Source organism: Primulina eburnea, chromosome 12, assembly GCF_022965805.1.
Source record: "Primulina eburnea isolate SZY01 chromosome 12, ASM2296580v1, whole genome shotgun sequence".
Classification (NCBI taxonomy): domain Eukaryota; kingdom Viridiplantae; phylum Streptophyta; class Magnoliopsida; order Lamiales; family Gesneriaceae; genus Primulina; species Primulina eburnea.
Window position 1 is genome coordinate 36,928,415 of NC_133112.1, and position 71,816 is coordinate 37,000,230.

Here is a 71,816-nt window from a genome sequence, read left to right on the forward strand (position 1 = left end):
ATTATTAGCATGACTTTTATTATTATTATTATTATTATTATTATTATTAAAGTATTTAGTAATATGCATGTTTTGATTTAGTAATTGTTTAGTTAAGGGTGATACGATTTTTATATTTAATTAAAATTTGTAAATATAATATAATATAAATATACAAAAGTCTATATTAAGCAGATTATCAGTATTCACGATGAGATTGTTCTTGAATATGGCTCGGTGGATGTTGCGATTACACGCCTTCATAGCTGGTTTGATGGTCATCATGGATTAAACAGAGCGCATGATTTCTTTGTGAGGAAAATAGGGAGATGGTCGTGGAAACCTCTCTTGAGGAATTTATTTATAGTTTGGTTAATAGCACATGATAAACTTCTTACTCGAGTGGAAATTATTTATAGTTTGGTTAATAGCACATGATAAACATAGGCAACCATATGTGACTAACAAACGTTGTGTGCTTTGCAATCTCAGAGATGAATTTGTCCGCACTTGTACTTTGGCTGCCCTATTTCGAGTGGTGTTTGAACGTCATCCGTGAGTGGTTGGGAATGAGGAAGATCATGGGATCAACATCGGCAGTCTTGCGAGCGTATAGAACGATCTATCGTGGCAATTCGACATTGGCCAGAATGAGATGCACTGCATTTGCTGCTACGGCGTACCAATTATGCAGCTTAAGAAACCGAGCACTATTTGAGAATGAGATACCAGATTTGGGACAGACGATTAGGAAGATCATGATACACATATTTCATTTTTTTCGGGCGCTAGTGATGCACTTTATTGTACGGATTTATGACATTAGTTAATGCATTATGCTTGTTGTTGAGTTCTTGAGGATGCCTAGTGTAGTTGTACTGTAAACATTTTTTTTGACCTATTTTGTTAGGACCAATGGAATCCGGATATCTCCACACTGATATGTTATTGTCCACTTTGGGTTTTAACCCTCATGGTTTTGCTTTTGGATCTACCCAAAAGGCCTCATACCAATAGAGATATCATTCCATCTTTATTAACCCATGATCTTTCTCTAGATCTTCCAATGTGGGACTTTGGTTGCATCCCAACAATCCTCCCCTCAAACGAAGTTCCACCATTATTCTCATGGTCCGAGCCTCCCCTCAAGCCTTATTCATCATCCAATCGAGGTTACTCCACTTCATTGCGTTGGAGCGCACGCCTTACATGAATACCGGGAACATCAACCACCTTGAGAGTTTAATGAAGGATTTTTACCGGGAGCTCTCACCTCCTTCGTTTAGGTATCGAGGATTCCACCCACATGGCTCGATCTAGACCATGGCTCTGATACCACTTGTTAGGACCAATGGAATCCGGATATCTCCACACTGATATGATATTGTCCACTTTGGGTTTTAACTCTCATGGTTTTGCCTTTGGATCTACCCAAAAGACCTCATACCAATGGAGATATCATTCAATCTTTATTAACCCATGATCTTTCTCTAGATCTTCCAATGTGGGACTTTGGTTGCATCCCAACATATTTAATGAAATTAATTTTCATTAAAAAAAAACGGAGAGAAGAGATATCAGTATTTTTTTAAAATTTTGGTGGCATGATGGTTCTTCGAATAAAAATAGATTAATTTGTGTATGATAAAGTTAATTTTAGTACTTTAACAATAAACTGTAATTAACACTAAAATCAGTTATGTTAGGTTCTCAAATCTGATAATAATAACAATAGACATAAATTAATTTGTTTGTATAATATTTAGAGTGTTAATTTAAAAAGTTTAAAGGTAATATTTTAGTAATTAATAAAAATAATTTCTATATTATGAAAATTTTTTTTTCTGTGACAAATATTCTTATTTTTAGGTCATGAGGTGATATAACAATATTGTAATCATATCATTATACCAATGTGACAAAAAGGGGTTTAATATTGTTAGTTGTCCCACATTGGTGGTATTTAATACTTGGGAGTTGTATATATGGTCTTGGGCAATCCTCCCCCCTTGAGCTAGCTTTTGGGGTTGAGTAAGGTCCAAGTTCCAATCTTAACATGGTATCAGAGTCAGGTTCCACCGTTATGTGTTGGACTGTCTATAATTAGGCCACCCAATTATGGGCAGAACGGGTGTCCCAACTATGGGCAAACACACCCCTTTCACGTCCAGGAATGAATATCTGGAGCGTGGAGTTTACAAATGACCCAATTATGGGCAGAACGGGTGACCTAATTATAGACAGTCCAACACATAACGGTGAAACCCGGGCTCTGATACCATGTTAAGATTGGAACTTGAACTTGGACCTTACTCAACCCCAAAAGCTAGCTCAAGGGAGGAGGATTGCCCAAGACCATATATACAACTCTCAGGTATTAAATACCACCAATGTGGGACAACTAACAAATATTCACATTAAATTAAAAATAGTGAAATTAATCAATGACCTAAACATCTTACTCTACAGATTGTTTTTCTGTTAGGCATCTGCATATACAAGTCCAGATGATGAAAAGAAAAAGTGAAGAGAGAATTTGTTTTTTTTATTAGGCATATGTGCTTTGAAGAGAAAATGACTGTGAAAGTCTTGTATTCGTCTACTATGTAATATCCATCTGCTTGTGTAAATTTGTCAGAGTCAAAGTCAAAAACAAAGCCATCATCGGTAGTCTCTAACTCAACATCGGTGGCCTTCGGCTCAACATCTGTCATGAGACACTGGACCATCTCATAATCACTCTCACTTGTTGAGGTCTTTGAGCTGGATTGGTTTGAATCTATATCAGCACATTTTCTATTATTTTCCTCAGCGATTAGCACCTTTTGATAATTCTTCGTCTTGTAGGATCTTCATCTTATTTGGATAACCTTTTCTTTAGGGTTTTTTGTCATCTTTCTTGTGTCTATTACAATATGTATTGAAATGACATTTATTTCCACTATTAAAACAAGCATGATTATCATCAGTTTGATCTTTTTTATGATAAAATTAAACTTATATTGATTTTTTTCATAAATTTGCCAAATTTTTAACGAACAAGGAAATTGCTTTATTGCTTATTTGGTCAACAGACTTTCTGTTGGAAGCATATATATTTAAATATATTTATATTTGACATTGGTTATGTTGGTGCACTTCATCTAAGAATTGATCCAGTCAAAAGACAGGAGATCTCTGAAGAATATTAATGAGTTTTTGATAATATTCTTGAGCGGTCTGACTTGATCCATGATGTTTTTGGCCATGTTGGTGTATGTGCTGCTGAAGTTGAAAAGCATATAAAAAGACCAGTAATTTCAGATATTGCACGTGTTAGTAGATCGGCTAATATAGTAGCTCATAAAATTGTTTGTTTTGTATCCTCCACCTATCCATCGTGTGTCTGGATGAATAGCAAGTCTCTTTTCTGGTTGGTCAAATTTATAATGAATTATTATTCTTAATACAATTACAAATTTATATATATATATATATATATATATATATATATATATGTATAAACCCTTTTAATTGATTTATTGATAAAAAGAGTATTTGGCGTAAGGATAATGCCAATTTCTCACGTTTAAGCAATTGTTATTGAATCTAACTGTATTTCATATCAACATGGAAATCGGAACAAGTTATTGACTAATATACGAATGCAATATAGTGATATAATTTAATAATAATATCTCACCATGCATCTTTCATCGTATAATAATTTAAATAATACATTAACTCAATTTGATCGTAATCATTACTTCACGACAAAACATATTTCGTTTTGTCCGTTAGCTTAATTGATGTTTTTATGTGATTTATTAGTCTTATATTAACATTCTTGTCTCACGTTAATTTGTTGGAAGATCCTGAAAGTTTCTGTATGAACTTTATTGCAAATTCGTCTAACGATTTTCATAAAACAACAATCAATCCTAATATATACAATGTCACAGATGATACCAAAACAAGAGTTAATAATGAAATGGATAGACTGTTGTGGTATATTCGTGTGTTAAGGTATAATAATTGTCTTTATTTGATAGATAATCGAAATATGACGTCGATGGTGTTGTACAATTTTAAATTTTGTGTTGAATTGTTACTGTCAGCTATAATTTTTGGTAAATAGCCAACAATCAGTCCTAATATCAGAACCAAAGTATGAGATTTTATAATCACGGATTGCAAGAAGCAAAATTATGGTGAGTCATATTGTCGAGGGCAGACAAATCAAAACATGACGCTTGTATTGATGTTCAATTTAAAATATTTGAATTACATCATTACCACAAACTATAGTTTTTGATAAAACACTCTATCCCACAGTATGTAAAATGGCTTGTGTAATCCTACCAACAAGGTTCTAAAAAACACGAAACATTGATGATAAGAATCAAATATTAAGAGATGTAAATAGTCACTCGGAGTACAAGCGTAAAAAAAGGTTTTCAGTTTTATTTATTTTAAATGAAAGAATAGATAAAATGATGGAAATATTTTGGATTTAAGAATAATGCATTAGTTTCCACGTTCTAAAAAACTTAAAAATCTAATTAATAGTTTCCTACAATCTACAAAATTCCACTATAATAAAAATATTATCAATTAACGTGTCATGTTTTTAAATAAAGAGTAGGTCTATTGTGAGACGGTCTTACGAATCTTTATCTGTGAGACGGGTCAACCCTACCATTCACAATAAAAATAATACTTTTTGCATAAAAAGTACTACTTTTTCATGGATAACCTAAATAAGAGACATGTATCACAAAATACGACATGTGAGACCGTCTCACACAAATTTTTGTCTTAAATAAAATATTCATGACTTCTAATTCAATATTTATAAGAACATATTCACTCAAAAAATAAATGAAACCTTGTAATCTAATATCGAGTATAGTATTAAAGAAGTTTAAACACCTTTCAAGCGAGTTTTTAGTTACTACTGAATCAATTTGTCTTACTAGGTTAATAGCTTTATTACAAATTTATGTACAATGTCACATAAAATGCCTGATAGAAATACAACTAAATGCTATTCCTAGAAGTCCCAAAAAACAAAAAATCCATCTATGTATTAAACTTTTTTTTTTAAATTAATTTGGTTATTTCTTTATAATATAATATATAAAATTTTAGAAATAGTTTGTATATAATTAATTAAAATAATTATTTAATATGATAAAATTTTAAAAATATAATATTTTAATGTGAGGAATGATATAACCGTTTAAAAATTCAAAAATATGTATAAAAAAAGTAAAATCTCTACTCAGTTATATTTATACTATATTATTAAACTTTTTTTGAACATACTAGATTATTAAACTTGAACACTTTATATTAATTAACTTTTGTACATCAACGTTGAATCAAATTTTCTTAACATATTTATCCTTCCTAATATTCTTAGCTAACTTTGTTGGCATGAGTATATTATTTATGTTCATACATCTCTTTATCTTTTTCCCATTTTTTCTCAAACTTTTATCTAATTTATTTAAAAGTTCAAACTACCTCAATAAATATTATTTAATCTATAAGTATTATATCCTCATAAAATAATTTTTTTCACAAAAAACGATGTAGCACAAAAAATATAAGAGTAGATATCTTGTGAGACGGTCTCACAAATTTTTATATTTATTAAAATATAAATCTTGTGAGCTACAAATTTATTAAAATATGTTTTTATAATTTTTTTAAAATAAAATAGAGTATTTTAGCCATTTGAGGGGATACTTTTTTTTTTATATAAGACAATTATGGTTAAGAGTCGGGATTTTCTCGACCAGGTTCGACCCGTGGTCAAGTTTACTTGCGGTAATTGTGCAACTCAAATATTTTAAAACGCATAAAAGCTGAAGCATCATTGTTCGATCGTTTTACCCATTAGTGACATGACAATTTTTATACTCAATAATCTCTCTCCCAATAATTACATTCATTGCAATTAATAAGAATTGAACCAAAGACAATAACTCTTATGTCAATTATAGGATCGAGCGCTTATCGTTTTACTAAAAAAATATAGCTTGTGGTAACGGTGCAACTCAAATTTCTTAAACCGCACAACAGCTTAAGAACCACGATTAGATCGCTACATCTAGCAAGACAATTATTGCATTATTTGATGATTATTATGTAATTTTTTTCATAAATATTATATATGACATTAAAGGGTTTACAGAAATAAAATAAAAATCTAAAGTAATAAAAATAAATAAAATTTAACGAGCTTAGTAGTTTTTGTTATTATTTCATTAATTATATCACCTTTTGATATTGAGTTAGTGATCTAGAGTACCTTGTGTAACTATTCATACTCTGATCTTTATACCACTATGCACCCAATGTCTTTAATTTCCTTTTTCCCAAAATATTCAATTTTTTTGCTTGTGACGGTATTCATGGTTTTAAATGATAAGTCAATAATTTTTGGCTATTTCCTTTATTTGGACACTGATGTAGATGAATATTAGAAATCCACCATAATGTTTGCAAGATATATAGAACTAACGTTTTCGTAACTGAACCGGTGATCGAATCGGTGTACGTTAAAAAAATAATCAAACCCATCTATTGGTTTAATCGGACAGTCGGATCAGAATATTGTTATAATATATAAATATTAATATAATATAATGAATAATATATTTTAAAATTTAAGACTTAACAGTTGTATATAAATATACAAAAAAAATATTTACCAAAATGTTAAAAGCAAATAAATATACACATATATTCAAAAAATATAAATTATAGTTACACATTTTTTTAAAAACAAAAACAATAAATTAAATAAACTCTAGTATTACTAAAAAATTATTTGAAAAATCGATTGAACTGGTTTTCCGATTTATGGCTGATTTGACCGGTTCTTTACCGGTTTGACCGCTAAAACAATTTTTGAGGGAGTTCCGGATCGTACAAGTTCTCGGTCGAATTAGGCGTTCTAGTCTGGTTTTGAAAACACTGTATAGAACACATATTACTATTTCAAATAAATTGTAATAGAAATAACAAATTCATGTAAAAATAAGAAAAAAAAAGTGATGATCAATTATACTAACAAAACATAAACGTCCTGATTGAAAATGGTGAAAAGATAGTTATTTTACCAAGAAAAAAAGAGACTAACCAATTAAAAATATGCTAAAAATTTGAGAATTGTAAAGGTATGAAAAAAAATTGAAACAATGTATTCATGTACATAATTAACTATATTTGATTTACCATCGAACATCATATTTAGTTCGATTTTATAACTACTTGACCACAAATAAACTACTTCTTACATGCCAAGCATCTTTACTAGTTCAGTAAAAAAGGAAATTATTGAAATTATTCAAGAGTTTTACTGAACTATGCTCAGTGCTCGCAGAGGTCGAATTTTCACTACCAAGGAGAGGACTCAGTTATTGGATTCCAATGAGAAACCATTAACAGTCATCCCTCCATCAACAGCTATAATCTGACCTGTGATGTAGGAAGCAGCAGGAAGACACAGGAAAGCTACCATAGACGAAACTTCTTGCGGTTCTCCAGGACGTCTAAGCGGAGTTCTAGATATCACACGATTCAAGAATTCTTCATCCTCAAGCAACTAAAAATAAAAGTTGGTGTCCTTAATAACTTGCAGTTAGAAGCAACACAAATTTCGAAAGGTTCAAAATGATGCAGAATGTGTTTGCAGAGTGCTTTACCAACAAAGCAGATATATTGGTGACAGCCAATGGATTAACTTACAAAAGATACACTAAAATCAACTTAAACATTTAGCTTTGGCTTCGATCCTTACATATGTCCTCAAAGAATATAGGTTTTCTGCTTTCTTTGTTTATTTCTCAGCATTAATGTACTCTCCGTTTGTCATTTCGCTTAATGAGCTTGTGGACCTTTTCGGTCAATCACCAAGAGTCCTTTCACGGTGAACGCAAACCATTTTCCCCCAAGTATTTCTCTTTCTCTGGTTTTTAATCCTGTTAAACATGTGCACTCATGTCATACGAACATCATCTTCCAAAATGTCTTTTAAAAGTTGTCCTCAAAGGATCAAAAGTCGCTCCCTTTACGTTCCACCAACTAATGGCGGGTTTTTGATCTCTCTTGCTAGGGTCATTCCACTATTTCTCCCAGATAAGTGCTACAAACCAATGTTAAGGTGAAAAAATTTCACTTGGATTAACATAACAATCTCTGAAAGTAAGCTATTTAGCTAATAATTGCACCATTCTTAAAGGTAAAAAAGCGTTGGTTATTATTAAATCATATAAGTTGAAGCAACAATCAAGATTGCAATACCTTCGACATCCCCTACGTCTCAATATACTCTTTCATAATCATGAATACAGAAGTTTACAGCTCTCTCAATAGAAACAACATTTGACTTTCTACTTTCAATTTTGGCTTGGGGAGAAGGATTTATGGATACTCAAAATTCTCAAATGAAGATTACCTTCAACAAAAGTGTAAGGAAATGAATTTAATCAACAGAAGACATTAACCATAAGCATATCGCATGAGCTACCTGTTAAATTTTACTATTTTGATATATATTTATTGTGCGACTACTTTTTAACATCTCTGCCATGATTTGATGTTTTTTATATCAAGACATCCTATAATATCTGTTATTCCCATTGGTTCGTCCTTGGACAAAGAGAAATGCAACGCAAGGAATGCATCAAATTTTATAGTTTTTGTAGCTACCATCATTCATTTTTCAAGTAAAAACTTTCTTTGGTGGAAAATGGCAGAAACTATCATGAATCAAGTGTCATAATTAAGGTAACGATGACCTGGCTTGGTTAACAGTAAAGCTATTTTCATGGTTCAATATTCTATCATAGAAAAGGCGGATTATGCCAAATTTATCGGTTGGAGTTGCAAACTTGGGTCAACATACTGATTGTGATGTGAAAACTTTAACATGTGATTAATCATCAACAGTAAGACATGAATCTGAATGAAAGATTCTGAACACGGAATGCCAAATCAGATAAAAGTTTTTAAAAAATGCATAAGCTTTGCAATGTGTGCAGCCTTTAGTGAAGAAGCAAGGGATTTTAAATCTAGGAAACTTTTATGTTTCTCTATATCTTAAGTCATTTCTTAAGGGTAAAAGCAAACACATAAGAAAAACAGCACGCTATGCAAGAACATCGAACCCGAGAATTTCTTATTAGGCATTTTGTCGTATTTATAACTCTAATGATTTAATGATGTGTGATAGATCTTCTACAACCCAAGGAAGAAAAGAGACCTTACATTTTTGACAAGAGATGTTCTGATATACCAGGGGGCAACGCAGTTGACTCGAATGTTATCCTTTGCCCACTCACAAGCCAAATTTTTTGTAAGTTGATTTATTGCTCCTGCCAGTATAAAATTTATTGAGCATAACTTTGGTGTTTCAAATAAATCACTAGTTGAAAAATAATACAGGTACAGCAAAATTACTAGCCTTTAGTTGCTCCATAAATGGATCCAGAAAATAAATGTACTAGACCCGCAACAGAGGAGATAAACACAATGCTGCTGGTACCAGAGGCTTTAAGAAGAGGATAAGCTAGCTGACATAGATGGTAGGAAGATTCTAAGTTTGTAGCCATGAGCTTAGAATATTCTTCAGCAGTATAATCAACAGTTGGTTTCCTGATGTTTGTCCCAACATTATTTATCTATAAAACAAAAACAATTGAGATCATTCTTAATAATTCCAGATTCCCAACATTGCATGTGTATAGATCCTTGCAATTTTGGGAAAAAAAACACGTAGTGAAAGAGTTCTACACTTGAAAGTGAATAGTAGCACAAATAATGTATTTTCCATGGCATGCCGTTCTATAGACCACATATGACATCTCTCGCAACACCAATAGTTTCTGCGCCATCTGTCGGTCGATTTATCACCACTGACTTGTGGAAATATTCCAACGTAAGTTGCCAAAATAACATATCAAACCTAAGACTGCAAAGTACAAAGTATATACTAACACAAAAGCCACTCACAGGAACGTACCATCAAATTCATAAGGAACTAAAAAACTCACTTACCAGCGATTATTCTAGCTTAAACTAAAACAAGCTTAGTGCTCAATCATGTGTAAACTTTTTAATTTCAACATTAATGCACAAGGATTCATTTATCTTTTGAATGAATATGCTTTGATGAAAATATACAAATATTGAATAAAAAGTCAAGATTATTTTATTTAAAAACTATGACTCACTAATTGATAAGGAACTCATTGTTGTTATGGTAGAATTTTGAAGATTTGTAGGAAACTGTTAACATGACAATTTTAAGACTTTTATGTTTTTAGAAGTTAAAAATTTATGATGTTTCTATCAGTTTAACGATTGTTTGTCTTAAAAAAAATTAAAATTATATTAACAATTTAAAACTATTTTTTATGCTAAAACTCTAACTTCTCGTGCTTAATCTTGCAATGTTTGGTACTTGATGAACATTTCACTGATGCTTCACGTTTTTTTGGAAACCTGATTAGAAGAACTAACAACGTAATACACAAAAAAACTAGAAGACACTAAATCAGTAAACTTTGGATTAGGATAAAATCCATAATTTCAAGCAGTCGATCTAAAAAGACAAAATGGAACTGGGAAGCTTACAAGAATGTTGAGCTTTCCACTGAAAAGAGAGGACACTTTCTCCAGAAGCTGAACCCTTTGTTCCCTTGAAGACGCATCACAAACCGATCCCGTGACTTTGAATCCTTTAGCATTCCATTCCTGCAAACGCTGATTCAGCTCCTCTTCATTTCTTGAACATGTATGAACAACGGCACCCATTTCAGCCAGCTCTTCTATCGTTGCATGACTGCAATTTTCACAAACAAATTACGTGCATTAAAGATTTGGTAATCAAAATATCCACAGAAGAGAGGAGGAGAAACAGACAGGAAGGCAGACCCACCCGATTCCCCTCGTGCCGCCTGTGACAAGAGCATTCATGCCGGAGAGAGACCATCTTGAGTTGCTGCTTCCTGCCATTGATAATAGATTATTGTTTGTTTCAAGATTTCACACGCAAAACTCAATGGTCGATGTATGTGAAAAATACTGATAAAATGTGATAAATTATGATTTTAAAATAAATAATTTTTTTTAATAAACTGTAACTCGGGTTTTCATACAATCTCTTAATTAATTTGGTAAGCACAAATCTTAATTTTTTTTCTTTATTGGTGGATTATGCCATTCTCATATCACAATTGCATAAAATTGTTCAAGTTATGTAACTTTTTATTAGTAAGACAAGATACATTTCTTTTTCCATATTAAAAACTTGTGTGAGACGATCTCACAGGTCGTATTTTGTGAGACAAATCTCTTATTTGGGTCATCCATGAAAAAAAATATTATTTTTTATGCTAAGAATATTACTTTTTATTGTGAATATCTGTAGGGTTAATTCGTCTCATAGATAAAGATTCGTGAGACTATCTCACAAGAGAACTACTCAATTTTTTAATAGCAATCAATAATAAATGATGAATTATTTCTCATTATAATCTCATGAATATTTAATTACGCTTTTTTTTATTGACATGTAAAATCTAAACAACAACTGTTTGACAAAAGAAATATCTATCAAGATTGAAGCTTTCTATAACGTAATTTTTATTTATGATATAAAGGCATAACAATATTTCACCATTTTCTCTTTCAAGACTGTAGTGGAAAAGATTATTCGACCTGGACTGAAGTCGATTGATTTTTGGACTTGTTTGTTGTCATTGGCCACGACCTCAAGTTTCTTTTTGTTTTGCATATATATCATATCAAAGTTGGAATATGTTAAGAGTTTGTCTTTAATTCGATAAGTTCTAGTTTGAATTGAGAGTTTCTCCAAACATATCGATTGGTTTTAATCTTATGAGATCGTCTAACATGCTAATTTTATGATACATATCTTTGACCCGAACTAACTCATAAAAAATATTATTTTTTTATATCAAAGTATTACTTTTTACTGTAGATATTAACTAGATCAAATCATCTTATAAACATAAATATGTGAAATCGTCTCACATAATACTTTCATCGTCAAAGCCACAATGCAAAGAGTTCTCTTGAGAGAACACACGAATGGCCATGTAAATCAAGAAAAGCCATTTTGAGCATGTTAACGATCTTTTTCCACATCATAAATAAAAATTATGGCCAAGCAAGATGCTATCTTATCAGTAGAACATACTAACAAAATCATACATGTCGTTTGTGCTGAAAAAATATTTTTGGCTCGATATAGTAATCAGCCCACTAAATGTTGACGAAGAGGTCAATAAAATTGGCTCAAGGCCCATAAATTAGAGTGGTCGATGGAGGCTATTAATTGTTTCAAATAATTTGAATTGGTCTGAAATTAAGCAAGCAGTTCAACTGATGAGACAGTGATTGAAGCTCGTGGAAAATGGAAACGGGGAGTAATTGTTCCAAATAATTTGAGTTCGTCTAAAAGTGGTCAAGCATTTCAATCGATGATATCGTTGTTGAAGATGGTGGAAATAGAAGCGGAGAGCGAGAAAAACTTCCATGAATAAATAAAAAAAAACATGAAAAACACGACAATTAAGTGCAAAACATGACGAAAAAACTTCGTTTTGGGCAAAAGAGTGAAAAACGATCCACTCTTTTATTGATCGTATTAATTGTGTAAAAGGGAGGGGGTATTTATATAAAAAAAATTAAGTTATTTTTAAGATAAATTTTAACTCATGAATTTTATTTTAAAAAAGAAATAATTAATAATATATTTTTTTTCTAAAAAAAATAATTAAAGACAGAGAAATAAAATATGTCTCATGAATTTTTTTTTCTTTGCGACTAAAAGAGGATATTTGACCCAATAAAAAAGTTTTACTCAACATGGTTTATGATTTTGAGACATTTTTTCTAACTCGAAAATTTTATGTATTTATTTTTAAAATTTATATATTATTTAATCTATCATTCAACTTAATATAATTAAAAGTTTACTAAAAATTAAATTGATTTTTTTTTTTCACGCATAATCTTGTCCTAAACCTTCTTAAACTAATGGATCTTGAAGCTTGTTCGTACGCTTCATTACGTTTTTTAAAACCTTGGTTTTAGAACGAGTGAGATAAAGAAAATAGCTGGCCTTATGTGTAAAACCTTGTCGCGGGAGAATTTTTCTCCAATTACAAGACAAGAAAGAAATTCGCCATTTGATGTTAGATTTTTAAGTTACATTCACAAAAGTTGTAACAAACACATGAATATGTGTGAGCGTCCTTTGCAATATTTTAATTTGAAAGCATATCAAAGGTAAAAAAATTACAATTTTGGTTTCATAATTTGATAATTTTTCATTTTCAGACTTGTAAGTTTTCAAATTGCAAGTATATATTCTTTATTTTAGTCCTTTTTTTTAATCAGAATGATGAAAAGACATATAAAAATGAAGATATTACACTGAACATTGCTGAAGTGTCCAATGCCACGTAAAAGAAGTAAAAATAAGAACAAATGCCAAGTTACGAAACTTCATTGGAATTTAAAAACGTACTACACTAAAATAAAAAATGGTTAAGCGACAGACCAATATTAGAATTTTCATTCAAAGCCAACCGTACGATTATTATAGGCCAAAAGTCCAAGTTCACACAAAGTTCTAGATCAACTGAATTGAACATTCTTCTCGACGAATATTCTAGACAGATTTAATTTTTTTATATTATTTGTTCTAGGTGTCAAGATTTTATTCATCAGAATTTCTTATATGTACGGGAAAACATTGAGTAGCAATGCTATAGAACAGATCAGTTTCATTCTTATTTCATCTTCATTAATTCAACCAGATTGTAATTAATTTTTCAAAACAGGTTTCATAAATTTCATCATTATCAGATTATATATTCAATGAAATAGCTCAATTCATCGCCCCAGAAATCTACGAACTGTCAACAGAAACCTACGAACTATCAATCGAGACAGGTGTCTGAAATTTGCTTGAAAATGTGAATGCGATCGATTCTGTGTTCAAATTTGTTGGAAAATGTGAATGCGATTCTTCTCGGTATATTTGTATGTGTAACAGTGAGTTTGTGGTGGATAGATTCATTGAAAACTTTGTCCGTGAATGTGATGTGTAGTGTTTTCTCTAGTGTTTGATATCTGTATAGGCATTACAGGAATGTGTTATTGTGTTATGTAAAGGATGACATGATTTCTATAGGACTTATCGATCCTTGTATGTAGTATGTTAATGGCAATCGCGAGTGTATACTTTTCCGAGAACAATGAGTTGCTTTTGAACTCCAAAAATTAATCACATTCATTTCTCTTCAAAAACAATGAGTTTGAGGATTGTAGTTGTCACGGTCCAGCCCACTTGTGATATTGTCTGCTTCGGCCTGAGGCCTGATGGCTTTAAAACGCATCACAAGTGGTTGCTACATGCTCATTTAAATGCCCAGCATCTCTCCCGTTGCTTACCTAAGTGAGATTTCACCTAAGAGCCTTCACCACCCCCTTTCGGGACTCAGCATCCTCGCTAAGGTTTGCTCCCTCATCCCAAACCCACACGGATTCGCTCTGATACCAAATGTCACGGGCCCAGCCCACCTCTGATATTTTTCGCTTCGGCCCGAGGCCTCACGGCTTTAAAACACGTCACAAGGGTTGTTACACGCCCATTTCAATACCCAACATATCTCCCGTGTTTTAGCGATGTGGGATTCCGTCTAAGGCGTCTTCGCTGAGGTTTGCCCCACATCCCAAACTCATGCAAAGTCGCTCTGATACCAAATGTCACGGTCCTGCCCACTTGTGATATTGTGCGCTTCGGCCCGAGGTCTCACGGCTTTAAAACGCGTCACAAGGGGTTGCTACACGCTAATTTAAATTCCCAACATTTCTCCAGTGGATTAGCGATGTGAGATTTCGCCTAAGTCCTTCACCCCTACTCTCGGGCTCAACGTCCTCGCCGAATTTGCCCCACCATCCCAAACTCACGCGTAGTCGCTCTAATACCAAATGTCACGGTGCAGCCCACTTGTGATATTGTCCACTTCGGCCCAAGCCCTCACGACTTTAAAACGGGTCACAAGGGGTTGCTACACGCTCATTTATATACATAGCCTCTCTCTCGTTATTTATCGATGTGAGATTTCGCCTAAGGGCCTTCACCCCCCTTTCGGGACTCAGCGTTCTCGCTGATGTTTGTCCCACCATCCCGAACCCACGTGGAGTCGTTTTGATAGCAAATTTCATGGCCCCACCCACTTGTGATATCGTCCACTTCGGCCCGAGGTCTCATGGCTTTAAAACGCGTCACAAGGGGTTGTTACACGCTCATTTAAATGCCCAGCATCTTTCTCGTTGTTTAGCGACGTGAGATTTTGCCTAAGGGCCTTCACCCCCTTTTCCGGGTTCAGTGTTCTCGCTGAGATTTGCCCCACCATCCCAAACTCACGCGGAGTCGCTCTGATACCAAATGTCACGGGCCCAGCCACTTGTGATATTTTTCGCTTCGGCCGAGGCCTCACGGCTTTAAAACACGTCACAAGGGTTGCTACACGCCTATTTCAATGCCCAGCATCTCTCCCGTGGTTTAGCGATTTGGGATTCCGCCTAAGGGCCTTCACCCCCCCCCCCCCCCCCCCCCATTCGGGACTCAGCGTCTTCGCTGATGTTTGCCCCACCATCCCAAACTCATGCAAAGTCGCTCTGATACCAAATGTCACGGCACAACTCACTTGTGATATTGTCCGCTTTGGCCCGAGGCCTAACGACTTTAAAACGCGTCACAAGGGGTTGCTACACGCTCATTTAAATTCCCAGCATTTCTCCAGTAGATTAACGATGTGGGATTTCGCCTCAGTCCTTAACCCCTCCTCTCGGGCTCAGCGTCCTCGCTGAATTTGCCCCACCATCTCAAACTCACGCGTAGGCTCTGATACCATATGTCACGGCCCAGCCAACTTGTGATATTGTCCACTTTGGCCCAAGCCCTCACGACATTAAAACGCGTCACAAGGAGTTGCTACACGCTCATTTAAATACATAGCCTCTCTCTCGTTATTTAGCGATGTGAGATTTCGCCTAAGGGCCTTCACCCCCTTTCGGGACTCAGCGTTCTCGCTGATGTTTGTCCCACCATCCCGAACCCACACAGAGTTGCTCTAATACCAAATGTCACGGCTCAGCCCACTTGTGATATTGTCCGCTTTGGTCCGAGGTCTAACGGCTTTAAAACGCGTCACAAGTGGTTGCTACACGCTCATTTAAATGCCCAGCATCTTTCCCGTTGTTTAGCGACGTGGGATTTCGCCTAAGGGCCTTCACCCCCCTTTCCGGATTCAGCTTTCTCGCTGAGGTTTGCCCCACTATCCCAAACTCACGCGAAGTCGCTCTGATACCAAATGTCATGGGCTCAGCCCACTTGTGATATTTTTCGCTTCGGCCTGAGGCCTCACGGCTTTAAAACACGTCACAAGGGGTTCTTACACGCTTATTTCAATGCCCAGCATCTCTCCCGTGGTTTAGCGATGTAGAATTACGCCTAAGGGCCTTCACCACCCCATTCGGAGTCAGCGTCTTCGCTGAGGTTTTCTCCACCTTCCCAAACTCATGCAAAGTCGCTCTGATACCAAATGTCATGGCCCAGCTCACTTGTGATATTGTCCAATTCGGCCCGAGGGCTCACGGCTTTAAAACACGTCACAAGGGGTTGCTAGACGCTCATTTAAATTCCCTTCTCCAGTAGATTAGCGATGTGGGATTTCGTCAAAGGCCTTCATCCCCCTCCCCTTTCGGGACTCTGCAACCTCGCTAAACTTTGCCCCACCATCCCAAACTCATGCTTAGTCGCTCTGATACCAAATATCACGGCCCAGCCCACTTGTGATATTGTCCACTTCGGCCCCAGGACTCACGACTTTAAAACACGTCACAAGGAGTTGCTACATGCTCAATTTAATGCACAGCCTCTCTCTCGTTATTTAGCGAGGTAAGATTTCGCCTAAGGGCCTTCACCCCCCTTTTCGGGACTCAGCGTCCTCGCTGATGTTTGTCCACCATCCCGAACCCACGCGGAGTCGCTCTGATACCAAATGTCACGGCCCAGCCCACTTGTGATATTGTCCGCTTCGGCCCGAGGTCTGACGGTTTTAAAACGCGTCACGAGGGGTTTCTACACGCTTATTTAAATGCCTAACATCTTTCCCGTTGTTTAGTGACGTGAGACTTCGCCTAAGGGCCTTCACCCCCCTTTCCGGATTCAGCATTCTCGCTGAGATTTGCCCCACCATTTCGAACTCACGCGGAGTTGCTCTGATAACAAATATCACGAGCACAGCCCAGTTGTGATATTTTTCGCTTCGGCCCGAGGCCTCACGGCTTTAAAACACGTCACAAGGGTTGCTACACGCCCATTTCAATGCCCAGCATCTCTCTCGTGGTTTAGTAATGTGGATTCCGCCTAAGGGCCTTCACCCCCTTATTCAGGAATCAGCGTCTTCGCTGAGGTTTGTCTCACCATCTCAAACTCATGATACCAAAAGTCATGGCGCAGCTCACTTGTGATATTGTTCGCTTCGACCCGAGGCTTCATGGCTTTAAAACGAGTCACAAAAGGTTGCTATACGCTCATTTAAATGCTCAGCATATCTCCCGTGGTTTAGCAATGTGGGATTCCGCCTAAGGCCTTTACCCCCCTCCCCCCTTTCGGGACTCTGCGACCTCGCTAAAGTTTGCCCCACCATCCCAAACTCATGCAGAGTTGCTCTGATACTAAATGTCACGGCCCAGCCCACTTGTAATATTGTCCGCTTCGGTTCCGAGGCCTCACGACCTTAAAACGCGTCACAAGTGGTTGCTACACGCTCATAAATATACAGTATCTCTCCTGTCTTTTTAGCGAAGTGGGATTTCGCCTAAGGGCCTTTCGGGACTCAGCGTCCTCACTGAGGTTTGTCTCACCATCCCGAACCCACGCGGAGTCGCGCTGATACCAAATGTCATGGCCCAACTCACTTGTGATATTGTCCGCTTCGGCCCGAGGCTTAACGGCTTTAAAAGGCGTCACAAGGGGTTGCTACACGCTCATTCAAATGCTTTGCATCTTTCCCGTTGTTTAATGAAGTGGGATTTCGCCTAAGGGCCTTCACCCCTATTTCGGGACTCAGTGTCCTCGCTGAGGTTTGCCTCACCATTCCAAACCCATACAGAGTCGCTATAATACCAAATGTCACGGGCCTAGACCGCTTGTGATATTGTCCGCTTCGGCCAAATGTCTCAGGGCTTTAAAATGCGTCACAAGGGGTTGCTACACGCTCATTTTAATGCCCTGCATATCTTCCGTGGTTTAGCGATGTGAGATTTCGCCTAAATGGATTCACCCCTCTTTCGGGACTCGACGTCCTCGCTGAAGTTTGCCACACCATCCCAAACTCACGTGGAGTCGCTTTGATACCAAATGTCACAGACTAGCCTATTTGTGATATTGTCTGCTTCGGCCAGAGGCCTCAAAGTTTTAAAACGCGTCACAAGGAGTTGCTACACGCTCATTTAAAAGCCCAGCATCTCTCTCGTGGTTTAGCAATGTGGGATTTCACTTAAAGGCCTTCACATCCACTTTCGGGACTCGGTGTCCTCGCTGAGGTTTGCCCCATCATCTCTCAGCGAAGGCGCTGAGTCCCGAAGGGGTGGGGGGTGAAGACCCTTAGACAAAATCTCATATCGCTAAACAACGGGAGAGATGTTTGGCATTTAAATGAGCGTGTAGCAACCCCTTTTGACGCTTTTTAAAGCTGTGAGGCCTTGGGCCGAAGCGGACAATATGAAAAATGGGCTGGATCGTGACAGTAGTCGTTTATGTTTGAACCATATATTGCTTCATCTTTGTTGAGAAATTAATCAGGAATCTAATATGCGCCTTCACGAGTTCAGAATCTGCTCTTTGTATCATTCATTCACGCACTCGAAAGGCGTATCACATCAATTTCTGAAAGTCAAATATAAGCTATGGATTTAAGCCTTTGAATCACAGATTATGAAGTTTACCTACAACCACGGGAGATGCCAACACAACACAGAGATACAAGCTATTCAAGAATTCACTTTTGAATTCCACTTTCTTTCCTCAAAAGGAAATTCACTCTTGAACTCTCCTCTCAAAGCTTTCTCTCTTCTTTTGTAGCATGTATCTCAAAGTTAGAATGAGGAAGACTCAAACAAGTTCACACACTTCATTTTCACACCTTTATAGTCTGCCTATTTTAAGAGACTCTTCCAATAGCTCCCTTTATTAGTTGGCCAGTTGTGTACAACTCCCTTAACTTTGATCACATGTTTTTTATCCAACTAACTCCCTGTTGGTTCCTTCCGTTGTGTGAACTTATATTCCTTGATTTCTTACTTTGACTTGGATTGCTAACAATTAAACTAAATATGTTATTCTATTGAAAGTTTTTTACTCAAAATTACATGTTATAGCCAGATGTTGATGATTTTTCATTTTCATGAATATCAGGTTTATAAGTTTTGATTGTTTTCTGCAGGATGTTGAAATTTAGAGTTCTACTTTTCTTATTTCTGATTCAGGTATTAAATTTCTGAACCACATCGAGCTATGAATCAAATTTGTTTTTCTATTCCAATTTTTGTGCTCTCTTTGCACAAAAATACAGGTGTTATGTGCCAGTGAAGTTCATTCCTCTCCTCGCCTGGTGACCAGGCTCATTCACATTAATTCCATTCTATCACCCTTCTACAACCCTAGATATAACAATGATGCTCTTGCTGAGATTGTTCAACATGAATTTTTTTGGAATGTATTCCTTCACTCTTCTCAACATTTTGGGACTATGTCAGCTCCCGCTTAACCCTTGTACGAAAGTGGATTTCTTGTCCACGTCAAAGCCGGACCACACAGAGCTGATCAATATCTTTATCTTGATAAGGGGAGTAGTCTTCTCTGTATTCACTGTCGTCCAGATAGTCTAAATGCAAAAAACCCGGTGTATGACTCAAGAAACGCTTTCACTTACAAAGCCGAAGATTGCACCTCTCATTTCTATGATGCTTATTATTTAAAATGCTATATGTTCCACCGATTCCAATACGACTAGCGTTATGAAAAATGAATCAAGACCAAAGGCCATTTGTCTCAATAAACCTTTTTCTTTGGGGGTATAGGCGGTTCTTTTTTTGGCAAAGATGAAGTCATTTTGAATGGTATTGTATTCGGCTGCTCGAACGCAACACGGTTACTGTCGGATGGCATTATTGCTAGCTCAAACTTCTTCAACCAAATTCTTCTATTGCTTGGGAGACAATACTGACAAACGCCACGATAACAGCAGACTAATAATCAGCAAATCTATTAAAGAACATTTGACTCATGAGATACCCTTGATTGTTGAAGGAAAATACTATGTAGATATGACAACTATATAGATTGGACATGTCATTTTGGACATCGAGATAGGTCTTCTTAATAAAAATACAACTGAACATAAAGGCGAGATGGCAGTTGACACTGGCTCCACCTTCTCCTTTTTCCTGAAGTGGTATACAATCCCTTTATAGTTGCAATTAGAAAGCTTATAGATGATCTTTCGCTCAATCGATACTACCAAAAACCTAGTATGTTGTGCTACAAAGGAAGCTTTCGTAGAGATCTGGCAGAATTCCCGATAGTACGATTCTGGTTTGGTAAAAAGGCTTATATGGAGTTTCGGACTGGAATTCTGTTTCAACAGTCGGGGGACGGAGCCTTCTGCCTCGCTTTTATGCCAATTGAAGATTTGAATGAAACTTTTGACTTTCTAATTCTAGGATTCTACTGCAGCAAGGATATTACATATCCTATGATCTCCAGGCTTCGACTTTTTCATTCCAAACAATGGACGGCTCTGCCGCTGATGTTAAGATTTATGATGAGTTATAGAATAACACATATTGATGTTCAGATAGTTCATAAAGTGATAGCTTGGATTCTTTCAACTGTAAAAATGTAGTCTTCCATGAAAAATATTAATTTAATGATGTGTTGTAGAATATAGTCTAAACTTTCGACCTCATTCTCGATGTTTGTTTGGCATGATTCTTTCTGAATTTTTTCTATCTTAGGTATAACAGTTATGACAAATGCACGTGTTCTTGTCATTTGTTGCCATAGACTTGCATTTCATTGTGTGCTTTATGTGTTTCAATTGCCGTCTTTTTATCAATATTTTTAAATGGATGTGCAGCATCACTTAGCGTTTTTGCTTTCTTCCACTGTTTCGGATGTTGTGGAGGCTTCTCTACAAACTTTGGCTGTTTTTTTCAAAAAACCTAATACAAAATATATTTTAAGAGATGCTTCTCTACGTCCAAGATTATTTGCTTTTGCCTAGGGATGGGGGTATATTAGCGAAGTTTTGTGGACTGAAATTGACAGTTTGCATTTGCAAAAGTTGGTTCACTTTTTGAAATAAATTAGACACATTAAATGACCATTAGTCCTTCTAGATTGCATCATATTGTTCTAGCTTCTTTTATACCATTAAAATCATCACTTGTAAAGCAACACTCAATCATTCTGCTTTGGCGGTCTAAAAGCTTCAACCACCTGCACCATACAGACAAACACATGCATTTGTCATAACTGCTGGACCTAAGATAGAAAATTCAGAAAGAATCATGCCAATCAAACATCAAAACTAAGTTTGAAAGTTTAGACTATAATCTACAACACATCATGAAATTAATATTCTTCATAGAAGACTACATTTTTACAGTTGAAATAATCCCAGATATCACTTTATAAACTCTCGGAACATCACTATGTGTTATTCTATAACTCGTCATGAATCTTAACATCAACGGCAGAGCAATCCATTGTTTGGAAAGAAAAGTCGAAGCCTGAAGATCACATGATATGTAATATTCTTGTTGCAGTAGAATTTCTAGAATTAAAAAGTCAAAAGTTTTATTCAAATCTTCAATTGGCATGAAAGCGAGGCAGAAGGCTCCATCACTCAACTGTTGAAACAGACTTCCAGTCCAAAACTCCATATAAGCCTTTTTACCAAACTAGAATCGTACTATCGGGAATTCTACCACTACAAAAGCTTCCTTTGTAACACAATATACTAGTTTTTTGGTAGTATCTATCGAGCGAAAGATCAGCTATGAGTTTCTGATTGCAACTACAAGGAGGGATTGTATACCACTTCAGAAAAAATCGAAGGTGGAGCCAGTGTCAACTGACATCCCGCCTTTATGTTCACATGTATTTCTTTTAAGAATACATATCTCCATGCCCAAAATGACATGTCCAATCTGTATAGCTGTCATATCAACGTAGTATTTTCCATCAACAATCAAGATTATCTCATGAGTCAAATGTTCTTTAATAGGTTTGCAGTAGAATTCCTAAGAATTAGAAAGTCAAAAGTTTTATTCAAATCTTCAATTGGCATGAAAGCGAGGCAGAAGGCTCCATCCCTCAACTGTTGTAACAGACTTACAGTCCAAAACTCCATATAAGCCTTTTTACCAAACTAGAATCGTACTATCGGGAATTCTACCACTACAAAAGCTTCATTTGTAACAAAATATACTAGTTTTTTGGTAGTATCGATCGAGCGAAAGATCAGCTATGAGCTTTCTGATTGCAACTAGAAAGAGATTGTATACCACTTCAGAAAAAAAATAGAAGGTGGAGCCAGTGTCAACTGCCATCTCGCCTATATGTTCACTTGTATTTAGTTTAAGAATACCTATCTCGATGTCCAATTTGTATAGCTGTCATATCAACGTAGTATTTTCCATCAACAATCTAAAGTATCTCATGAGTCAAATGTTTTTAATAGGTTTGCAGTAGAATTCCTAGAATTAGAAATCAAAAGTTTTATTCAAATCTTCAATTGGCATGAAAGTGAGGCAGAAGGCTCCATCCCTCAACTGTTGAAACAGACTTCCAGTCTAAAACTCCATATAAGCCTTTTTACCAAACTAGAATCGTATTATCGGGAATTCTACCATGTCTCTACGAAAGCTTCTTTTGTAACACAATATACTAGTTTTTTGGTAGTATCGATCGAGCGAAAGATCAACTATGAGCTTTCTGATTGCAACTACAAAGGGATTGTATATCACTTTAAAAAAAAAATAGAAGGTGGAGCCAGTGTCAACTACCATCCCGCCTTTATGTTCACTTGTATTTCTTTTAAGAATACCTATCTCGATTTCCAAAATGACATCTCCAATCTGTATAGCTGTTATATCAACGTAGTATTTCCATCAACAATCAAGAGTATCTAATGAGTCAAATGTTCTTTAATAGGTTTGCCGGTTATTATTCGGCTGTAATCGTGGCGTGTGTCAGTAATGGCTCCCACGCAATAGGAGGTCTGATCTTGTCTGTTAGAAGGTACAGTAAAGAGAATCTTCTATGGAGGCATTGAACAACAATGCTTGAAAGGAGGTCTGATCTTGTTTGTCACATGTATCTTTCAAAGTATGGTGTGAAAGATTTTACTTTTTTACAGGGTAGGAAACATTTTCAAGTATTTCATTTTTGTATCAGCAATGAATTAAAATGAAACAAAGTGGCTGATCCTATTCAATTCGATGCATAACATTAATTTCGGGACTTGGTCTGTATTTACTGTTTTACAAGTATACTTTGGTTACAATTGGCCTTTTATTCAATTTCAGTTGTGACCAAAGTAAGAAGTTTAGGAGTCAGTTTTCTGAAAACATCCGTTGAGAAAAAGAAAATTTTCATGACTGATAATAGTTTTTAATTTTTTATCATATTTTTCATTCTGAAGGTTGTTATGTCTTCCATAGTAAGTAAGTTTGGATCAGTCAAGAAGATTTACTAAGCTCAGGGAAGGGAAAGGTATGATCGACGAGGATGTGTACACTTGACTGGCATGTTACTCAAACTTTTTTTTACACCGTATCCTGATGCAGGATGAAATTGTTCACAGTTTTTGTTCTTTTCATTTCAAGGTAAGAATTTTCATTTCAAGGTAAGAACTAACAGGTAATGCTTCGGGATGATAATTCTAATGTGTATCTTCTAAGTGACATATTCTTGGTGTACTCACTTTACAAATTTGATCTTGGGTATGAGTGATCTTCGGATGCATATTGTGTTCGTCACGAGATATGAATCTGGATAATTTTGGTGCTTTAGTTCTCGTCATGAGTGGCCCAAATTTTTTATGAAAAAATTGTAGTCCCAATTTTAGGTGAACCAACAAGCAAAAATTAATCTGGTTTGTTTTTCATTTTAATTTTTTACCGTGTTTGAGAAGATATGGGTAATTTTTCAACATCAGTCTTCCTTTTGCTTGACATATTCCTTTATGAATTTTCTGTTCAGGTGTGATTGTTATGAGAAATAAATATGTTTGTGTTGGAAACTAAATTTCGAATGTTTGACAAACTGAGCGTCGAAACTGATCTAAAAGAATGATAACTGATCTAAAATATGCAAACTATTGGTTGCCATTAACTAAAGGATAATACGCAGATTTTCAAAGGCAACTGAACCAACATATGAACTACGCAGACAATTGACTGATCAGTTGAAATTGATCAGTTACTACAAACAGTGGTGAGCTTATCAACTACATTCAATCAGCTGATCCCTCAGTTGTACACATTATCAGTTAATACATTCAACCGACAAAAGCTGACTGCAACAAGTAGTTGGATCGCCGCATTTCAGAAAAGCTACAGTGTACGACTGTCAGAAGAATGTTGATGTGGCATGCAACGGATAGAAAGCTTCAAATTGTATTTAATATTACCGTGGAGAGAAGCCTATAAATAGCAGAGAAGAGAAACTGAAGAAGAACTCTCGTAATTCTTGCATACTTGAACTCTTGAAGTCTCTGAACAAATATCGATTCAGTTACTCTGCTGAAATCCTTGCAAATATAAAAACTCACGTTTATTGTATACATTAATAGCTTTTAGGCTATACTTTGAGCTTTCCACACAAACTGTTTTACTCGATCTTGAAGAGATCAGTTGTATTAGAGTAATTCAGTTCTATTGAGTACTATAAACAAGTTTGTAACTAAGAGTTTCAGTTTGACATTGTTAAGTCCAAAACTGAAGTGGGTCTGTACAACTGTTTGTATCGATCAAATTCTTTTAGTATATATCATATCCTTGAGATAAAAGGGGTGACGTAGGAGTGTTTGAAATCTCCGGACATCCATAATTTCTTGTGTCTTCTTATTTCAGTTTATATTCTAGCTATCAGTCAGTTTGTTTCCGCACATTATTTGTTAACTGATTGATATTGATTTTCAAAATTCTCGAGTATCAGTTTATCACTAAACCGACTCATCAGTCGAAAATGTTTTGAAAATCGTAAGTGTTTATTCAACCCACCTCCCCACTTCTAAAAATTTTTCCACCTATAACCGATCCTATCAGTTTGTTTGTATGGCGCAGATGGTTGAGCTTTTAGACAGCCCGTCAGACAATTATTTCAAGCAGAAGGATGGCTTGAACTATTTCTTCTGCTTTAGCATTTAAGAGGCAAGTGTCTTTTTTTCAGCATCTTTTCATACTAGAAAAAACAAATTGAGTGTTGCTTTACAAGTAATGATTGGTAATGGTATAAAAGAAGCTAGAACAATATGATGCAATCTAGAAGTACTAATGATCATTCAATGTGTCTAATTTATTTCAAAAAGTGAAACAACTTTTTCAAATGCAAACCGCCAATTTCAGTCCAAAAAACTTCACTAGTATACCCCAATCCCTGGGCAAAAGCAAATAATCTTGAACGTAGAGAAGCATCTCTTAAAATATATTTTGTATTAGGTTTCTTGAAAAAATCTGTCACGCCCCAAGCCCGGACTCGCACCTGCGTGACTGCACAAGGGGCCCCTATAACAACTACTTCGTATTCGCCCTCGCTTTACGAAAATGATTAACCCAAGTTGCTATAGAAGTCCATTGTAAGCCATTATAAACTCATTTTAAATCTTATATTTTTAAGATGTGGGACAAGAGTATCACAATCACCCCTCCTTCAGAACGCGACGTCCTCGTCGTGGTCTGACCCCTCGATCCACCAGCACCGAGAATCTAGAGATGGCTCCTACAGGTTCAAGAGGTGGCTCCCGTCATGTAGCACTTTGCCCCACAGGTTCAAGAGGTGGCTCCCATGCACGTAGCACTTTGCCCCGCATAGCACTTATTTCCCGATGTTCCATGCCAGTGACCGGCTCTGATACCATTCTGTCACGCCCCGAGCCCGGGCCCGCGAATGCGTGACTGCACAAGGGGCCCCTATAACAATTACTTCGTATTCGTCCTCTCTTTACGAAAATGATTAACCCAAGTTGCTATAGAAGTCTATTGTAAGCCATTATAAACTCATTTTAAATCTTTTATTTTTAAGACGTGGGACAAGGGTATCACAAAAACAACCAAAGTTTGTAGAGAAGCCTCCACAACATCCGAATCAGTGGAAGAAAGCAAAAACGCTAAGTGATGTTGCACAACCATTTAAAAATACTGATAAAAAGACGACAATTGAAACACACAAAGCACACAATGAAGTGCAAGTCTATGACAACAAATGACAAATCACATGAAACCAGGGTAACAACGAGGGAAATTAAAATATGTATAGGCTTTATCTAGAGGCAAAATGATAATTATAGTTTTTGATTTTCTTGAACATAAGAAGCTTAAAAGATTGCAATCTTAGAATATGTTCAGAACACTGGCAATAGATATGTATCCCCACAATTTAAAATCAATTCCCTCCTCTACTTCGATCTTCCTGATAGCTACCTCCCTCCTCTCTCAGTCAACCTACCTCGTAAATCAACCACCTTCCCACCATCGAAGGCAAAATCACCCAAAACCAACCACTAGACGCCTACTAGTTTTTTTATACAACAATTATCAACAATATTCACTCAGTATACTTTAAAGGAAGAAAAAAGTTCTTTTCTTCTACAAGCAGTTTGTAACAAGATTTGATTAGTATTTCTAAAAATGAAAAGGGCCACAAGATGTCAGGTTATCAATTATTCCAAAGTTCCATAATCATATACAGTCATTCAATTAGACGTTGAAAACCTATATTTGCGATACCAACCAGTTGGTATTTCCCCAGTGCATAAGGGAAGCAAAAATGTTGTGCAAGGCTGTTTTGATTCTAGTAAATTAAGCCAGAGGACATATGCAAGCATTCAAATGCATGATCCACAGGTTTATACAGGATGATGTAGCTTCAAAGATTTAAAAGAAAATGCAAGGCTTCTAAAACAGCACCTTAAAAGCCCCATAATACATTCCAAAACACCAACCATAAGTGCCAGCAGTATAGCAAGATCCGTGTACCAACTGTTCCAATGAGTCCACTATGTTTTCCAATACATTTGAGACCAAGAGGGAAGTCAAGGTAACAGGCCCGAAGGCAAGCTGGCGAGATGACCCGAAAATTGTATACACGAATATAGGCACAAAACCAGAATATGAATTACAAAACAGCGAGATTGTTGTTAAGTGATAAAAATTATGCTTACATGTGAAAACCATATATTATTTTTTAGTCGTTATTTTACCTCATCTTTTGCTTGCAAACTGGCTATTGTTTCCTAGAAAATGTCAGTATGGAAATCAAATGGGGCCTATGAAAAAATTTGTTTGAATGAGCATTCTGATTGGTACCAAGGTTGCTGTAAGAACATCTTCCCTGGGTATTTTATGAGATATTGGCTTACGAGCTAATTCTCAAACCCCTGCTTGGTGGGGTTTGTGAAGCAGCAGTTTCGTAACAAGCAATATTCAAAAGGAAATTTCAAATTTCATAATGCAAATGAAGGAAAAGGTGGGACAGCTCTGTACTATGGACTGTTTTCGACACTTCAGAGGCGTTTACAGTTCAAAGAGTTACATGATGAATGCTTTTTGTCCTTTATTTTTATTTTTTGAGTTTCAGGGCAATTGAAAATATATCTTTCTCCCTTAATCTTACCAACTTCTCATCAATTTCACTGGAATGATTTGTTGCTTTCTGTATCCCATGCACATCCAAATTGGATGTCTATCTAATTGGTATTGTTTATCATATAGAGCATAAGCGGTGAAGATAATGTAAGAAATATGACACATATTAGAAGAGGCGTGGCGTGTAGGAATTGGCGACGACCAATAATAAACCTACCATTTTTTACGAACAGCACATGCAGCCTCAAATTTTAAAAAATTTGAGACGTGCACGTATCTCCTCTTTGACAATTAAGCTCCCACAATAAACTCGTTGATGGTATGAGTTGCCTATAAATACCGAAGGCATTGAGGTCCCTAAATATACAATCTCATACAGAATAATACACCATCTATAGAGAGATTGGAGTGTTTAGAAGGCTTCAATCGGAGGAAAATCAGAATACTTAAAGATGATTCAATAGCTGGAGATAACGCTCGATTTAGCTTCCGCATATTTGTTTATCATGTTTATATACGTGCAAAAACATGATTTTTAGAGAAAATCTCTAACAGATAATAAATCATTGTCATTATCACGTGAACATTGTGCAGCATAAAGACATGGACACTAAATGATCACCACTGCAGTGTCATTTAATGTCAATGATCAAGAAGTTTCTATTATACAAAGCCATCACATCATCCTTTGTTTCCATATTTTAATCCCATGATAGAACTTTACATGCTCTGATACATGTCTATTGAACTCAATTGCAAGAAGAAACTGAATCTAAGGAGCTAGGGACGTCTAACTTAAAAGTGTAGTATAATTGGGATAATACAATGTTGAATGGCCATGGTGTGGATTTTGAATTTCAAATACTCTTACCACATAACTCAGAATATCTGCTGCCTCAAGCAAAGTGCAATCCGAGGTGCGGAAAACGATCCACCCATCCTGTGGTATACAGAAGAAACCAGGCTCAAACATAATGTTATTGGAGTTAAAGCTGGAGGAGTTGCCAGTATTTGAATTTGAGACACTTTCAAATGCGCAGCTTTGATATACGCAATAAGATAGGACATGGTGGCTTATGTCCAGTCTACAAAGTATATAAACTTTGAAGTTTTTATAATCCTTTGATCAAGTAATTAAACAATTAGTTGGTGTACGGGGGCTGTTAGCAAATGGACAAGTGATGATATTTAATCTTCATATTTTCATTAAGAGTGATGCTTCTGCAGGTCTGTCATTGTAACCTGCTTATCCCATACCGAAATACTTGGGAGACATTACTACACTTGTATATATGTGAGAAAATTAATCTCATGATATACACAAGGATATTTTGTGTATCACATATATGTTTAGTTTAAGATCAAGTCCCTGTTTAGTTATGAAGCCTGTTAAGTTTTTTCAGGAGCCTGAAGAGCAACCAATTTAATGGGACCGTTCCGGTAGAGCTAGGGAAGCTGATCAACTTGGTGAACCTGTGAGACATTTTATGTGAGATTGAAAGTTGAATTTAGTTTGCATATATGGTGATACAAGGCCTTTCTTATTTTTGGCTAATGCAGCATCCTAAGTGACAATACTCTAACCCGTCAGTTGCCGAAGTAGCTAAGTAATCTAAAAATGTGAAGAACACGAAAGTTTGTAGGGATGCAAGACAAGTGCATCTGAATGCATACATATATTTTGAAAATTTGAAGACATACAAGCATGCAATTTGTAACCACTCTTCTACACAATTAAAAAGCCTTTGACCAAGCCATACAAACCTTGTAAAATTCGAAAATTAAAGCTTTGTAACTCAACTTCTGAAATACATGTCCACCAAGTAATACAAATTCAACAATTTAGGGAGATAGAAAGCCATTTTGTAACCTTCATCCTTACCATCATGATGAGCCATTAGGAGGCTGATTAAGGAGCCATAAAACCGAATTTAATGGCCTTTTTATGGCTAAAAACTTTTTATGAGCCATCATATGATCGCTTATTTTTGTAAATATATATATCAAACATATTTTTATATTAGTTCAAGGAATATTACACAATCATTAGTGAAACATAATAATTTTTTATGTAATTAAATTTGTGTACACTGAATAAAAAAAGATACTCTTGAATTATCAATTTATCGATTAACTAATACTTCTCTAAATCAATAAAATTTCATGATCTCTTGCGTTATTACTTTATAGATTGTTTTACTCTATATCCATTATCGGTCCTAATCTAAAAGATGTTACGACATGCACAGACACAATCAGACATGCAAACATGCACAACACAAACACACATGACACAGTACCCATCTTTATCAGATTATTGCTAACGTTTCCCTTTTTTATGCGAGTAATTTTGACCGTCTCATAGATAAAAATTCGTGAGATCGTCTCACAAGATACCTACTTTTTTTTTTTTTATCTTGATTGATATATATATTTTAAATTCAAAACGTATGTCTTCTCTAAAACTTAAATTTTCATGCAAACCTTATGGTTTATGTCAATCATATTAATCACGCAGCGTCAAAGAATAAACAACAAACTATATTTTCTTACTCAAAAAAAGAAAAGGAAAAAAAAGGAAATTATATTTAAAAAGGGAATAAATTTTTTCTTAAGGCTTTTTATTGTTATTCATGTTTTATGAGTAACAATGCTAATAATCACCAAATTATGATATTAAAAAAAAAAAAACAACCATAGATATTATTATAGGTGGCTAGCTAGCGGCGAAATCTTCCATGAACTGGTGTGACATGGGATTCGGGCGGATACAACCTGCCGTCGCATGTGCATTTCCATACTATAGGCTTATAAGCAGGATCCTCCTCTCTCGGCGGCATCGACACCTCAATTCTCTCGCATGGTTCGCATCCATTGCATTTTCCCACACAATTAGGTGGCTCTGATACCAATATTGGCAGCCGCTTATAAATTTGTGTGGCGGGATTCGCCATTAAGGAAGTATCTGTGTTCTTAGACTTGCCGGAAAATGCGAAAGAAACCAAGAACAAGAAGCAGATCACAACGTAAAATAGACCCCTTTCCAATACAAAGGCCATTTTTAACCAGTTATTGTTATTCTGGTAGAACAAGCACGGATTCTCGGTTTTGGATTGATTATATTGGAATGAGTATGTGCATAAATTTAGTTCATCGCGTCAAGTTATAAATATGATGGCAAATACATGTACCAGAATTTTGCATTTAATATTATTCCGATTCTGCAGGTGAAAAATATAGAATAATAATTAAATGATTTGAATAAAAATATTAACTTTATTATATCAAATATGAGTTGTATCTTTTTCTCGATCTCATATTGATAGTATAATGATAATCTAAAATTTTACATATGATATTTTAAAAATTACGCAATATTTTAATTGTTTTTACTATTGAAATGAGATATAATATTGTAATACTCTGAAATATGTATTGACTAAACAAACTACAAATCCGCGAAAAGTATTCAAGACAGAATAAGAAGAATATATATTTATAGGATAATAAAAATTCATACAGACATAAATACTAGATTACTGATAATATCTTGCCAAATACAAGATTCTCCACCCTGAAAAATTATGAAAATATCTTATTAATCTGATTGGATGGAAGGACATAAATACCAGATTACTGATAATATTGAGAGATTATGAGAATAGTACATATTCTAAAATCATTATATTATTGTCCAATTACTCAAGCCTCAAGGCATAATTTTTTTTTTTGAACAAACAACCAAATTTCAAAAGGATAATTTGTTAATTGTCCCGCATCGGTTGGATAAATAACCTTTGAGTTGTATATATGGGATTGGACAATCCTCCCCCTTGAGCTAGCTTTAGGGTTGAGTTAGGTTCAAGTTCCAATCTGAACATGGTATCAGAGCCCGGGTTCCACCGTTATGTGTTGGACTGCCTATAACTATGTCATCCGTTCTACCCATAATTGAGTCATTTTTAGACTCCAAGCTCCAGATGTTCATTCCTGGACGCAGAGACGGATCCAGGAATAGAAGTTGGGGGAGCTTGAACTCAATATGATAAGTTATATATTATTAAAAAAAATTTACATTATATCGTTCAACGAAGTTTGTGCTCTACGAGATTTTAAAACATAAAATTCATCAATAATAGAATTTACATCAATATGTTTAGGTAAATCTCGTTCAATATAGAGTGTCAAACAATCGGCAAGAAAGTCATCCTCCATTTAATTGCGAAGTGCCGTCTTCACATGCTTCATTGCTGAAAAAGCCCGCTCAGTAGTGGCAGTAAACACAGGTAATGTCAAAACAAGATTAATGTTCCATTTTGAAAAAGTTCAAGTTATAATCCTAAACAAGAATAAAATAATTATTAAACAAATAAACAAGTAATAGTCAATCAACAACTCAACAACAAACAATCAAGAAACCACAAATCACGCACAGAGAAGCTATAAAAAACAAAATAAAAAATGTATAGCCGATTCTTACCTGGATTGTTGCCTTGCCGATGAGCAATTCGATTTCTTCGGGAGTCCGCAATTCTATTTTGTCGCTAAAGGGCTTGGGACTAGGGAGAGAAATTTTGTAGAATTGAGGTGGGGCGGATCAGAGGATATGGGATGAATTTGGTCTCATCCTTGTAAATGGACGGGACTTGATTGGACTAAAACATTGATGTACGACGGTTTTTGAAACAACCGTCGCTATTAGCAACGGTTTTTCAGAAAACAGTCGCTAATAGCGACTGTTTGAATTAAAACCGTCGCCGATCCTATCGGCGACGGTTTTACTAAAACCGTCGCAAATATTAGCGACGGTTTCTGAAAAACCGTCGCTAATAAAAAGTGGGCTGCGCTACAACCCAGTACAGCCCATGCATACATCCGTCTCTGCCTGGACGTGAGAGATGTGTGTTAATTGTCCCACATCGGTTTGATAAATAACCTTGGAGTTGTATATATGGGATTGGACAATCCTCCCCCTCTGAGCTAGTTTTTGGGGTTGAGTTGCGTCCAAGTTCCAATCTTAAAATAATTATTCGTTTCCAACATTTCTTAGGAACAAAGGGGCCGCAGCTTGAAAATTTAGTTTGCAACAACTATATATCAAACTCCGACGGGCTAGTTCGGACGCAACCTGATTAATTTCCACTCATATATACAACAGTATTGGATAGAATTTGATGGTGCACTCGAGCTAAATGCCCTGATATCTTCTGCAAAAGGTCCATCTATAGGATAAGAATAAGGGAAAATTTTCTTCTGTTACACGTTTTATCATATATTTTTCGAAAAAAATATTATCATCCTTGTATGGAACACATGTCACAAATATAAACCGCGCGTGTAACAAAAGATATTACATGATTTGTAACAGAAGGTTTATGCTCGAGGATAAAAGTTTTTGATAGCTTGAACTACTGATAGGGCATAATCTACTCGTTCCATTGGCCCTTGCATTGCTTTGGAGACACTTCCGTATATTTTTTTAATCTCCGACTTAGCAGATAACAGCTGTTTCTTTTATTATCTCCAAAATATGAGATAATTTTAATTAACAACGATCTCAGTAGTCATGATAAAATTAGAGGATTTTAATGCTTGTATATGTCTATTACGTTTCCGAATCATTCTGTAATGTTTCAGTTCAATTGTATGATTTCTTTCGATTATGAAAGAATTTGCAATAAATATATTATTCAAGTTTCTGCTTTTTCCCAAATATTATAATTTATATATACTAGCAGTCGAGACACATGCGTTACGGGTAACATAATACACGAATATTATGTAAATACATTAGATATTTATATTTTTAAAGTATTTCGATATAAATTATTTATATATTTTTTTTGCTTTGCGGTTAGGGGTGGGTTTTTTTTTTTTTTTTTTTCCAAAACGAATGAAGAAAAACAATAGATATCATTGTTAAATTTGGGAATTTTTTTAATAAAGAAATCTAAATGACATTTTAAAAAAAGAAATAAACAAAAAATGTGGTAAGATATATTATAATAAATGTCTAAATATATTTAATTCATTATTAAAACTACATATTAATGTTTGTGTGTATAACTTTTTGAAAATTGAATCTCTTTTTGGAATTATAAACCAAATTAAATTACAGTTCAAATTTCAAATCCAGAAATTAAATTCCATTTTGGGAATTATAAACCAAATTCAAATTGTTATTCAAAATTTAAACATGAATTCTGAAAATTTGAAACATGTTTCAAAAATTGTGCTCCGTTGAAATCATTTTATTAATTTAAAATTAATGACACACACACACACACACACACAGATATATATATATATATATATATATATATATATATATATATATATATATATATATATATATATATATATATATATATATATATATATGTAAGGTTATTATAATTAAGAAATTTCATCTATATTTTAGATGAACTAATTTTTAATTTGATTTTATTTTTGAGATCTAATATATATATTTATTTCGATGATAGTATAAAATCATTTTTCTCTTCAATATTTTAACTTTAATCTTAGACCAACAATTCCTGAATTAATATAGATGATTAAAAAATAATTTTATGTCAATTTAATATAAACTACCATTATTATTATTTTTTTATTCATGCAAAGTAATTAAAATAAGGAAAAATTGTTAATTAACATATTTAGAATTACAATATATGTATGAAATTTGACATACTCAACAGGTCAATTTTGTTAGTTAAATTACTTCAAGTCCAAAATTGATTATGGAGTTGTATAGTAGGCTATTGTTAATAATCACTGTTAAATAAATTTATATTAAATATCAATTACTATTTTTTTTCATGAATACTTTTATCTTGTAAGTTATCATTATAAATGTTTATTTTAAAATTAGTTCCATTTATTTTAATTATTTTTTGTTATAAATATTTAAACAAAAAATTATGGATTTGAGAGCCAGAGTATCTCAACAATTTAGTTTTCATAGTTCATTCAAGATGCTGATTCCAACATCAACATCTCTGTTAAGTGATATTACAAATGGTATTATTTTTTTAATTAGATGCTAGATTGATCGTGACAAGGCTCGGAAACCATGTTTTGAAAAGAAAAATTCTTATTGGAAGCAATGCAGGTCATAAAGTGTTTATTCCAAGAATATCATTGACGCCTTCTGATCTAATCCTTCTTTTTAAATTTCAAGAAAGACAATATCATTTGATTGTATCATATGTAATGGCAATCAACTAAAGTCTGTGGCAATCACTTGGAGAGCATCCCATCCCTATATGCGCGCGGCAGCTTACAAGTAATGCGACAAAGAAAGTATAAATTCATCCACTTCCGTCTGGTTGTAAATCAATGGAGAGCTTCCCTGTAGGTGCGCGACAACTTTCCGGTGGCTTGGTAACCATGGAAAATAACACTACCAAGACTATTGCAAATTGCAACTCTCCAAGGATCCTCCCCCCATGGATCGCAAGTAAATCTCATACACTCGACCCAATCAGTCACACTCATTTTCGTGCTACTAGCCAACACAACTATGCTCAAGAAGAACAAGAACATCAGGACTCCCACTTTTAATGCACAGCTGCCCGTCATTAATGTATACTAGCTATCGAGGCAAGTGAAAAAAAGCAATCCAAATGAACTTGCAGTTCCTTTTGTTGGTTTTCAAACAGATTCGTGTGGTAGTATGCAATTGAGACCAAGTAACTCTCTAGACATCACAAATTATGTTGTCATGTTGACTGATTAATTTAGCTCGTCCAACTAGCCTGACATTTGTTTTAGAATCGTAAAATTCGTTCATTTCGAGTATCGAAAGATGCAAGCTACAAGGTAAGTGAATTACATGCAGCTGAGGTGATTGCACACTACTTTGCTACAGCAGAAGTGACTTATGAGTGCTGAAAGTTTTCCAGACTTACCTCTCCTTAAAATAAATTGCCAGTGCTGAAGTATTAGCACCGTGCATATTGACTATGAATACATAAAGGAATTTAGGTTCTCATCCAGGGATGTAGCCAGAAAAATATTCGATCCTGGGCTAAAAATTTGTGGGCTAAAATTGGCTAATTTTTTTTTTAAAAAAAACTCCATCCATATTTTTAAATAAGCCCAAAAATCAAGCATGGGCTAGAGCGCACCCCAGCCTTTGGGGTGGCTCCGTCCCTGATCTCATCTCTAATCTATTTTAGAGACAAGGTACGCTATCAACTTATGTAACAGCTAGCTGTCTTTCATATAGATTACATGCTTTGATATGAAGGCATTCATGAATCAAACATAACATGAACATCCCCTGAATAGAAGAAACAAATGAACTCTCAATAAAACATCACCATAAATGAAATATCAAAGGCGTCAAACGGCCTAGTTTTCGAATTCATATGAAACAATACCGCTATCCGAAAAGTAATTTCAATGTAGACTCATTTTGTTTAAATGAAACACACTGGCTTCTATCAACTACGTTTTAACTAGAATTCAACTTAATGACTTAACCAACAATAGCAAAGTATTAATATTGAGAATATAACTCAATCTCAAAATTTGGCACAAGAGAGGAAGATTGTCGAAATCGATATATGCACATCACAGAAACTCTATTCAATCAATGGGAGATATCTTGACACACCGCCCTCACGCAACCGATGTGTGATATCTTGACACGTCTCGTCATGCCCAGTAATAAACAACCAGAGTGTGGAGACATTAACAGGTTATCTTAATTATGGCGTTCGAACAAAAGATAAACATTCATGAACCAACTATATTAGATTTATCAAGAAACAAAAATAACATTAAAAGAACCAGCAAAATGCCGGAAATTAACCTTTTCTATCACACAAAAGAATTTCCACTTCCAAATTCCATAACTAATCGGAACATGAATCAAATTTGTGATCATAGAGATTTCAACAGTGCAAACTATGCCTTCAAGAAAATCATGTTTTCATAGCTCAGCCAAAACTATACCATGATTCGAACAAACTTGGTTTTTTCATTCAAGATGGGAAAAACAAACATTTGAGTGAACAAAATAAGGCCAAACCTCGTAAAAGTTGAAGAGAGAGGCATCGCACAATCCGCTTCTACGCTAGAGGGAAAGGAATTGCAGTGAAAATGTAGAGGTGGTGAAAGATAAATATAAGGCATCTGGAAAACAATATTATGCTTGCTTACGTAGGTTCCATGAATAAAGTTGTTGCACGTATACACACACCAAAACACTAAATAATCCAAAATACTCTTCCTTATCAATCAAATTTGCTAAACATGTATCATATATCTGTTATTGGATATTACCCTAAATATGTTGGACGTCTCGAATCACGAACAGAAGCAGCAAATCGAAGCAACCGCAGCAACAATAAGATCAAGTCGAGGCAAGGAGGATCCTTTCTCCGCAAGACGAAATTGTCCGTATATTGTGCTATACGTTGCAGGCAATCGTCCCCAAGATACAACGACTTCACGTCGAGAATTTGCAGCACTTCAAATCTCGAAATCAGCGAACACAAAATATGCAAGAGCTCCCAAGTATTCAAAGAATGCAGCAAGATGACCAAATTTTCGAACCTTTTTTGTGATGAATGTGAGGACTATTTATAGGAGATCATTGGATGTGTTGAGGAGACATGTTTCTCCAGACCAGATGCATTGAATAGCCACAATTCTGATGAAGGGATACAATGGTTGGTGCAAAAGCAGCCATGAATGGATGTCTAGAAGCCAAGAGACGTGCATGTTCTGCTAAAACAGCGCTGCGCGCGCAGCCGTGCGACAACACGCGCGGCCGCTGTTGTCGCGTGGCCGCGCGCAGCGTACTGCATTTGTGCGATGCACGCACAGCAAGGCGCGCGCGCCCGCGCAAGAAGCTACGCGGCCGCGCGCCTTGTATTGCCGAACACGCATGAATTCCAATGGCAGGCGCGCATCCGCGCGGGATGTGGCGCACCCGCGCGCGTACCTCTGCCCAAGCACATCAATTTGCGACTGAAAAATTTATTCTCCAAATAAATTTGATCCAAAAAGATTAATAATTGTCAAAGATCGCACCGCACCAACCCGAGACGAGACGAGCGCGTGTGTGTTTCACCGAGACGCAGCCTATTAGCGTCTTCCCCCTTCTAAAAGCTTCTGGTACCCCTTGAGGCCCAAATCCCTATTCAAACTTGGAGTTTATAAGGGAGACATCACTTGGCTATTTCCTCAATGTGAGACAACTCTCACTCCCTTTTCTATTCAACAACTCTTCATTATTCATTTATCCAACAATATCTTCCTTCAATATCATTGTAATATTGCTATATTGATGGAAGCAATGAAAATAAATATTTGACAATTTATTTATCACTACCTATATTTATTTTTCAAACTCGAACATGTTCGTAATTTTTTCGAATGAACACAAGTTCAAATTATTTTGTTCGATATTCTGCGAATCGTTTGAGAACTTTGATATTTTATTAATACTAATCACCGTGTGTGTAATATAATACAGGAATATTATGTAAAAAATTTAATGTATTTTATTTCAACATATATTATTTATATATATATTTTTTGTGTTTTTTTGGTTGGAGGTGGTTGTTTTCAAAATGAATGAAGAAAAATAAGGATCATGATTATTATTTTTTGGCAAAAACTTGTGTGAGACGGTCTCACGGGTCGAATTTGTGAGACAGATCTCTTATTTGGGTCATTCATGAAAAAGTATAATTTTTTATGCTTAGAGTTATTACTTTTTATTGTGAATATGAGTAGGGTTGACCCGTCTCACATATTAGTATCCGTGAGACGGTCTCACATGAGACTAACTCTTATTTTTTTTAGACAGAAGGATATTTTAGGTAATTTCAAAATTATACCATGATCCAAATGTTTATTTTAGGGTCCTCAAGTATTATATATAGTAATAAATAATATAAATATGTATTAAATAAATAGATTTTTATCATTTCGTTTATTTATTTTCGAGCAATAGGTCAAATAGCTCACGAACATGTTCAAATCTTTCGAGTCAAACTTGAATCCGAGCTCTGATTAGAATCAAACTCGAAGCAAAAAATTTATGTTTTCTGAGCTTCAAATCGAGCTCGAGCTCGAATATATATATATATTTCAAGTAAAATTCCAGCCTTAAATTTTCCATCACATTTGATTTGATTCGATTTGTTTAAACCCCTAATTATGATCGTGTTGTTATGATCAAACGCTTATTACTATGCCAAAAGCTCTAACTGTTAACCAATGTGCAACTTTACTTCCTTATATTTGTGACAACGCATATCTCATGTTAAGTTACAAGTGAACATGAGAGACTATACCGATGTGGTTACAAATAGGCTGAACTGTTAGGCCCACGGGGCTACGCCGATGTGGGTCCAATGGGTTTACCTGTTAGACACGTGAATTTAATAGAGGCTTTTGGGACATGCCTCACTAGTGGTACTATCTCGATCCCTCGAGATCAATTTTACATTTACCATGTTTTTTAACTTTATCTTTACCACGGTTTTTGGTTTCCTTCCAAATGCCTTCAATCTACAATCTCCCGTCAAAAACATTTTCAAGCTCAGGATTCCTATATTCTTCTTTTTGCTATTGCTAAATCAGGCACTACATGGCTAAAAGTAATGACATTCATCCAAATAAATCGAGAAACAAGAAGAACATCGGAATCTTGAGCTTGAAAATGTTTTTGACAGGAGATGGTAGATTATTCTACATGGTTAAAAGCAATAACATTCACCCTAATAAATCGAGGAAAAAAAATAGACCGTGATTAAATTTGAGAGTATTTTTTTAAGAGAGAAATGTGTTTTAAGTAAGTCCAAAATTATATAATGACCTTAATTAGATTATAACAATGATAAGACATAAACTAAGAATAATAACATTATTATGTGATATTAAAATTGATTTTAGTAATATCAATTCCCTCCTCGTTTTCTCTTGCGACAAACGCAGTGAGGGCAGAATTTCTGCCGCTGTGCAGATTACGTTCGCCTAGTCGGGCTGTCCGATTTGGGTGTCAACTCCTACCACATCCACAGAGCAATGGACCCTGAAGAAATCTCTCGAAGGCTTCATTCAATTAAAATATCTCCACCCCTTGACGACCATACGATAACCCTAGACACAGATGCATTGCGTTCGGGTTCAGAGAAAGCATCCAATTGCCTCCTTGCCAAGATTCTATCAACAAAACTCATCAATCGTGATGCGTTCCGTCAACAGATGCCAAGGATCTTACAGCTTCTCCACAAGGTTGAGATTGAATCCGTAGGCGACAACCTATATCTATTTGTATTCAAATCTTCATCCGACCGCAAGCGAGTGCTCTTCGATGGCCCCTGGAATTTTTTCCGAAATTTGGTAATCTTCAAGGAAGCACCGGCATTACAGAACCCTACCTCAGTCATTTTCTCTGAAGTTTCTATGTGGGTCCAATGCCATAATCTACCAGTGGCTTTTATGAATGAAGATATATTGAAACAAATTGGTGAGAAGATCGGTAATGTGGTGGAAATAGACCCAGGGGACAGCGGCACTTACATAGGCAAATTTGCTCGGATCCGAGTCCAGATTACCGTAGATGAACCTCTGAAGCAGTTTGTACAAGTTAATACAGGAGAGTTGCCGGACAGTGTTATTATCCTTCTACTATACGAGAGGCTACCCGATTTTTGTTACACATGTGGCCGCTTAGGACACACGCATAGGGAATGTGCAGAGATACAACCTGATAAGTCTACCTTGGAGTTTGGACCATGGTTGAAGGCCGTAACCTCTCCTCAATCTAGAAAGCAAGATAAATCAAGGAATAGCTACTCCTCTGATTTAAACAGTGATGAGGGGCTCCAGAATACCCATGCATCCATTGCAAAACAAAACACTACACGTTCTATCATTGAACAAGTGGAACCCATGCCAACTAAGACACCGCAAAATTCCCAGGCCCTACTAGAATGCTCAATTCCTCAACCACCTCCACAAATGCAGACACATCAACTAAACAAACAAGAGAAAGAGATTATGACAGATCCTCAGGGGCTAAGAAACACAGAGGCTGAGGCCATGATTTTAATAGGCACTGGTAATGACGCAGGGCTATCTCTAGTCCCTACCAACAACAGACAACAACCAGACCCATTCCCTCTTAAAACATCACAGAAGAGCCCCTTTAAATGGAAGAGAAAAGCACGGGCACAAACAAAAAAGAGCCTGAAAGTGGATGATATTGCAACAGAAACTTCGGGCACCAAAAAAAGAAATTTCGAACTGGAAGAAAAGGGGTGTGGCAGCCCCACTAGAAAACGACTACACTTGGGGGCTGGAGACACAATAAGCACAAACTCCTCGGCGGCGGTTGCCTCGCAACCCCGCCAAACACCATGAGTTGCTTAGCATGGAATGTTCGGGGGCTTGGGAACCACCGGGCAATCCGAGAACTACGACGGCTTATCGTCGAAAAGAAACCCTCGCTCGTGTTCTTGAGCGAAACTAAGATGACAGCTAATAAAAGCAAAAACTGGAGGGACATATGGGGCTGCACCGGTTGCTTCACAGTGGACAGCCAAGGCACGAAAGGTGGGCTCATGCTACTCTGGAACGAGGGACTCGAGATCCACATCAAATCATTTTCTATGGGCCATATTGATTGTTCTGTTCGAGATGGAGATAAAATGTGGCGTTTTACTGGATTTTATGGCCACCCCGAAACCCACTACCGCAACTTCTCCTGGGACCTGCTACGCAGATTAAGTGGAATCCCAGAGTTGAAGGGCCTGCCATGGCTCATAGGGGAAGACTTTAACGAAATTTGTTATACAACTGAAAAACTTGGAGGATGTCCTCGCCCTCAACTACAAATGGATGCATTTCGACGAGTACTTGACGACTGCGAACTCCGAGATTTGGGCTGCATAGGGGAGTTTTTTACATGGGCGAATAACAGAAAATCTAAAGCTCTAATTTTTTAGAGGCTCGATCGATATGTAGGAACGTTTGAGTGGTGTCTCCTATATCCAGCAGCTAGAATCAAGTCCCTGGACTTCTACCATTCAGATCATAGACCTATAATGATGGAGCTTAATCAAACACACCTCGGGGAGACTCTGACATCACAGAAAAAACAACACAAATTTCGATTTGAATCATGCTGGTTACTTGAAACCGATTGCGAAGAAGTTGTTGCCAAAGGGTGGAACCATGTCGATGACAGAGCTTCCCTTACTGAACGAATCAAGGCATGCAGTACTGAGCTTGAATCCTGGGCAGCAAATAAATTCCGAGCCTTACCAAAGAAAATACAGAAAGCTAGAAAGGAATTGGCCAGCTTAAAAACACCAGGTATTTGGGAGAATAACGGAGCTAGAATCGAGGAACTCGAGACACTCGTCGAAAAACTTACATCCCAGGAGGAACTATATTGGAAGCAAATAAGTCGGGTCAACTGGTTGAAACATGGGGATCGAAATTCCAAATATTTCCACTCCCAGGCCTCTCAAAGACGAGCCAAGAATTCCATTGATGGGCTTATATCGACGCATGGCGATCTCTGTACTGACTCGAGAGGTATGTACGAAATTATCTCGGATTATTTTCAGAACTTATTTACCACATGCAGGACGTCGACACAAGATATCCAAGAGGTGATAGGTAGTCTGGAAGCCAAGGTAGATACCCATATGAATACAGTTTTATGTCAGCCGTTCTCTGAAGCAGAAGTCAAGAGAGCACTTTTTGACATTAATCCACACAAAGCCCCAGGACCAGACGGGATGCAAGCTCTTTTCTTCCAAAAATTCTGGCAGATTGTCGGCAAGGATGTGACAAAGGCGACATTAAATGTTTTGAATGAGGATATGGATTTGAGCAGCTGGAACAACACAATTTTCACGTTGGTTCCTAAAGTAAAGAACCCCCTACTGGTGAAAGACTTCCGACCTATTAGCTTATGTAATGTCAGTTACAAAATTGTTTCAAGGGCCCTCACAAACAGACTTAGACAGATTTTGGGACAAGTCATTGATGAACTACAGAGTGCTTTCGTCCCAGGCCGACTCATCACGGACAATGTTATTTTGGGTTTTGAGAGCATGCACTGGATTCGTAATCACCGGAATAGCAACAGAGGCTATGCAGCATTAAAAATTGTTATGAGCAAGGCTTTTGATCGGGTCGAATGGAACTTTCTTGAGGCAGTCATGGACAGACTTGGTTTTGACAGAATCTGGACCAGCAAAGTAATGAGATGTGTCCGCTCTGTATCCTACTCTTCTCCCTAAACGGAGAGGTGCCTGGCAGCCTAATCCCACAGAGAGGAATTCGGCAAGGGGATCCCTTATCCCCATTCTTATTCGTGCTTTGTTCACATGGACTGTCTTCTCTACTGCGAAACTACGAATCACGCAAGCTCATACATGGAGTCCGAGTGGCTAACACAAGTCCTCCGATCACACACCTTTTCTTTGCCGACGACAGCTTGGTGTTCTTCCGGGCCAATGAAGACAACTGCTTAAATATACGATAATGTCTCCGAACCTATGAAGCGGCATCCGGACAATTAATCAACTATGAAAAGTCAGCGCTTACTTTCAGCCCAAACACATCCACCACGATGATTGACTTTATCAAAACCTGTCTTACTATCCCAGTGGTACAAGGACATGAATTGTATTTGGGGCTCCCGACCTTCTCCCTGCGAAGTAAAAACATCCAGTTTTCTTATCTGAAGGATAAAGTAGTGAAGAAAATGCAAGGTTGGGGGAACAAGATTTTCTCAGTTGGAGGAAAAGAAGTCCTTATAAAGTCAGTACTCCAGTCTATCCCGACCTACGCCATGGCTTGTTTTAAAATCCCAGATGCTATATGCGCTGATATTGAAAGAGCTTGTGCAAATTTCTGGTGGGGTCTAGACAAGGGCAGAAAACGTATGCACTGGACTACATGGAAAGAGCTGTGTCGTCCTAAAAGAATGGGTGGAATGGGATTCAAAGATCTTAAACTGTTTAACAAATCACTCATTGCTAAACAAATTTGGAGGTTGGTCCAGAACCCGAATAGCTTGGTTGCAAGAGTGTTAAAAGGGCGTTACCATCGCCATGTGGACATCATGGAAGCGCAATTGGGAAACAACCCCTCTTTTATATGGAGATCCTTTGTCTGGGGCCGAGAATTACTTCGAGAGGGACTGTATTGGCGGATTGGAGATGGTAAACATATAGGGGTGTTTCATCACCGATGGGTGCACGACCTTGCTGACCCGATTCCATTCGCAGCTGCTGAACTTTCCCCGGAGGCACATGTTGCCGAGTTAATCACAGGAAAAGAGTGGAACACAAATATGATCACCAGGAACTTCATGCCATATGTTCAACAAATGATTTCAACTGTGCCGGTTCCCTCACACAGTACTCCTGATACACGATATTGGAAATTTGATCCCAAGGGGCACTATTCTGTTAAAGGAAGATATCAAAAAGCAATTGGACTCTACGATAGCCCAAAAAACCAGTCCAAAAACATGCTCGAAGGATGGTGGAAGTTTATTTGGTCGATCTCGGTGCCCCCGAAGGTCCGCATCTTCTGGTGGAGATTATCAAAGGACATACTCCCAACAGCCTCCAACCTGAAATCACACCACATACCAACCGAAGAAACATGCCTCTATTGTGGCTTCGGGAAGGACTCCACAACTCACGCTCTCTTTACATGTCACTGGAGCAGGGAGGCATGGAAACAAACTATCTACTGGTCCTGGATAAAAAAGATAACAAATGCACCCACTCTGGAAATATGTTTGTGGCTGAAATGGCATCTACCCAAGCCTGACTTTGAGAACTTTTCAGTTTACACATGGGCCCTTTGGAAGGCAAGGCAAGATGCATGTCATGGAACACTACTGGATCTCCCAAAATTGGACATCAGTTGGGCGCTGGGATGGCTTAATGATTACAAGCAAGCACAAAGATCGCTACACATGTCAACACATACAGAGCCCCAGAACCCTTCTCTCTATTGGATGCCGCCTATGGAAAACCACTGGAAATTGAATGTCGATGCAACCTTCAATCTTAACACTCAATCATTCGGCATTGGGGGCATTATCAGAGGCGCTAACGGAGAAGCCGTCCTAGCTTTCGGTCGACAGACCAACCGACCACCGTCAGTACTTGGGGGCGAGCTTCTAGCTATCAAATATGGAATCCTGCAACTCAAGGAGCAGAATCTCACCTCGACTATCATAGAAACAGATTCACTTCTCGCAAAGCAAGCAGTCTTGGGAGAGGATGAATACCTCGATTACGAAGGATTATGGATTTCAGAAATCAAAGAATTGATGAAAAACGTAACAGTGGAAAATCTAGTCCATGTCAAAAGATCGGCTAATGTAATCGCTAATGCTATAGCTTCTTTTTCTTCTTCCTCTCCTACACCATTTAGTTGGGTGAATGGAGAGTTCCCGATTTGGTTGACAAAGCTTGTAAACTCGTAAACTTTTCTCTCATTTTATCTGAATAAATTACAGGCTCTTATAAAAAAAAAAAAGAATAATAACATTATTTATTTTAGCATCTGTTGATCCATATATTTAAAAGCTTCATATTCATATATTACAATATCAGTTTTTGGTTGGTGAAGAAACATTTTGCTATTTCAATTTTTAAATAAAAATGACTAACAATAGAATAATTATTAGCAACAAATTATAATTAATAAAAACAAGAATATTAGTAACTATAAGATATAATAATTTTAAATTATTTAAAAAATTATAATTTAGGAAATTAAAAGAAAAAACAAATAAATAAAAAATATCACTTTGTTGCTTCAACCCACCACTTTGAAACCCTCTCACCACTCTAATCCCCCGCGATGCTGCTTCAACCCACCACTTCGAAACCCACTTTGTGTTTTCACCACCGAGCTCATGATCATGTTTCCATCTCCTCGAAAACCTCTTATTCGATCTCATTTTCATCTCGGCTTCTTCAAAAATCCGGTGGAAGGGATAAAAATCCTGTCTTTTTCTCATGTTCTTCCGTATCGCGGGTTCGAAGTTATGGAAGAGTTGGATTTGAGAGGTCTGCGTTGAAATGGAATGATGTATATAAGAAAATATCAACGGAGGGTCCGAATATGGGCTCGGCTTCGGTGTTAAATCAAGCAGTAAACGAGGGAAGGAATCTCTCAAAATGGGATCTTCATAGAGTTGTAAAGGAGCTAAGGAAGTTCAGGAAATATAAACCTGCCCTCGAGGTAAATGTGTGAAACGGTTGGAAACAGAAAATCCCTTTAACTTTATAGTTTAAAGATTTCTTGTTGAATTAATATTCATTTTGCGACATTAATATGAATTCTTGGTTATTTTGTATTTCTGTAGTTTAAAGTTTTAGGCCATAAGCTATAAGGCAGTGGCTAGACTGAAAAGAAATTGTGTTTTGAGTGGGAGAAATTATGAGCCATTTCATAATTATTTGTCAAGCGGGCACAATTCCTTGTGGAACCAAGGAAGGATCATAATATTGCCCCCATCTGGGGAAGACGATGCGTAATAATCCATTCCTGTCAGTGGTTCAGTACAACCAGAGAACCCAATGTTAGCCAAGAGTTTATATAGAGAAGTCAAACTCAAAAAGCTAGTAATTTTAGGAGTGGGAAACTTCTAAAACTTATTAGCCACTCCACAATTTCTTGAAGAGTTGATGTGGGATTATAACAAGTTCCTGGCTACTGTAATAAAGAATCTTTTGAACTTGGTTCTTACTGAAAGTTTTTTATTTCTTTGCTTGTTTTCAATGCTTTGAGTTTCTTACTTATTAATGGTAACCCTTTCTTTTTCTTGAAATTATTAAGTTATTGTGAATGTGATATTGCCGTTGAAGTCAATGATGATTTTTAAATGATAGTGTTGTATTAAGATTGAGACTTGGACCTATCTCAACATTGAAAGTTAGCTCAACTGATAGGTCAACATTGAAAGTTAGCTCAACAGATAGGATTATCCTGGTCCATATATGCAACTCCTAGGAATTTTATGCAACCGATATGTGACAACTAACACACTCTCTTCAACCCAGGAATGAACATCTGGAGCGTGGAGACATTAATTAGTTGGGCAATCCAACATTTACCGGTGGGTTTGGGCTCTGATATATTGAGATTTAGACCTAACTCAGCTCCAAAAGCTCTCTCAAAGAGAGAGGATTATCCAAGTCTATATACAACTCCCAAGAGCTTTATCCAACTGAGATGGGACATCTTAATACACATCTCTTATATATATATAGACTTGAACAATCTTCCCCCTTGAGCTCCGTTAATGTATCCATGTTATGTTTTGGACTGCCCATAGTCAAGCTATCCGTTAATGTCTTCAGGCTCATGTTAATTCTCGGACGTAAAGGGGTGTGTTAAGATGATTCACATTGGTTGAATAGAGTTAATAAGAATCCTCCCCTTTGAACTAGTTTTTGAGGTCGAGTTTATGTCCAAATCTCAATCTTAACATATTGACACTTGGTTGTTATAGTATTTTGGCTGTCTTGATAGGATATGAGTTTTGAATATAATTATCTTAATCATGTGGTGTTCCTGATTGAGATAATACAGTGAGAACTTTAGATTAGGCATTATTTGGTTGAGTAGTGGCACATTCAAAAGCTTACAAGAGTTGTCTTATAGCTGTATAGTTTTGTATCTTTTGCTGTGCCGTGCTGTGCTTCTGGTACCAAATACACGTGATATGGTAACTGAATGAGCTGGAGATGCAAAGGGCTCAAGCATCACTCATAGATGATAAAATTGCTCTTCTGATACGTCCATAGTTTTGTAGTCCGAACAGATTTTTAGAGGATGTGTACTTTTTATGGATTTTTCTTAGTCCACTTTAAGTAAAGAATTGGTTGAGGCTTTTACATTTCAACTTGTGGAGTTAATCAAAGTTCGAATCTACACAACACAAAGCGGATGGATATAGTTCCATATGGATATAATATACATTTATTCAAGAATGCAGGTATGGATTTCTTATAGATTTTGAAAATACAGGGAAAGCAATCAATTTACTAAATCAATGGAGTTAACATTTTGAGGAGAAAAAAACTTGCTTTAGCACATGCATGTACAGCATGTGCATTTCTTACTGGGAATGTGTCAGCAATAGAGTTTTTATCCTATACATCTCAAATCATAAATTGGTAACTGCGTCGTCATCACAAAGAATCCCATATATGTGAGTTTCCATTTTTTTGGAATCAAACAAGACTAAGATAAAACTTTGTCACATAGTATTTGCATGAGGTTCTCCTTCAGAATGTCTCTAGAATTTATAAGATTATACTTTACCTTTTCTTCATTCTGTTGGAGTGCGATTGAAATTTCAAATATTCATTTCAGTATAACTTCTTGGTACCTTCTGTAAAATTCGGGTTGGGATTGCTAAGCTGTTCCGGATCCTGGTGGTGGGACCAGAGGGAGCAGATAACTGTAATTGCTCCCGCTCCCCTTCCCATCTTAAATTTTTTATGGATCCATTTTTATTTGTATTTATATACACGCGGAAATATGGATTCTCCCCTTAATTATTTTTGAGTTTTAGCTTTGCCACCCTATGTGAAATTTCTCGCTGCCACTGCTGGTTCCCTTATCGCATGACTGAAATTTTATATGCTTTGTAGGTGCTTGAGTGGATGAATGATAGAGCAGAGAAGTACAGAATAGGCAGCAGTGACGCCGCAATTCAGCTGGATTTAATTGCTAAAGTGTATGATGCTTTAAGTGCTGAACAACATTTCATTAACTTGCCAGATGTATTGAAAGATAAAAAAGTATACGGTTCTCTTTTGAACGTGTATGCACAGGCTCGGATGAGGGAAAAAGCCGAATCTCTAATGAACAAAATGAGAAATAGAGGTTATGCTAGTCATACACTTCCATTCAATGTCATGATGACCCTCTATTTGAACCTTGAAGATCATGAGAAGGTCGAGTCACTGGTTCTCGAAATGAAGGATAATCATATAGAATTAGATACTTATTCCTACAACATTTGGTTGACATCTTGTGGGTCTCAAGGATCTGCCAAGAAAATGGAACAAGTTTTTGAAAAGATGGGGTTGGATACCACCATGAGTCCGGATTGGACCACCTTCAGCACAATGGCAACAGTGTATGTTAAGTTGGAACAATTTGAGAAAGCTAAGAATTGTTTGAGGATGATTGAAACTAGAGTTACAGGACGGGTACGTGTGCCATATCATTTTCTCATTAGTTTGTATGCCAGTGCCGGTAGCACCGAGGATGTTTATCGCGTGTGGAACATTTACAAGGCTACCTTTGTCAAGATTATGAATTTGGGGTACCAGACTATGATTTCTGCTCTAATCAGATTGGAGGAAATTGATGGTGCTGAGGAAATATACGATGAATGGCTTTCGGTGATGTCAATCTATGACCCTAAAGTCGGGAATCTTCTGTTGGGTTCATATGTTAGAAATAGGCTTTCTGAAAAGGCCGAAACTTTTTTTGACCAAATGATTGACATGGGGGGTAAACCAAATGCAATGACTTTGGAGATTCTTGCAGAAGACCACATCAACAATGGGAGGATTCCCGAGGCATTATCTTGCTTAAAAAATGCCACTTCGGCTTTAGGGTCGAAGAGCTGGAAGCCAAAACCCACAAACATATCCTCGATTCTCAACATCTCCGAGCAAGATACTGATACAGCAACTAAAGATGCCTTATTAAAGATAATGACGCAAGCAGGTTGTTTTGATGATGAAAGTTACATGTCAGGCATTCCCGTATCTATTGGAGGGACGTTTAACAACAGAAACTCTGCCCGAGGTACTTAATTGCCTCAGTGAGATTGCATTTTCATACTAAATTTCGAATTTCCTTGCTACTTTTGAATACCAAGAAAACAAGCGTCGGGTTTCTTCATAGCTTTTAGCATGATTTCACGAAGACGAACCAGGCTGATTTTTTTTGGGTGTAAAAATCGATTACTTGCTCTATGGATGAGCTCATACTGATGAGTGGATTACTGTAATACGCAGATAAAATATAACTTGATTTTGTAAAATGACATAATCCCACCGGTACATCATGTGGTACTGCTAAAGACATGTTTCCTCGAACCAGATAAAAGACATTGTAATGACATCTGACATCTTTTTAACTGTATAATGTATGTCATGGATTTCGTATCAAAATCGAGTGGGTTTTTTTTTTAAATCGTCTTTTTCTCACAAAATATTGTATTTTTAACCAACTAGAGAATCCAAACAGCGTATAAACCGGTCGGTTTATATCGAGCCAGACTCAATTTGATGACTAACCCGATCTAGCTGGGGTGGTCGGCCTGTTTTGAACCCTCAGTTTGCATAATTTCTTGGTCGTATGATCAAGTTATTTACTTATGATTTGGTTGATTTGGTTTCATTTTCTGGCACATATTCTTCATTTCTTGAATATAGAATAAAAGTTAATTTTTTCTTCTCTGAAAAATAAACATGGGTAATACTTGGTATTGGTAGTGTTTTTTAGTGGTTCTTGAAAATGTGATAAAAGAATAGAATTTACTTATTCTAGCCTATATGAATAGTATATTTTAAAAATAACATATCTTTTGGGAGATGATTTCACATATCTTTATTCGTTTGATGACTTATATTTACAACAAAAAGTAATATTTTTGTATAAAAATAATAATTTTTGTGAGTGACTAAAATAAAATATTTATCTCACAAAATTGATCGGCGAAATCGTTTCATGAAAGTTTTTGTGTTTTAAAAATAGCTTTCTTTATTAAATATTATAAAATATAGCATTTTATAATTTAATAATCCTAAAATACCCTTTCTTTAATCATTTTCCCATCTCAATATAATATTTCAACTTAGAGAAATAAGAATCACTTTCCAGAATAATTGAAATTATAAATTTATTTCATTATGCATTATTTATTTAATGAATAATTATTGATGATCATTTTAATAATAAATTAATCAAAATAATTATATTAATGATAAATCATAAAATTATATTGATAATTGAAATAATGTTAATAACTATCATACTAAATCGTAAGAAATGATCGACTTGATATTAATAATATTAATTACAAAAGGAATAATAAAAATTAAAATACATAATCTGAAGAATAGCAGGGAATAATAATAAATAAGCTAATAATATTATTAATGATAATCATAGTGTTACTAATAATAAATAAGGAAGCTTACGGTATTTATATTTGATTTTGATCTATAAATTTGTATATATGTATAAGATAATAACAAAAATTAGTACTACTAGTTCTTACTAAAAAGTTATATTATCAATATAAATTAGATATAAAAAAATTGAATATAAAAAATTAATAAATTAAAACATAAGTGCAATACAATTATTCAAGCAACTCAAACATTGCCGTATTACTCCCATTTTACATTTTTCAAGATGATAATAACTTTTATTTTCACCCCTCTTTTTTTTTAAAGTAATATAAGATCTTTTAAATTTTAAATTTTCCGGCCCATTTTTTACAAGTTATTAATATTAATCAATTAAATATATAAAACCAAAATCATAATTTTGTAAAAAAAAAATATTTATGTGAGAAAGAACTTGTCAAATCGCCGAGTGTCATGTCTCAGGGAAGATAAGGCAAGGCTAAGTCTCCATATTAGTCGGCAAGAATGTTTCTTTAATTATTTAAAAATGGCAACAATTATTAATCTTTACTTTAATATTCTCACTTGAATTTTTTTTTATTTTTCCTTTGTTTTCTTGCAATCAGTACCCCGAATATCAATTAGCTTGAAGATGCAATCTTCGCAATAAAGACATTGAAGATAGAATCTGGAATTACAAGACAATTTTTAATATAAATTATTGCATTAAATTATACGTTTCTTGCTAATTAAAGAATAATAATTAGTCGTTTTTAGTCAATGAGTTAGTTGTTGAATGAAGCTATCCTTTCTCGAATTATTATTTTTAATTATTTTTAATTATTTTAGAATTAATTTTGGATTAAATAAATTAATTAGTGACAAGAAGTTGGAATAATTCCCATGTGCAAAAAAATAGTAATTTTGACACTACCATTGCACGTCGGGGGGCTATGAACCCTTAAAATGGTAGGCATCCAAATCCATCAAATACGGTAAAACATGAATAAAATTAATTGATTAGTTTAACAATCCCTAGCTAAAAATTAAATATCTAACACAAAAAATCTTGTGAGATGGCCTCACGGATCAATTTCGTGGGTCAATATCTTATTTGGGTTATCCATGAAAAATATTATTTTTTATGCTAAGAGTATTACTTTTTATTGTGAATATCGGTAGGGTTGATCCGTCTCACAGATAAAAGGATATGAATGAATAAGGTGAAATATAAGTAAAAATATATCAGTTTAGATTTCTTATGATATTCGAATCTAAAATACGATCTCATTTTTAAAATATTTTCCCGTGAATTTGACCATATATTAGATTTTTTTTGTAAAAAAAAAAATTGAAGGCCACGACTCACGATTATGAATAAAGATAATCAAAGAATGCTAAAAAATAGGATTAATTTTTAAACTGATGTCTCATATAATGTGATCTTTAAAATATTAGGATAAGGTTATAATTAATTTCTTTAAAATTTTGAAATTTATATTAATCACTTGGCCTACTTTATAAACACCAAGTTGCTACCGATTGGGTCTCTTTGTTTATTTTTAATTATGGGTAATAGTTATAAGGCAAAAACTTGTGTGAGACGATCTCACGGGTCGTATTTTGTGATATGAATATCTTATTTGGGTCATCCATAAAAAATATTACTTTTTATGCTAAAAGTTTACTTTATATTATGAATATCGGTAGGGTTGACCCGTCTCACGGATAAAGATTCGTGAGATCGTCTCACAAGAGACCTAATCTAGTTATAATTAATAAGTTAGCCAAACTCTATATGGGAATTAAAAATTGAATTTGAGTGAGACATTTGCATTATTTGACTTGACTCGATCTTAGAGGAACATTAGCGATTAATATTCCAAGATGTTCACTATATCGACAAAAGATATATAGTTTTCCAAATATTAAATTCTAAAACATAAAATTTTCATGAATTTTTTTTTTTGCAACTAATTAGACTAAATGATACTGTGTTTTCAACACATCCACGGCCTAAAACTAGATGCATGCCAATTGATGTACCAAAACGTTACGAGTGAACCAAAATTGTCAACAAGTGTTGTGACGCCAAGACGATACGCGAAAATCAAAATTTAATCTACTAAAACCAAATTTTGAAAACTTAATAAATCAAAACTTAAAATTAAACAAGTTAGCGGAGAAACAATTATTGAAATTCATTACTTATAGCTCCCATGCGAAAACCAATTAAGTCACTTTAGTCAATGAATCAATAATACAGCTTCAAATGAAACTAGCTTATTATAAGTATATTTAAGTTACACTTATAATGTGATTAATTTTCCGGGAAAATTCTAAAATCATCCCATAAGTTGTCCTAAACAGGGTTTTTGTCATCTGATTAATTATTAATCTTGATGCAATAATTTGTTTTTTCACGTCTAGTCCACTTTCTGCCGAAATATTTTTGAGACAGTCCTAAATATTACTGACATGACGTTAGATATTGTTTTGACATATCAACAGAAAAATCAGATATGCATAAAAGCTAATTTATTTCTTTTATGGAGAAAAACTTATTTATTATATCAAGATTAAATATTGACAAACTATACAAAACCAACCTACCAAACCAATTCTTAAAATTTCCCAGTTGATTATTACATATGACCAGCTTATAAATTGGAGCTTTCATTGGCACTTGTATCTTTTATTCTTTCAAACAGAAGCTAGCTAGTACTCATGGTAATGCTTTTTATGTATATATTTTCAGACCAAAACCCTACTAAAATCCAATGGTAAAACTACACTAAAAACTGCCAAAGGAGAGTTACCACACTGCAAAACTACGAACAATGTCTTTTCAGCTGAGCAAATGCATGTTTTCTTTTGTAGCTTTCATGTGCATTAAATTTAAAGTCCCAAATACCTCCTTTATACCAATCCAAATTCTGTGTACTTTTTAATAAAGGAAATAGTGTAAAACTATGCCTCGCATAAATTTGTAACCGGAAAAGACAGTATATATACTGACAAGATTATTTTTAATATTGTAAAAAATGGCCATAATTTATCATCTCTGCCATTCTTTTCACTCCCTTGTGTGTGTGTGTATATATATAGACATACGCATCAACTTTTCTTGAAATAAGACTTTGTTATATATCTCACTATTATTCATCAAATATCTCAAACAAACTCTCTCCCATATCCAAGATATATGGAACACTACAACACACGTAATTATCTAATGTATTTCAAAAGCAAGAGAATCATTGATTCAAACTTCCAATCTTCCATGGAACTTTGTGAAGATCAAACTGCTCCTTTCGGGGGTTTCATTTGGCCTCCGAGATCATACAGTTGCAGCTTTTGCCGACGAGAGTTCAGGTCGGCGCAAGCCCTCGGAGGTCACATGAATGTCCACCGACGTGATAGAGCTCGACTCAAACAATCCCTAAGCCCCCAACTAAGCGAAAAGAGTAGTGAAACCCTTCTCCAAAGTCCATCCGAACGCCATCGGATCGGTCATTTGTCATGTGAAAGGACTCCAAGGAAAGTGACTGATACCACATTCCATGATCATCATGACCATATGATAATTGATGCTCAGATTGATTCCTCCGCCGAGATCGATCATTTGTTCGTGGAAACGATGACTGATTGCAAGAGACGGAAGAAGACGTGTGTCAAGCCGCCTTTGCCATTTCCACATGGTACCAAAGGGTGTTCAAGTAGTAGGTATGGTAAGATTAACCCCATTGAAGATATAGATCTTGAGCTCAGGTTAGGAGATCCTCAAACAGTGAAATAGAAAACGAGAATTAATTGTGTTTTTGTTGTTTTGTTTTAACAAGAACTAGTTATCATGAGCTACACATTTTTAGGAAATTTAGTGAAATTTGTTGGTGGAAATCAAACTTGCTTACAATTATTTCACTTAAACATGCATGTATGCATTTAATTAGGGTTTTTAAGTTTAATTAAAAAAGTATATAAAATAAAAGCTCTATCATTAAATTATCGATGGCGAATTAAGCTCTTTATTTCTCGTTTATCGTATATTTAATGTTTATCCTTTAAATGAATTTCTTTTCTTGTGAAAATTACATTGTTAACCCTTAACATATTGATTATTAATTAACCACAAAATCAGTTCAAAATATCCATGATGTTTGATTCCAAACCTCCAATTGAAATAAGAGTATGTCTCTTGTGAGACGGACTCACGAATCTTCATCTGTGAGACGGGTCAATCCTACCGATATTCAAAATAAAAAGTAATACTCTTAACATAAAAAGTAATACTTTTGGATGACCCAAATAAGAGATTCGTCTCACAAAATACGACTGGTGAGACCGTCTCACACAAGTTTTTGCCGTGAAGTAAAAACTATGATAGTGGTATATACTTACTGTTAATTTAAAATCAATATGAAATAATTAGTAAAATGATTAATATCATCCAATTTAGCTTGACCCAAAAAAAAAAACCCCCCTTTCCTACCCCATCACAGATCTTCTATTAATTTTTATTGTGTTTGAAATGGGTTTACGACTTTTGCAAATATTTTGATTTAAAAAAAGTGTAGACCTTTTCTTGTCTTGTCTATATATAATGTAGACTTGTTATGATTAAACTCGCATTTAATAGTTAAAATGAAGATTTAATTTTTTTTTTTTATCTGATAGCTTGTTCAATTTGGGGTTTTTCAGCTTGTCAAATTTTGGTTTTGTAACACTGACTTTAAATTTCATTTATTATGGGTCGATTATTGAAATGATGTTTGACACATCAACAATTTCCAAAGTCACATTAATGTAAATATTTTTCGGTGTCACGTAAATATTTTCATGTACAACGTCAGCAATCCGACAAAATGAGCTAAAACCAAAAAAAAATTTATTAAAGTTACTACATCAAAACTAATTTTTTTCCATATGAGTGCTTACGTGTTACTAGACATATCGACTCCATGCAAAAAAAGTACCATAATTGAAAAAAAAAATTAATATAACGGACTCACATATTGAAATTTGATAATTTGCAAAATAGACAATTTTCCTAATAAAGTTTCAATTGTGAATAACTAGGCAATTTTGATTTTGTTTATTTGAACAATTCAAAATTTACCTGTTGTGCAAGAATGAGACGTAAATAATTTAATGTAGGAAATATTTGAAGTGCTTAATGGAGTTTTACGTTTTCAACGCCACGAATTAGCAGCAAGCTCGATGAATTCTGTGTGTGAAAGAACCGAAAGTTATTTGACATTTTTTAACAACCAAACAGTGCCTAACAGTTAACCATAATGTATTAGATCCTACATCTTGTCCAAAATATAAAATAATATATAATATCAGCAGCATATGTCGAATTTCCAAAAACCACATGCATAGAAAACCTAATGAGTATAATAAAATTATTCAGTAAATTTTGTAAACTTATTTTAATACTGTAAGGAATTGTTGTACAGGAAATAAATATAAAACATTATAATATGTATATCAGAAGTTAGTGTTGTGCTCGGTGTTGTCAACATGGCACACAACACGGCAGCGGAAATTAAGTATTTAACACACAAATATAACTTTAATAAATTAACACCAGATTTAAATTATGCACGAGTACGAATACTTGTGCGATGCCTCATGGCAAAAAATTCACTAGAAAAATTATGTAAATCGTTTACACCAAAACAATACTAGTGAGAAAACAAAACCAAATTCCTTGACACTCCAAGGAATTAAAAATGCATCAAAACAAACCACATAAAAACTAGATGCATTAAATAAAAAAGTGTGTTGTTTAAAACCAAACGACGACACTCTTCGACCAACACTCTGCGTCAGTGTTGTTCTTGAGTGTTGGCAACACCAATCGGCAACACGGTATATGTGAATCAATCACACAAAATATTCAACACGAAAATCTTCAATTATCTAAACTCTGTGGTGTTCAGAAAATTCCAGCAGCTCTCATACGCTGTAAAGTGATCTCCCGATCACACCAAAACATCTCGTCAAAATAGGCTCGGCTCTTGTATTTTTCTTCTATGAAAGAACTCCTCTACCGACCTCACGAAATAGTCACACCACAAGTCTCACACGAAAAGCTCCTACAAAAATGATAACCGATCACAGAAAAACTACGGAGCAAATATTCGTTAGACTTGTAATTTTCTTCTATTTGAAAAGCACCATAGTCCAACTCTCTCTAAAAACCCACTTGTCTCTCAAAAGCTTTTTCTCTCTCTTCTCCACTTGTCTCTCAAAAGCTTTTCTCTCTCTCTCCACAAAAACCAACTCTACGGCCGTGAGTCTATCCCTCTTTATATCAAAAGCTTGGCATAAAAGATATTCCATAGAAGAGTCCTACAAAATATGGAAACATGATTTTTATTAGATATAAAACTCTTTTAAACAAGAACAAAATATATTAGAGATAAAAACAAATCATATAATATCTAGATGTAAATCAATTAAGTTCTTATCATCTAAAAATAAATCAAGAAAGATCTCATTATCTAGAAATAAGTAAATAAAATCTTTTAGTCTAGAAAAGCAAAATCTTAAATTGATATTATCAATTTAACAAAATAATAAAGGAATAAAATATTCCTTTCAATCTCCCCTTTTTTGCCTTTCTGGACAAAACATCCAAAAATGATAATCTTGGTATGCATCGCAGTCAGTTAAGCTCCCCCTGCTTTAAAGTGTGTCTCCCCCTGAGTCAAAGTTCATCTCCCCCTGAATTAAACATGTTAAAGCACTGGTGTTGTTGACAGTGTTGTCAATACCATCGTTAGAACACCTGAAAACATAAGAAGACATACGAAGGAGAAATTAATTAATCACGCAAATAGATATAAGAGCAACCCAAAGTCTCAGCAACTCCATATGCTTCAGCATCATTCATTTACATTTTTGGTCTCCTACTCCCCCTTTTTGGCCAGAATGTAAGCCAAATTCCAAAAGCATACTATACTCAGTTACGTAGTAAGCAATGAGTACTTTGACCTTTTCAATCTACTATAGATCAAGGTCAATTTGGACCGTAGCAAACACTCCACGATCTATCATTATCAAAAGAGTCAGTGTTGTCAGCGATGTTGACAACATTGGACTCAACATCAGTAGTGTTTTCAGCAACCTGTAAAATGTGAGAGAAAATAAAAAATATGCACAAAAACGCACAAATAAAACCATGAGAGTAAGGAAAGATTGTGAGGGTAAATGTGAACAAGCAAGAGTAATTATCAGGGATTCAACTATAACAAAACATATATACTCTTACTCAAACGAAAAAAAAACACAGTGATTCAATCTTTCAGTTCTGAACAATCCGTATGGTAACGGTAAAAATTTTCAGACTAGATTTCCAGTTTACACGTCACACCCTCATCCAACGATAAAATCGATTCAACCTCGTGTTACGACAATTTCAAAAGAATATCCAGTGAAACCCACATCGATTATAACCCACTGACACAAGTAGACACATAAATTCAAAATCTAGGTAATCAAGGTTTTCATCAACCGTCATGAGTTAATACTGATATGTCACTGTACATGATGAATTCACGAAACAAACATCAATATGAATCAAATGATTGAATACTATGGACTTTCAAGTGAAACTTTAGTTGTATACTGTGATAATTCTAGTGCAATAAACATTTAAAAAAAACCCAGTACAACACTCTCGAACCAAACACATTGACATTCGACATCACTTCATTCGAGATTTAGTAGAAAAAAAGATTGATTCGGATGGAATTTGTTGATACAAATAACCAATTGACTGACATATTCACAAATGATTAGAATTTGAGAGATTCTCCACCTTAGGAAATCTCTCAGCATGTGTTCTATCTGATCATTCATAGATGTTGTCTCAGATGTTACAACATCTCGGACAACACCTAACCTGCATGTGCATTTCTAGGACTTAGACATATTGCATCTGCATGCATACTGTTATATGAAGTGTTATCACAATGTTGCATAATCTTCTGGTGCACTACAATTTCTTGTTCTATCTAAACTTAACACACTTGGATATGCTTAACAATCTGATTAAATCACAAAATAGTTGAAGGATGATCATGTACTCCATGACATTGTCTCATACGAAAAGTGACTTGAAAAGATTGAGTAAAAAGAAAAATCAATTATGCATATGCTTTGTATCAGAAGAAAAGATGGGAAAAAGCTACCTAAAAGAGTCCAATGAAGACTGTGCTTTTAGTGTGGGAGCTACCTCTTCTGAATTTAATACAAAGGGCAAAAATAGAAGAAAATGGAAAAAGCTACCTAGAGGAGTCCTAAAGAAGACCGTTCTTCTAGTGTGGGAGCTACCACTTCTATGATCAGAAAGTTGATAAGTCTTTTCAAGTGTGAAGAAAATAAAAATTGTTTTTATGGAATTGTGCGTGTTGTCAGAAGATGTTGCCAATATTTGTGACAACATTTCATTTGTGAACATATCTCATATTTGTTTTCATGTTTCAATTTTTGTTACATTCTGTTATTAGGCATAAATATGTCATGCATAAACATAACATTGTGAATATTGTTGGTCAAGAGGGTATGCGTATTTCAACAGAGAAAATTCGATGAAAATCCGGATTTTGCTAGAAATCAAATATTTGTGATTTTTGATGGTTCAGTGGTGTTAATTCGATGTGGGTTTCAATTCTGGAATTTTTTTTGAAATGATATTTGGCGCAATTATCTCAGTAATTTTGGATAGTGATTACTCGCTAAAGCTGATTTTGTCTCTTATGAGAACTTAGTTTCTGACTATTGTCTGGCTATGGAGGTGGATGTCCATTCTAGACAAAAAGGGGGAGAAGATGCGACTCAAACTCAAGGGACTGTGAATTTAAAGGATCACATGATACCATCTATCTGATATCTTTACTTGATTTCATTTTTAATATTCTGCTCTGTTAAAGTTCTGCTTCCCTGATGTGATTCTGTTTTAATGAACTGTTAATGCTTTTTGCAGGTGTTGTCTCAGGTGTTGCCAACACGACGAACAACACCCGTACTAACTTAATTTTATTCAGGGGGAGAAAAATTCTCATATTGAGGGGGAGTTAACTGGAGCTTAACTGAGAAATTGAGTTTGATTTGATTTTGTCCAGAAAGGCAAAAAGGGGGAGATTGAAGGGAAATATAATTTCCCTAATATTATCTTTTCCTTGTTGATTTGATTGAGTATAATATTTAATTATGGTTTTGCCTTTCTAGATAATTATGTTAAGATTTTAGTGTGATATAATAGGGCAATTCTATCCTACTCCGGGAGATTTACTCCCTATCACTAAATAATATATACATGTATATCATTTAAAAATAGCTACAATAATTTTATTAGCGTTTATAAATGGGTAGAACATAAAATTTCTTATAATAATTAAATTTTAAAATATTGATTTTTTACATTGCATATGATTCTACCACAAAAATAAGAATAATAGAAATGAAAATCTCAAACCTCAAACGTAAAAGTATTACTATCAAAAAAAAATTCAAGTAATTTTTAAATATAAAATATGAAGTTTTAAATTTTGAGAATAATAATAATAATATAATGATATAACACATGTTATATACATTAAACAAAATTAGTTTAATGATTAGTCATTTTTTGTTAAAGTTGTGTGAAATGTAATAATAATAATAATAAAAAGACACGCGTAAGAAAAAAAAGTAAAGGGAGTATCTCACCCGGTGTAGGATAGAATTGGCCGATATAATATCATGTGGAATATTGAGTTTTACCTTTTGTTAAGATTTTAATGTGATATAATATCATGTGGAATATTAAGTTTTACCTTTCTAGATATTATTTTTATGATAAAGATTTTCTAGATATTATATTTATGATAAAGATCTTAGAGATATGGTATCAATGTTTAAAAGGAGTTTATTTCTAATTAAACTCTCACTTTCCTTGTGAAATAGGTTTCCTTGAAGAATAAAAGTCTACATCTATAAATAAGAGATAAAAGACATTGTTGAAGCTCTCTCTTTCACTCTCTCTTCTCTCTCTCTTGTGCACAAGCCTTCTCGATTATTCATACACGCACTTTGGAGAGCTTTTGGATTGAGGATTCACACATACTTTTAAGAGAGAGCTTTTTTGATTTATATGGTTTTCACTCTTCGCTTGGAGGTTTTCATGAATGCATAACTTATGCACTTTTGCACGTTCAGAATTTCAGAGAAAACCTTATTCAAGAGACGTGCTGTGTTTGAAGAGTTGTGACAGGGTGTTGCCGTGAATGTTGGGAACATCTCCAGACAACATGTAATGCCCGGAAATTTAATCCTAGTGTAGTGACCCGTTCCAGAATCACCTACTAATCAAGAACTAAGCATGCAACTTAACTTAATTAATAACAATCAGAGATAATAGCGGAAAAGGTCAACAAATGATAGTTATACAACCCCATCGAAAATCCATAACAACTCAGAATGAAAAGAAAGTATACGATACAACCATAACGAATCAAAGAGTACTGAATAAATAACTCCACCGGCTACTCAACGTCCTCCTCCTCCTTCTGAGCCATCCAACCTGAGGCCTGCCCCGTGGAAATGGGGTGTCCAAGATAAACAAAACCGAGGACGTGAGCGATAAGAACGCCCAGTACAAAAGCATGAGTATACAAACCTATATGAAATGCACATGCTATGATATGATACCAGGGTAGTCAAGAAACAGGAATCACAAAAGATCTCAAAATGCTCAGTCTAGAGGCGCCAAGTGGATAGTGCCGCGCGGTCCTACCTCTGGGTCACTGCATCCACTGCAAGAACAGACGTGGACCTAAAATGTCCCGGATCACCGAAGCCCTCCCGACCCGTCGGCCACTGTGTACTCTCGGTGTCCATGCGTCCACAAGACAAGACAGGGCTGAGCGGCCCCACAAGATATATATAGCTTATCTCGAAAGGGATACAGCTCAACAGTAAAGGCTATCTCGAAGGAGATACGGCTCAACATGAAATGCAACATGCATCATAAATCGTGACATAATAGCATGCATCATATGACATATAACAATGCACCACATAATCATGCAACACATATAAGAATGTATACTCGACCAGGATATCTCGGATAGTACTTTCGTACCTCTAACACAGCAATCCTAATCCACTGGAATAACCAGACAACAGGTTTAGTCCAAGCCTATTCATCAAGTGAAAACCATCACTAAAACTTATCTACCAGACTTAACTAGATAATCCTGAGATAATACTGATACAATTCCAAACCTTCGTCCGTCGCTAGCCCACTGATGCCGCTAGCTCCCAACTAGAGCACAGCTCCGCTACAAGACCAGCAGCTCCCCGCTAGTGCCCGAACCTCGGAAAAAGACTAGAATCTCACAGAAACGACTGAAATGCTATGGAACTCTCTGAATTGGCGAGTCACAAATGAAGCCTCGCGCCTCTATTTATAGCTAATGTTCGGACGATCCGAACCATTTCGGAAGCTCCGATCCGGCACACTTCGGACGGTCCGAACTCTGATCGGACGATCCGATCCTTGCATGACTTCCACGAGTACAGCCACCTGTCTCGGACGATCCGAACCCCAATCGGATGATCCGAACCTTACCACGTGTCCAGCCACCTGTCTCGGACGGTCCGACACTGGCTCGGACGATCCGAACTCATCGGACGATCCGAACTTGTTCGGTCCTTCCGATCCCACCGAAAATATAATTAATCCGATAATTAACTCAAATTAGGAATCGGGTTACTACATTCTCCCCCCCTTAAAAGATTTCGTCCTCGAAATCAAGTTTATAGGATGAACAAAACTGAAATAACAACATTGTTATTACATCTCAATTGTTGCCAAACACAACTGATAATTGGATTACAACGGAAAACATGCTTACATCCATAGTACAACTACAGTACAACTCAAAAGAGCTCTGGATGCTCCGAACGCATACGACTCTCTAGCTCCCAAGTGGCTTCTTCAGTGCCTCTACGCTGCCACTGAACTAAGACAAGAGGAATGATCTTATTCCGCAACACCTTATCTTTGCGATCGAGAATCTGAACTGGTCGCTCCACGTAAGACAAATCCGATTCAAGTTGAACTTCAGATGGATGTAAAATAAGTGATTCATCTGCCACATATCGTCGCAAAAGGGATACGTGAAACACGTCATGAATCCCAGACAGATACGGAGGTAATGCTAACCTGTAAGCCAAATCTCCCACACATTCCAGAATCTCAAAAGGACCAATAAATCTCGGAGATAGCTTACCCTTGAGACCAAATCTCAAAATCCTGCGAAAAGGCGAAACTCGGAGAAACACTTTCTCACCTGGCTGAAAATAAAGAGGTCGCCGCTTGGTGTTCGCATAACTAGCCTGTCGATCCTGAGCGATCTTAATCCGTTTCTTGATTACTGCAACTTTATCAATAGCCTGCTGGACTAACTCCGGTCCCTCAACATGTCGTTCCCCAACTTCGTCCCAGAATAATGGAGTACGACAACGTCGCCCATACAACGCCTCAAATGGTGCCATACCAATACTACGATGATAGCTGTTGTTGTACGCGAACTCAATCAAAGGCAAATGATCCTGCCAAGCGGGTCCGAAATCCATAACACAAGCTCGCAACATATCCTCAAGCGTACGGATAGTCCTCTCTGACTGACCGTCAGTCTCCGGATGATAAGCAGTACTCAGACTCAGTGAAGTGCCCAATGCTGACTGGAAACTACCCCAAATCGTGATGTAAAACGAGGATCCCTGTCACTAACAATACTGACTGGCACTCCATGCAAACGTACAATCTCTTGAATGTACAAGCGAGCCATCCGATCGAAAGTGAAGTCACGGTTATAAGGCAGAAAATGAGCAGACTTGGTGAGTCGATCCACCACTACCCAAATAGCATCACTATTCCTCGAAGACAATGGCAAGTGAGTAATGAAATCCATCGTGATATGCTCCCACTTCCATTCAGGAATAGGTAGATTCAACAATAATCCTCCAGGTCGACGGTGCTCTGCCTTAACCTGCTGACAAACAAGACACTTGGAAACAAACTGATAAACACTGCGCTTAATCCCTTTCCACCAAAATCGTGTCCTCAAGTCTTTATACATCTTATTGCTTCCTGGATGGACACTCAACTTGCTTCGATGAGCCTGAGACAAGATCTCTTCCCTCAAATTATCATCCTCTGGTACTACAACCCGATTAGACAAACATAGAAGACCATTAGACTGATAATGGAAACCGCTATCTCCACCCGCTAACCGAGCTAATCTCTGAGTCTTCAGATCAGACATCTGAGCATCTCGAATCCGAGCGAACAAAGCTGGCTCAGATAAAAATAGTAGCAACACGAATGCTCTCCATACCTTTCCGATGTTTGAAGTTAAATCCCAACGAACAACAATCCTGAATAGTACTAATCATAGCATTGGTCTGAAGTGCAGAGGCTCTCACCTTACGACTAAGAGCATCGGCTGTGAGATTCGCAGAGCCTGGATGGTACTTGATCTCGCAGTCATAATCTTTCAGTAGATCCATCCAACGACGTTGTCTCATGTTCAACTCAGCCTGAGTGAACAGATACTTCAGACTCTTGTGATCAGTAAAGATTTCAAACTTAACCCCGTACAAGTAATGACGCCAGATCTTCAGTGCGAACACTATAGCTGCCAACTCTAGATCATGAATAGGGTACTTCTCCTCGTGAGATTTCAGCTGCCTGGAAGCGTAAGCGATCACATGACCATTCTGTGTCAACACACACCCTAAGCCTTGGAAAGAGGCATCGGTGTAAACACTGAAACCATCAGATCCTGACGGTAACGCCAAAACAGGTGCAGAAGTCAGAAGTCGACGAAGCTCTCTGAAACTATCTTCGCACTCAGATGACCACTCAAATGGAACATCCTTCCGAGTAAATTGCGTCAAAGGTCTAGCTACCTGGGAGAAATTCACGATGAAGCGACGATAATACCCGGCCAGACCTAGAAAACTACGGATCTCGGCCACCGTCATAGGATGTGACCAATTCAGCACTGCTTCAATCTTGCTGGGATCCACAGAAATTCCTTCCTTGGAAATCACATGACCAAGGAATACTACACGATCAATCCAGAACTCGCACTTACTCAGCTTAGCATACAATTGCTTCTCGCGAAGAATCTGCAACACAATCCTCAAGTGCTGGACATGCTCCTCCACACTGTGAGAATAAATCAAGATATCGTCGATGAAAACCACAACGAACTGATCTAGAAAATCACGAAAGACTCGGTTCATCAGATCCATGAACACCGCTGGCGCATTCGTCAATCCGAATGGCATAACTAGAAACTCGTAATGCCCGTAACGAGTACGAAATGCAGTCTTGGAAATATCATCATCTCTGACTCTCATCTGATGATAACCCGATCGCAAGTCAATCTTGAAGTAAACAGAGGTACCCTGAAGCTGATCGAACAAGTCATCGATACGAGGTAATGGATACTTGTTTTTGATCGTCACACGATTCAGCTGGCGATAATCAATACACAATCGCATCGATCCATTCTTCTTCTTGACAAACAAAACTGGAGCTCCCCAAGGTGAAACACTCGGACGAATATAACCTTTATCAAGAAGATCCTGTAATTGCTGCTTCAATTCTCTCATCTCTGACGGAGCAAGACGATAGGGGGCACGAGAAATCGGTGCAGTCCCTGGCATTAACTCAATGCCAAATTCCACCTCTCTAACCGGAGGAAAACCAGGAATCTCATCTGGAAAAACATCAGGAAATTCACAAACCACTGGAATATCCTCTATACCAACACTACCTGTGGATGTATCAATCGCATAGATGAGGTAGCCTTCCCCGCCCGCCTCTAAAGCACGACAGGCTTTCAGAGCAGATACCACTGGCATCGGAGGTCGCGCTCCCTCACCATAGAAAAACCAACTAGAGCTCTCAGTCGTACGGAACTGAACAAGCTTCTGGTAACAATCCACAGTAGCTCGGTAGGTAGTCAAAATGTCTATACCCAAAATACAATCAAAGTCTTCCATCTCCAGAATCATAAGATTCGCAGTCAACTCGTTACCCTCGAAATCTAAAGGACAACCCATCACTAGACGCTTGGCTAAAACCGAATGACCCATCGGGGTAGAAACAGAAAGAATAACGTCTAGAGAAACATACGGTAACTTATGACGCGTAACAAATCGTGCAGAAATGAATGAATGAGATGCTCCGGTATCTATAAGAACAAAAGCAGGAATACCGCATAAACAAAAAGTACCTGCTATGACTCTCCCGGTCTCATCTGCAGCCTGATCCTGGTTCAGCGCAAACACCTGACCTTGGGCACGAGGTCGAAGATTCGAACTACCCACTGCCTGACCCTGCCTCCTCTGCTGAACAGTCGTCTGAGATCCAGAACTGGATCCTGCTCCACCTCGCAACTGAGGACAATTCTTCTTAATATGCCCCATCTCTCCGCACTGATAACAAGCTCCTGCGGCTGCTCGGCATTGCTCCGATGGATGGTTCTTCCCACAATGCGCACAAGATTCCTTCTTCTTACCAAAACGGAAAACACCGCTAGATCGAGATCCAGATCCAGAAGAAGACGAACCAGATTTCTTGAACGACTGAGATCGAGGCCTCAAAGTACTCGGAGGTCTAGAAGAAAGAATAGCCCTACCACGCTGGAGACTGATCTCTGCCTGGCGACACCGGTTCACTAACCCATCATAAGAAGTAGGATTATCACAGACAGTGACTCGGTCAAAGATCTCCTGGTTAAGACCCTGGAGAAAATGGTCATACTTGGCCTCAGAACTGCCACTGATATGAGGAGCGAAGGGTAACAACTCGAAGAATTTCTGCTGATACTCATCAACAGACATACTCCCCTGCTTAAGATTCAGGAGCTCAATCTTCTTCGCCTGGCGAAGGGCTGGAGGAAAATACAGCTGCATGAAAGCTGCACGGAAATCGGCCCAAGTCACCCTACCCTGGGACTGGACTATCGGCGCAGAAGTCGATCGCCACCACTTGCGCGCACGGCCCTCGAGAAGAAAGCTAAGGGTCTCTATCTTCTGCTCCTCGGTGCACTGAAATGCACGGAAACAACTCTCCATGCGCTCTAACCAGTCCTCAGCATCATCGGGAGTCTCTCCACCGACTAGAGGCTTAGGCCCCATCTGAATAAAACGATGCAAATCAAAACGCCTAGGACCATCCCGACGATGACGATGCTCACGATGACGCCTATGATCATCCTGGTCGCCCCAACGACCTACACTCCCCTGACTACTCTCATCACCAAAGTGGTCAGCCATCGCTACAAGATAGAATGGGGAAAAATGGTAAAATGGTCAACGAAAATCCCAAAACAGAATCTATATCCCAAAATCGTAAGCATGCTCTGATACCATAAATGTAGTGACCCGTTCCAGATCACCTACTAATCAAGAACTAAGCATGCAACTTAACTTAATTAATAACAATCAGAGATGATAGCGGAAAAGGTCAACAAATGATAGTTATACAACCCCATCGAAAATCCATAACAACTCAGAATGAAAAGAAAGTATACGATACAACCATAACGAATCAAAGAGTACTGAATAAATAACTCCACCGGCTACTCAACGTCCTCCTCCTCCTTCTGAGCCATCCAACCTGAGGCCTGCCCCGTGGAAATGGGGTGTCCAAGATAAACAAAACCGAGGACGTGAGCGATAAGAACGCCCAGTACAAAAGCATGAGTATACAAACCTATATGAAATGCACATGCTATGATATGATACCAGGGTAGTCAAGAAACAGGAATCACAAAAGATCTCAAAATGCTCAGTCTAGAGGCGCCAAGTGGATAGTGCCGCGCGGTCCTACCTCTGGGTCACTGCATCCACTGCAAGAACAGACGTGGACCTAAAATGTCCCGGATCACCGAAGCCCTCCCGACCCGTCGGCCACTGTGTACTCTCGGTGTCCATGCGTCCACAAGACAAGACAGGGCTGAGCGGCCCCACAAGATATATATAGCTTATCTCGAAAGGGATACAGCTCAACAGTAAAGGCTATCTCGAAGGAGATACGGCTCAACATGAAATGCAACATGCATCATAAATCGTGACATAATAGCATGCATCATATGACATATAACAATGCACCACATAATCATGCAACACATATAAGAATGTATACTCGACCAGGATATCTCGGATAGTACTTTCGTACCTCTAACACAGCAATCCTAATCCACTGGAATAACCAGACAACAGGTTTAGTCCAAGCCTATTCATCAAGTGAAAACCATCACTAAAACTTATCTACCAGACTTAACTAGATAATCCTGAGATAATACTGATACAATTCCAAACCTTCGTCCGTCGCTAGCCCACTGATGCCGCTAGCTCCCAACTAGAGCACAGCTCCGCTACAAGACCAGCAGCTCCCCGCTAGTGCCCGAACCTCGGAAAAAGACTAGAATCTCACAGAAACGACTGAAATGCTATGGAACTCTCTGAATTGGCGAGTCACAAATGAAGCCTCGCGCCTCTATTTATAGCTAATGTTCGGACGATCCGAACCATTTCGGAAGCTCCGATCCGGCACACTTCGGACGGTCCGAACTCTGATCGGACGATCCGATCCTTGCATGACTTCCACGAGTACAGCCACCTGTCTCGGACGATCCGAACCCCAATCGGATGATCCGAACCTTACCACGTGTCCAGAACCCTTCCACGTGTCCAGCCACCTGTCTCGGACGGTCCGACACTGGCTCGGACGATCCGAACTCATCGGACGATCCGAACTTGTTCGGTCCTTCCGATCCCACCGAAAATATAATTAATCCGATAATTAACTCAAATTAGGAATCGGGTTACTACACCTAGTAATCTATAATTATTGATATATAATGTGATATGATTATGAGAGGATTAATCGAGACACGAAAAGGAGACTACATGTGAAATTCGGAAAAACTTGGGCAGAAAGAGTGGCGCCCGAGCGGTAGTTTATGACCGCTCGAGCGCCAGTGGATAGCAAGGAAAATGTTCGGGCAGAATGTGTGGCGCCCGAGCGGTAGTTTTTAACCGCCCGAGCGCCAAAGTGTGATACGCCGGGCGTTGGACAGAAGATGTCGCGCTCGAGCGGTAATTTATTACCGCCCGAGCGCGAGACATGCAAAAAGAAATTGTGCCGGGTGGCTTGATGCATGTCAAGTGTGTGTGTATATATATATATATATATATATATATATATATATATATATATATATATATATATATATATATATACATATACGTTTAAAAATCTGGAAAAACAAGAAATCGAAGGGAATTCTGGGGAAATTGGTTCTTGAATCTTAGACTCGCGATTGTGCAAAATCCGTCCGTCTGATTTTAAATCCGACTTCAGTACTGAGTTCCTATTAACGTAGACTACAACTGGACGTAAGTTTTGCTACGTTTTGACATGTTTTGAAATTAGACTATTGTCAGAATTGAATAGGATTCATATATGATGTTCTTGTCAGGCTAGACATCATAGAAGCGAAGTCAGATTGAAAAACGGACCGTTTATGTAATTGTTATGATTTTCGGAGTCGATGTGACTGAGAATTCATATCAGATATGTATTGTTATTGAGATTACGACTAGTATCGATATTGATTATGAGCTCTGGTATTATATCTGTGATGTTGGGATTGACGGGGTTACTGAAATTGTATTGTCATACCGTCGAAACATCAACGAATTGATATTGATCAGACTCAATATTGATTGTGATTATATCGTGATATTGTCGATATGAATTGGATTGTGTCTTGATTCGATAGTAATCAGAACATGCTTTGAACTGAGCTGTATATTGACACAGTCTATTCGATATTGTGAATTCAGATTGACATGGACAGACGTGAAATGGAGTCTTCGTCTTCGTCAGATCATGAAGACAAAGGTATAAGTCAATGTGGTATTGGGAGATGGACTTGAGTCGGTTTAGACTTGGGTTTCCCTAAATCACATACTTTACTTTATTGCATTGATATTTGCATTGATTGATTGATATACTTGTTTTCTTGAGTTATAGATTACAGGTATCAGAAGAGTAATCTTATGACAGAAGTGCCGTTAGTGGTGGGATCACCACGGGCACATTGCACGATGTCATAAGATGGTGTATTGGCGGTTGTGCCAAAGACTGTCACTGGATGTTGCTTATCGATGTGGATAGATTGATAGCTTCTTCTATTACTGTTAGTTGATATTATATCGATGTGGATAGATGTATAGCTTATTCTATTACTGTTGATTGATATTATATCGATGTGGATAGATTCATCGTTCCTTCTATTACTGTTAATCGATGTTATATCGATGTGAATAGAATCGGACTTTGTTCTATTACTGGTAATCGATATCATATCAATGTGGATAGAATCAAGGCTTGCTCTATTACTGTTAATCGATAATATATCAATGTGGATAGAATCAGGGCTTCGTCTATTACTGTTAATCGATACTGTATCGGTGTGGATAGAACTGATGTCTTTTCTATTACTGTTAATCGATACTATATCGGCGTGGATAGAACTGGAGTCTTTTCTATTATTGTTAGTCGATATATGCATACCAACTTCTGGAATCGGGATTCCTAGATTAGGATTGAGTCTAGTCTGAATTATGTAGCTACGAGTATTGTTGACAGCGTGCTATTGATTATGTTTCAGATTCGTTACATATTGTTGATACCTGATTACATGTTTTATAATTGTTTATATGATTGCATGTTTCATTGATTTATACTGGGAGTTATTCTCACCGGTGTATCCGGCTGTTGTCTTGTCTGTATGTGTACTTGACAACAGGTGGGACAGGTTCAGGGTCGAGGAGATGAGGAGAGATCGAGTTAGAGTGGAGACTTCGGACTTTGATCTGAGATAGGGTTTGAACACTTGACATTAGTTGTTAAACTCTAGTTTGAATAAATGTTTTATAATACAGGATTTGTATTGTATATACTGAGAGGTATATATATGTTTTATTTCACTACGTTCCGCAAATTAAAAAGGAAAATTTTTTTAGACCCTGTTTTCTCATTGATTAATTAGTCCCCATGATGATTAAGAACTTGATTAGCGTCCGGGTCCCCACACAACATCTGGGAAGAAGTTGTCCGAAGATTGCTTCTCTTGGATCTACTGTTTGGCAACACGTTTTTGCTTTATTGTTTTAGTTTTATTCTGGTTGTTTGTTTTTAGAAAGCATTTGTTTTCTCAACTTGTTGAGGAAATTGATTTTTGTCATAATCACTAGTGTTAGGTTTTTGTGTAAACATTGTGGTTTTCTAGTGATTAATTTTTGTCATAAGGCACCGCACAAGTATTTATACTTGTACATATTTAATCTTGTCCATCTATTTGTTTCAAGTCAATTTGTGTTATAAAAGTTAATTTTCCGCTGCATGTAGATGTTGTCTGAGATGTTGTAACATCTGGCACAACATCTAATTCTGACAAAACACGAATTTACTATTTTACATCATATTCTGATATTTTCATTATTTTCGATATCTGTCGGACAAAATAATCCTTACAAATACAATATATTTGAGCATATTAAAATTGATATAATATCGTCTGTTTC

At 36.5% G+C, this 71,816-nt stretch overlaps 5 protein-coding genes across 7 annotated transcripts; 4 read left to right on the forward strand and 1 right to left on the reverse strand.

Annotated features, from left to right (window-relative positions):
• Positions 1-7,151: 7,151 nt before the first annotated feature.
• Positions 7,152-11,071, reverse strand: LOC140808154 (tropinone reductase homolog At5g06060-like). 3 transcript variants are annotated; one of them, XM_073165193.1, is made up of 5 exons: positions 10,913-11,071; positions 10,609-10,816; positions 9,437-9,653; positions 9,241-9,347; positions 7,152-7,576 (listed from the first exon to the last, which is right to left on the reverse strand). In XM_073165193.1, the coding sequence occupies exons 1-5, from the start codon at positions 10,987-10,989 to the stop codon at positions 7,385-7,387; spliced, it is 801 nt and encodes a 266-aa protein (XP_073021294.1). In that variant the 5' UTR covers positions 10,990-11,071; the 3' UTR covers positions 7,152-7,384. The 3 variants fall into 3 exon arrangements, with proteins under 3 accessions (XP_073021294.1, XP_073021295.1, XP_073021296.1); XM_073165194.1 differs by lacking the exon at positions 7,152-7,576 and adding an exon at positions 7,612-7,952; XM_073165195.1 differs by lacking the exons at positions 7,152-7,576; positions 9,241-9,347; positions 9,437-9,653 and adding an exon at positions 9,692-9,943.
• Positions 11,072-41,345: 30,274 nt separating this feature from the next.
• LOC140806872 (uncharacterized) lies at positions 41,346-41,933 on the forward strand. Its single transcript, XM_073163393.1, has one exon. It carries the CDS (start codon positions 41,346-41,348, stop codon positions 41,931-41,933), a length of 588 nt encoding a protein of 195 aa, XP_073019494.1.
• Positions 41,934-43,573: 1,640 nt separating this feature from the next.
• LOC140806873 (uncharacterized mitochondrial protein AtMg00310-like) lies at positions 43,574-44,376 on the forward strand. Its single transcript, XM_073163394.1, has 2 exons — positions 43,574-44,326; positions 44,368-44,376. Exons 1-2 carry the CDS (start codon positions 43,574-43,576, stop codon positions 44,374-44,376), a joined length of 762 nt encoding a protein of 253 aa, XP_073019495.1.
• A 1,404-nt stretch (positions 44,377-45,780) lies between these two features.
• On the forward strand, positions 45,781-49,922 carry LOC140807464 (pentatricopeptide repeat-containing protein At1g02150-like). The gene is made up of 2 exons (XM_073164309.1): positions 45,781-46,215; positions 48,636-49,922. Exons 1-2 carry the CDS (start codon positions 45,832-45,834, stop codon positions 49,812-49,814), a joined length of 1,563 nt encoding a protein of 520 aa, XP_073020410.1. The 5' UTR covers positions 45,781-45,831; the 3' UTR covers positions 49,815-49,922.
• A 4,498-nt stretch (positions 49,923-54,420) lies between these two features.
• On the forward strand, positions 54,421-54,936 carry LOC140806874 (transcriptional regulator TAC1-like). The gene has a single exon (XM_073163395.1). It carries the CDS (start codon positions 54,421-54,423, stop codon positions 54,934-54,936), a length of 516 nt encoding a protein of 171 aa, XP_073019496.1.
• Positions 54,937-71,816: the final 16,880 nt, after the last annotated feature.

Bases quoted from the DNA above. Each gene is read 5' to 3' on its own strand.
- LOC140808154 (XM_073165193.1), bottom strand. From the start codon at position 10,989: ATGGCAGGAAGCAGCAACTCAAGATGGTCTCTCTCCGGCATGAATGCT. The intron at 9,654-10,608 runs GTAAGCTTCCCA...TTTGTTTTATAG, and splicing joins GTGGAAAGCTCAACATTCTT to ATAAATAATGTTGGGACAAA. The intron at 9,348-9,436 runs GCTAGTAATTTT...TTATACTGGCAG, and splicing joins CATTTATGGAGCAACTAAAG to GAGCAATAAATCAACTTACA.
- LOC140806872 (XM_073163393.1), top strand. From the start codon at position 41,346: ATGAGTTGCTTAGCATGGAATGTTCGGGGGCTTGGGAACCACCGGGCA.
- LOC140806873 (XM_073163394.1), top strand. From the start codon at position 43,574: ATGATTGACTTTATCAAAACCTGTCTTACTATCCCAGTGGTACAAGGA.
- LOC140807464 (XM_073164309.1), top strand. From the start codon at position 45,832: ATGCTGCTTCAACCCACCACTTCGAAACCCACTTTGTGTTTTCACCAC. The intron at 46,216-48,635 runs GTAAATGTGTGA...TATGCTTTGTAG, and splicing joins AATATAAACCTGCCCTCGAG to GTGCTTGAGTGGATGAATGA.
- LOC140806874 (XM_073163395.1), top strand. From the start codon at position 54,421: ATGGAACTTTGTGAAGATCAAACTGCTCCTTTCGGGGGTTTCATTTGG.